General features: G+C 44.3%; 1 protein-coding gene and 1 long non-coding RNA gene across 7 annotated transcripts; one reads left to right on the top strand and one right to left on the bottom strand.

Moving 5' to 3' along the window:
* Positions 1 to 33,046: 33,046 nt before the first annotated feature.
* LOC112227633 lies at positions 33,047 to 43,773 on the bottom strand. 3 transcript variants are annotated; one of them, XR_002949897.1, is made up of 5 exons: positions 43,597 to 43,773; positions 35,714 to 35,975; positions 34,983 to 35,111; positions 34,004 to 34,123; positions 33,047 to 33,269 (listed from the first exon to the last, which is right to left on the bottom strand). It is a non-coding gene; the product is annotated as an uncharacterized LOC112227633 (long non-coding RNA). The 3 variants fall into 3 exon arrangements; XR_006080264.1 differs by lacking the exons at positions 35,714 to 35,975; positions 43,597 to 43,773 and having other exon boundaries at positions 34,983 to 35,698; XR_002949898.2 differs by lacking the exons at positions 35,714 to 35,975; positions 43,597 to 43,773 and having other exon boundaries at positions 33,047 to 33,263; positions 34,983 to 35,698.
* A 14,379-nt stretch (positions 43,774 to 58,152) lies between these two features.
* Positions 58,153 to 67,073, top strand: LOC112227634 (suppressor of cytokine signaling 6). 4 transcript variants are annotated; one of them, XR_006080273.1, is made up of 4 exons: positions 58,154 to 58,525; positions 60,113 to 60,172; positions 60,455 to 64,338; positions 64,370 to 67,073. XR_006080273.1 is itself a non-coding variant. In XM_024392431.2 (3 exons), the coding sequence occupies exon 3, from the start codon at positions 60,478 to 60,480 to the stop codon at positions 62,212 to 62,214; it is 1,737 nt and encodes a 578-aa protein (XP_024248199.1). In that variant the 5' UTR covers positions 58,154 to 58,525; positions 60,113 to 60,172; positions 60,455 to 60,477; the 3' UTR covers positions 62,215 to 67,073. The 4 variants fall into 4 exon arrangements, 2 of the variants coding, with proteins under 2 accessions (XP_024248200.1, XP_024248199.1); XR_002949900.2 differs by having other exon boundaries at positions 60,455 to 65,611; positions 65,666 to 67,073; XM_024392431.2 differs by having other exon boundaries at positions 60,455 to 67,073.
* The last annotated feature ends 5,016 nt before the right edge of the window (positions 67,074 to 72,089 follow it).

The raw sequence follows: 72,089 nt of genomic DNA, 5'->3' as shown, positions 1-72,089 counted from the left end.
TCGGGGTCGTCATCTGGTGGGGCAGGTGAAGCAGACAGATGACAGTGTTCTTGGGTCGCTGACCTGATCGGGGTCGTCATCTGGTGGGGCAGGTGAAGCAGACAGATGACAGTGTTCTTGGGTCGCTGACCTGATCGGGGTCGTCATCTGGTGGGGCAGGTGAAGCAGACAGATGACAGTGTTCTTGGGTCGCTGACCTGATTGGGGTCGTCATCTGGTGGGGCAGGTGAAGCAGACAGATGACAGTGTTCTTGGGTCGCTGACCTGATCGGGGTCGTCATCTGGTGGGGCAGGTGAAGCAGACAGATGACAGTGTTCTTGGGTCGCTGACCTGATCGGAAACGTCATCTGGTGGGGCAGGTGAAGCAGACAGATGACAGTGTTCTTGGGTCGCTGACCTGATCGGGGTCGTCATCTGGTGGGGCAGGTGAAGCAGACAGATGACAGTGTTCTTGGGTCGCTGACCTGATCGGGGTCGTCATCTGGTGGGGCAGGTGAAGCAGACAGATGACAGTGTTCTTGGGTCGCTGACCTGATCGGGGTCGTCATCTGGTGGGGCAGGTGAAGCAGACAGATGACAGTGTTCTTGGGTCGCTGACCTGATCGGGGTCGTCATCTGGTGGGGCAGGTGAAGCAGACAGATGACAGTGTTCTTGGGTCGCTGACCTGATATAGGGTCGTCATCTGGTGGGGCAGGTGAAGCAGACAGATGACAGTGTTCTTGGGTCGCTGACCTGATCGGGGTCGTCATCTGGTGGGGCAGGTGAAGCAGACAGATGACAGTGTTCTTGGGTCGCTGACCTGATCGGGAACGTCATCTGGTGGGGCAGGTGAAGCAGACAGATGACAGTGTTCTTGGGTCGCTGACCTGATCGGGGTCGTCATCTGGTGGGGCAGGTGAAGCAGACAGATGACACTGTTCTTGGGTCGCTGACCTGATCGGGGTCGTCATCTGGTGGGGCAGGTGAAGCAGACAGATGACAGTGTTCTTGGGTCGCTGACCTGATCGGGGTCGTCATCTGGTGGGGCAGGTGAAGCAGACAGATGACAGTGTTCTTGACGACTCCCCATGAAGGACATAAAGTTACGTAGAACGACGAGATCACCTGGAGGATGACAACAAGGGTCGATGTTATTCCCAATATGAAACCTATTCAGAGACGTGGATCCGAACCAACGTGACCCTGAACAGCTTCTACTCCCAAGCTATGAGACAGCTAAATAGTTAACTAAATAGTAATAATAACCAAATAGCTGATTTGACCCTTTTTGCACTAACTTTGCCTCATCACACACGCTGCTGTTACTGTTGACCATCTGTCACTTTATTCCTAGTTATATGTACATATCTACCTCAATTACCTCGTACCCCTGCACACAACTCAGTACAAGTACCCAGTGTATATAGCCTAGTATAATTACTCAGTACTGGTACCCTGTGTATATAGCCTAGTATAATTACTCAGTACTGGTACCCTGTGTATATAGCCTAGTATAATTACTCAGTACTGGTAATCAAATCAAATCAAATTGTATTTGTCACATACACATGGTTAGCAGATGTTAATGCGAGTGTAGCGAAATGCTTGTGCTTCTAGTTCCGACAATGCAGTAATAATGAACAAGTAATCTAACTAACAATTAAAAAAAACTACTGTCTTATACACAGTGTAAGGGGATAAAGAATATGTACATAAGGATATAAGTTGAGTGTGAGGTTATTTTCCTGACACCACACTCCGAGGGCCCTCACCTCCTCTCTGTAGGCCGTCTCGTCGTTGTTGGTAATCAAGCCTACCACTGTTGTGTCGTCCGCAAACTTGATGATTGAGTTGGAGGCGTGCATGGCCACGCAGTCGTGGGTGAACAGGGAGTACAGGAGAGGGCTCAGAACGCACCCTTGTGGGGCCCCAGTGTTGAGGATCAGCGGGGAGGAGATGTTGTTGCCTACCCTCACCACCTGGGGGCGGCCCGTCAGGAAGTCCAGAACCCAGTTGCACAGGGCGGGGTCGAGACCCAGGGTCTCGAGCTTGATGACGAGCTTGGAGGGTACTATGGTGTTGAATGCCGAGCTGTAGTCGATGAACAGCACTCTCACATAGGTATTCCTCTTGTCCAGATGGGTTAGGGCAGTGTGCAGTGTGGTTGAGATTGCATCGTCTGTGGACCTATTTGGGCGGTAAGCAAATTGGAGTGGGTCTAGGGTGTCAGGTAGGGTGGAGGTGATATGGTCCTTGACTAGTCTCTCAAAGCACTTCATGATGACGGATGTGAGTGCTACGGGGCGGTAGTCGTTTAGCTCAGTTACCTTAGCTTTCTTGGGAACAGGAACAATGGTGGCCCTCTTGAAGCATGTGGGAACAGCAGACTGGTATAGGGATTGATTGAATATGTCCGTAAACACACCGGCCAGCTGGTCTGCGCATGCTCTGAGGGTGCGGCTGGGGATGCCGTCTGGGCCTGCAGCCTTGCGCGGGTTAACACGTTGTCTTACTCACATCGCCTGCAGTGAAGGAGAGACCGCATGTTTTCGTTGCAGGCCGTGTCAGTGGCACTGTATTGTCCTCAAAGCGGGCAAAAAAGTTATTTAGTCTGCCTGGGAGCAAGACATCCTGGTCCGTGACTGGGCTGGGTTTCTTCCTGCAGTCCGTGATTGACTGTAGACCCTGCCACATGCCTCTTGTGTCTGAGCCGTTGAATTGAGATTCTACTTTGTCTCTGTACTGGCGCTTAGCTTGTTTGATAGCCTTGCGGAGGGAATAGCTGCACTGTTTGTATTCAGTCATGTTACCAGACACCTTGCCCTGATTAAAAGCAGTGGTTCGTGCCTTCAGTTTCACACGAATGCTGCCATCAATCCAAGGTTTCTGGTTAGGGAATGTTTTAATCGTTGCTATGGGAACGACATCTTCAACGCACGTTCTAATGAACTCGCACACCGAATCAGCGTATTCGTCAATGTTGTTGTCTGACGCAATACGAAACATCTCCCAGTCCACGTGATGGAAGCAGTCTTGGAGTGTGGAGTCAGCTTGGTCGGACCAGCGTTGGACAGACCTCAGCGTGGGAGCCTCTTGTTTTAGTTTCTGTCTGTAGGCAGGGATCAACAAAATGGAGTCGTGGTCAGCTTTTCCGAAAGGGGGCGGGGCAGGGCCTTATATGCGTCGCGGAAGTTAGAGTAACAATGATCCAGGGTCTTTCCACCCCTGGTTGCGCAATCGATATGCTGATAAAATTTAGGGAGTCTTGTTTTCAGATTAGCCTTGTTAAAATCCCCAGCTACAATGAATGCAGCCTCCGGATAAATCGTTTCCAGTTTGCAGAGAGTTAAATAAAGTTCGTTCAGAGCCATCGATGTGTCTGCTTGGGGAGGGATATATACGGCTGTGATTATAATCGAAGAGAATTCTCTTGGTAGATAATGCGGTCTACATTTGATTGTGAGGAATTCTAAATCAGGTGAACAGAAGGATTTGAGTTCCTGTATGTTTCTGTCATCACACCATGTCACGTTAGTCATAAGGCATACGCCCCCGCCCCTCTTCTTACCAGAAAGATGTTCGTTTCTCCGCGCGATGCGTGGAGAAACCCGCTGGCTGCACCGCTTCGGATAGCGTCTCTCCGGTTAGCCATGTTTCCGTGAAGCAGAGAACGTTGCAGTCTCTGATGTCCTTCTGGAATGCTACCCTTGCTCGGATTTCATCAACCTTGTTGTCAAGAGACTGGACATTGGCGAGAAGAATGCTAGGGAGTGGTGCACGGTGTGCCCGTCTCCGGAGTCTGACCAGAAGACCGCTTCGTTGGTACCCTGTGTATATAGCCTAGTATAATTACTCAGTACTAGTACCCAGTGTATATAGCCTAGTTATCATTAACTCAGTACTAGTACCCTGTGTGTATAGCCTAGTTATCATTAACTCAGTACTAGTACCCAGTGTATATAGCCTAGTTATCATTAACTCAGTACTAGTACCCAGTGTATATAGCCAAGTATCATTACTCAGTACTAGTACCCAGTGTATATAGCCTAGTTATCATTAACTCAGTACTAGTACCCAGTGTATATAGCCTAGTTATTTTTATTTTATTTTATTTCACCTTTATTTAACCAGGTAGGCTAGTTGAGAACAAGTTCTCATTTGCAACTGCGACCTGGCCAAGATAAAGCATAGCAATGTGAACAGACAACACAGAGTTACACATGGAGTAAACAATAAACAAGTCAATAACACAGTAGAAAAAAAGAGTCTATATACATTGTGTGCAAAAGGCATGAGGAGGTAGGCAAATAATTATAATTTTGCAGATTAACACTGGAGTGATAAATGATCAGATGGTCATGTACAGGTAGAGATATTGGTGTGCAAAAGAGCAGAAAAGTAAATAAATAAAAACAGTATGGGGATGAGGTAGGTAAAATTGGGTGGGCTATTTACCGATAGACTATGTACAGCTGCAGCGATCGGTTAGCTGCTCAGATAGCAGATGTTTGAAGTTGGTGAGGGAGATAAAAGTCTCCAACTTCAGCGATTTTTGCAAATCGTTCCAGTCACAGGCAGCAGAGAACTGGAATGAAAGGCGGCCAAATGAGGTGTTGGCTTTAGGGATGATCAGTGAGATACACCTGCTGGAGCTCGTGCTACGGGTGGGTGTTGCCATCGTGACCAGTTAACTGAGATAAGGCGGAGCTTTACCTAGCATGGACTTGTAGATGACCTGGAACCAGTGGGTCTGGCGACAAATATGTAGCGAGGGCCAGCCGACTAGAGCATACAGGTCGCAGTGGTGGGTGGTATAAGGTGCTTTAGTGACAAAATGGATGGCACTGTGATAAACTGCATCCAGTTTGCTGAGTAGAGTGTTGGAAGCCATTTTGTAGATGACATCGCCGAAGTCGAGGATCGGTAGGATAGTCAGTTTTACTAGGGTAAGTTTGGCGGCGTGAGTGAAGGAGGCTTTGTTGCGGAATAGAAAGCCGACTCTAGATTTGATTTTCGATTGGAGATGTTTGATATGAGTCTGGAAGGAGAGTTTACAGTCTAGCCAGACACCTAGGTACTTATAGATGTCCACATATTCAAGGTCGGAACCATCCAGGGTGGTGATGCTAGTCAGGCGTGCGGGTGCAGGCAGCGAATGGTTGAAAAGCATGCATTTGGTTCTACTAGCGTTTAAGAGCAGTTGGAGGCCACGGAAGGAGTGTTGTATGGCATAGAAGCTCGTTTGGAGGTTAGATAGCACAGTGTCCAAGGACGGGCCGGAAGTATATAGAACGGTCTGCGTAGAGGTGGATCAGGGAAGCAAGAGCAACATCATTGATATATACAGAGAAAAGAGTCGGCCCGAGAATTGAACCCTGTGGCACCCCCATAGAGACTGCCAGAGGACCGGACAGCATGCCCTCCGATTTGACACACTGAACTCTGTCTGCAAAGTAGTTGGTGAACCAGGCAAGGCAGTCATCAGAAAAACCGAGGCTACCGAGTCTGCCGATAAGAATCATTAACTCAGTACTAGTACCCAGTGTATATAGCCTAGTTATCATTAACTCAGTACTAGTACCCTGTGTATATAACCAAGTATCATTACTCATTTATTTATTTATTTAACCTTTATTTAACCAGGAAGGGTTTATTGAGATTAAAATCTATTTTTAAAGAGCATCCTGGCCAAGATAGGCAGCACCAAGTCATTACAAAAAAATTACAGACAAACAACATGAAAAACTACAAGTAATCTAGTAAAAACCATTGAATTCACAAGAGTATAAAACAGCAAATGAAAAACATTGACAGGTCAGGGAATCAGTCTCAAGATCATTCATCAGTGATTTAAAAACACCAATCGGGACAAGTTCTTCCAGTTTAAAAGTATTTTGTAAGGCTTTCCAAGATGATGGCGCAGAGTACATAAAAGCCCTTTTACCAAATTCAGTTCAGACATTTGGAACAGCAGGATAACGTCCAGCGAACGAATGTAAGTGGTTCAGCTATGAAATCAGTACTGGTGCCCTGTGTATATAGCCAAGTTATTACCTCGTACCTCTGCACATCAACTAGGTACTGGTACCCTGTGTATATAGCCAAGTTATTACCTCGTACCCCTGCACATCAACTCTACTGGTATCCCGTGTTTATAGCCAAGTTATTACCTCGTACCCCTGCACATCAACTCTACTGGTATCCCGTGTTTATAGCCAAGTTATTACCTCGTACCCCTGCACATCAACTCTACTGGTATCCCGTGTTTATAGCCAAGTTATTACCTCGTACCCCTGCACATCAACTCTACTGGTACCCAGTTTATAGCTAAGTTATTACCTCGTACCCCTGCACATCAACTCTACTGGTACCCTGTGTATATAGCCATGTTATTACCTCGTACCCCTGCACATCAACTCTACTGGTACCCTGTGTATATAGCCAAGTTATTACCTCGTACCCCTGCACATCAACTCTACTGGTATCCCGTGTTTATAGCCAAGTTATTACCTCGTACCCCTGCACATCAACTCTACTGGTACCCAGTTTATAGCTAAGTTATTACCTCGTACCCCTGCACATCAACTCTACTGGTATCCCGTGTTTATAGCCAAGTTATTACCTCGTACCCCTGCACATCAACTCTACTGGTACCCAGTGTTTATAGCCAAGTTATTACCTCGTACCCCTGCACATCAACTCTACTGGTACCCAGTTTATAGCCAAGTTATTACCTCATACCCCTGCACATCAACTCTACTGGTATCCCGTGTTTATAGCCAAGTTATTACCTCGTACCCCTGCACATCAACTCTACTGGTACCCAGTTTATAGCCAAGTTATTACCTCGTACCCCTGCACATCAACTCTACTGGTATCCCGTGTTTATAGCCAAGTTATTACCTCGTACCCCTGCACATCAACTCTACTGGTACCCAGTTTATAGCCAAGTTATTACCTCGTACCCCTGCACATCAACTCTACTGGTATCCCGTGTTTATAGCCAAGTTATTACCTCGTACCCCTGCACATCAACTCTACTGGTACCCAGTTTATAGCCAAGTTATTACCTCGTACCCCTGCACATCAACTCTACTGGTATCCCGTGTTTATAGCCAAGTTATTACCTCATACCCCTGCACATCAACTCTACTGGTATCCCGTGTTTATAGCCAAGTTATTACCTCGTACCCCTGCACATCAACTCTACTGGTACCCAGTTTATAGCCAAGTTATTACCTCGTACCCCTGCACATCAACTCTACTGGTATCCCGTGTTTATAGCCAAGTTATCGTTACTCATTGTGTGTTTATTATTACTTTTATTGTTACGTGTTTAACTGTTCTATTATTTCTGTATTTCCTTTATTTCTGCGTTGTTGGGAAAGACCCATAAGTAAACATTTCACTGTTAGTCTACATCTGTTGATAACGAAGCACGGGACAAATACAGTTTTAATAACTGTTTTAATAACTAGTTATTTTAATAATTTAATTAATTATACTATATTAATAATACTAATTCAGTTAATTCAGAAAGGAGTCAGACATTCCAATTTTCCTTATGACCCTAACCCTGCTAGGGGCTGGAAGGGTGCAGGGCACTGAGGCCAGTGATGAAATCAGTGGAGGCTGCTGAGGGGAAGACGGCTCATAATAATGTCTGGAACGGAGCAAATGGAATGGCATCAACCATATGGAAACCATGTGTTTGTTGTATTTGATACCATTCAAACTATTCCGCTCCAGCCATTACCACAAGCCCCGTCCTCCCCAATTAAGGTGAGGGATGGAAAAGACTGGGTGAGGGATGGGAGAAATGGGAAAGAGATGAGAGAGAGATGGAAGAGACAGGGTGAGGGATGGGAGAAATGGGAAAGAGATGAGAGAGAGATGGAAGAGACAGGGTGAGGGATGGGAGAAATGGGAAAGAGATGAGAGAGAGATGGAAGAGACAGGGTGAGGGATGGGAGAAATGGGAAAGAGATGAGAGAGAGATGGAAGAGACAGGGTGAGGGATGGGAGAGACAGGGTGAGGGATGGGAGAGACAGGGTGAGGGATGGGAGAGACAGGGTGAGGGATGTGAGAGAGATGGGGGAGACAGGGTGAGGGATAGGAGTGACAGGGTGGGGGTTGGGGGAGAAAGGGTGTGAGAGACCAAAGCTTGGGCTCATCAATCAATCCAATTTATTTTATAAAGCTCTTTTTACATCAGCAGTTGACACAAATTTCTATACAGAAACCCAGCCTAAAAGCCCAAAGAGCAAGCAAAGCAGAAGCACGGTGGCTAGGAAAAAAATCCCTAGAAAGACAGGATCCTAGGAATAAACCTAGTGAGAAACCAGGCTCTGAGGGGTGGCCAGTCCTCTTCTGGCTGTGCCTGGTGGGGATTGAGAGTCCTTGGCCATTAAGACAACACCATACTCTTCTGTGTTAGGTTGTACTGGGGAAATGCAAGGTATATCCTAGTGTGAGAGGTGCTGTTTCTCCAGACTGTCTCAGGCTATGCCAGACTAGGTTTGCTGTGCTCTGTTTTCTCATGCTGAACTAAGCTACACTGAGCACTACTTTGCTTAGCTGAACAAAACAGTACTCTGCTGTTGGCTATGGATAGAACCAGATGGAACCAGATGGAACCAGCTGGGAGGACATCTCATCAACACCTTACCATGTTGTTGTCTACATATTATTAAATCAATAACCAACTGCATGTATTCATGTTTAGTAAGAGATTGTGGTTTGATTTAATTAATTACACAGGTATTTTATCCCTCATAATTTCTAGAGGGCTGATAAGTCAATACATCTAATTAATTCTGCAGGTATTTTTTTACTTTGACTCATTTCTGGAGGCCGCAGACTCCATCTGGCCCAAACTGCACGGAGAGGAGAGAGCTTTGGGGAGAACATACACCTCCATCAGTCCGCTGAGATCCTGGGTGCAGAGAGACTGGGGCTCCATGCTAGGGCAGTGTGAGCTCCAGCCGGGATGGGCCGCGAGGTTGACCATGCCCAGCAGAGTTCTTTCTAGGCTGGGGAAGCAATAAAAGTGTGGGCACCTGCACACACCAGCAGGCACTGGGGCAACCGCACCGCCAGCTGGCTTTCAAAGAGCCCTGCCAACACCAAGCATAACCTGGAGGGGAGGAGAGAGAAGAGACGCAGGGAGGGAGGGAGGGAGGGAGGGAGGGAGGGAGGGAGGGAGGGAGGGAGGGAGGGAGGGAGGGAGGGAGGGAGGAAGAGGAGTAGAAGGAAGAGAGAGGAGTAGGAGAGAAAGCAGAGAAAATAAGAGGTAGGGAGAGAGAGTGTGTGAGAATGAGGAAGGTGGACAGGAGCAATTATGACCATCTATAATCAGGTTATCATCAAGGAAAAAGTCCAGCATTATTACCATCTATAATCAGGTTAGCATCAAGGAAAAAGTCCAGAAATATGACCATCTATAATCAGGTTAACATCAAGGAAAAAGTCCAGCATTATTACCATCTATAATCAGGTTAACATCAAGGAAAAAGTCCAGAAATATGACCATCTATAATCAGGTTAACATCAAGGAACAAGTCCACAACCGTTGGAAGCAGCTGGCTAGTGGTGAAAAGTCAGTGGTGTTGCTGCAATGTACCTAGGCATGTCTGACTGAGGGAGGAGAGAACTGTACATGATTTTAACTGCACTGTTATATTAGCAGTATAGCTCACCACACCAGGATGAGCTGGTTCTGTACAGAACAGTTAAAGCATCAGTCATGAACAACCCAGTTTGATGAGTCATATACAAAAACCCAGTTTGATGAGTCATATACACTATAGACAACAACCCAGTTTGATGAGTCATAAACACTATAGAAAACAACTCAGTTTGATGAGTCATATACACTATAGACAACAACTCAGTTTGATGAGTCATATACAAAAACCCAGTTTGATGAGTCATATACACTATAGACAACAACCCAGTTTGATGAGTCATAAACACTATAGGCAACAACTCAGTTTGATGAGTCATATACAAAAACCCAGTTTGATGAGTCATATACACTATAGACAACAACCCAGTTTGATGAGTCATAAACACTATAGAAAACAACTCAGTTTGATGAGTCATATACACTATAGACAACAACTCAGTTTGATGAGTCATATACAAAAACCCAGTTTGATGAGTCATATACACTATAGACAACAACCCAGTTTGATGAGTCATAAACACTATAGGCAACAACTCAGTTTGATGAGTCATATACACTATAGACAACAACTCAGTTTGATGAGATGCTTTAGTATTTCCTGTTTATCTTAGTCATACTTGTGGCTCTATGTTGAACGTGTATTTTGGTGTGTGTGGGGGTGTGTGTGGGTGTACATGTAACTGCCTACAGACAGTTTTCACAAGCAATAGGGAACATGGTTTGCATACAAATGACTCCATACTCTCCCAGATAACCAGCAGAGGCACAGCGCTACAGGGTCTGGCAATAGCAGACGGTACCCGTTAGAGAGACAGCCAGTATGTGTTTGTGTGTAGTTGCAATACCTGTTGTTGGTGTGTGTGTGTGTGCGGCGGTGCAGTAAAGTGTTGAGGAACCCCGTCCGTTCTTTCTGTAGTCTCTTGCTGAGCCGGGCCCTGTTTCTGTCTCTCCCTGACTCACAGCGTGTGCCTGCAACTCCGTACCAAGCAACAGGTCCAGCAGTGAGTTGGTGTCCTGTCTGGAACGAACAAGAGTCTCACACACACACTTAATGATGCCCTCTGTCAATCACAGGTTGAACTGTGTTTCTCCCTACCTCATTTAAGACAAGGTGACACAGGCTCTGTTAACTATTAGACATTACCACTAATTTCACAGGCTCTGTCAACTATAAGACATTACCACGAATTTCACAGGCTCTGTCAACTAGAAGACATTACCACTAACTTCACAGGCTCTGTTAACTATAAGACATTACCACTAATTTCACAGGCTCTGTCAACTAGAAGACATTACCACTAATTTCACAGGCTCCGTCAACTATAAGACATTACCACTAATTACACAGGCTCTGTCAACTATAAGATATGACCACTAATTTCACAGGCTCTGTTAACTATAAGATATGACCACTAATTTCACAGGCTCTGTTAACTATAAGATATGACCACTAATTTCACAGGCTCTGTTAACTATAAGATATGACCACTAATTTCACAGGCTCTGTTAACTATAAGATATGACCACTAATTTCACAGGCTCTGTTAACTATAAGATATGACCACTAATTTCACAGGCTCTGTCAACTATAAGATATGACCACTAATTTCACAGGCTCTGTTAACTATAAGACATTACCACTAATTACACAGGCTCTGTTAACTATAAGATATGACCACTAATTACACAGGCTCTAATAACTATAAGATATGACCACTAATTTCACAGGCTCTGTTAACTATAAGATATGACCACTAATTACACAGGCTCTAATAACTATAAGATATGACCACTAATTTCACAGGCTCTGTTAACTATAAGATATGACCACTAATTACACAGGCTCTGTCAACTATAAGATATGACCACTAATTACACAGGCTCTAATAACTATAAGATATGACCACTAATTTCACAGGCTCTGTCAACTATAAGACATTACCACTAATTACACAGGCTCTAATAACTATAAGATATGACCACTAATTACACAGGCTCTGTTAACTATAAGACATTACCACTAATTACACAGGCTCTGTTAACTATAAGACATTACCACTAATTACACAGGCTCTAATAACTATAAGACATTACCACTAATTACACAGGCTCTGTTAACTATAAGATATGACCACTAATTACACAGGCTCTAATAACTATAAGATATGACCACTAATTTCACAGGCTCTGTTAACTATAAGATATGACCACTAATTACACAGGCTCTGTCAACTATAAGATATGACCACTAATTACACAGGCTCTAATAACTATAAGATATGACCACTAATTTCACAGGCTCTGTCAACTATAAGACATTACCACTAATTACACAGGCTCTAATAACTATAAGATATGACCACTAATTACACAGGCTCTGTTAACTATAAGACATTACCACTAATTACACAGGCTCTGTTAACTATAAGATATGACCACTAATTTCACAGGCTCTGTTAACTATAAGACATTACCACTAATTACACAGGCTCTGTTAACTATAAGATATGACCACTAATTACACAGGCTCTAATAACTATAAGACATTACCACTAATTACACAGGCTCTAATAACTATAAGATATGACCACTAATTACACAGGCTCTGTTAACTATAAGACATTACCACTAATTACACAGGCTCTGTTAACTATAAGATATGACCACTAATTTCACAGGCTCTGTTAACTATAAGACATTACCACTAATTACACAGGCTCTGTTAACTATAAGATATGACCACTAATTTCACAGGCTCTGTCAACTATAAGACATTACCACTAATTACACAGGCTCTAATAACTATAAGATATGACCACTAATTACACAGGCTCTGTTAACTATAAGACATTACCACTAATTACACAGGCTCTGTTAACTATAAGATATGACCACTAATTTCACAGGCTCTGTTAACTAGAAGACATTACCACTAATTACACAGGCTCTGTTAACTATAAGATATGACCACTAATTTCACAGGCTCTGTTAACTATAAGACATTACCACTAATTACACAGGCTCTGTTAACTATAAGATATGACCACTAATTACACAGGCTCTAATAACTATAAGATATGACCACTAATTTCACAGGCTCTGTCAACTATAAGATATGACCACTAATTACACAGGCTCTGTCAACTATAAGATATGACCACTAATTTCACAGGCTCTGTTAACTATAAGACATTACCACTAATTTCACAGGCTCTGTTAACTATAAGATATGACCACTAATTACACAGGCTCTGTTAACTATAAGATATGACCACTAATTACACAGGCTCTAATAACTAGAAGATATGACCACTAATTACACAGGCTCTGTTAACTATAAGATATGACCACTAATTTCACAGGCTCTGTTAACTATAAGACATGACCACTAATTACACAGGCTCTAATAACTAGAAGATATGACCACTAATTACACAGGCTCTGTTAACTATAAGATATGACCACTAATTTCACAGGCTCTGTTAACTATAAGATATGACCACTAATTTCACAGGCTCTGTTAACTATAAGATATGACCACTAATTACACAGGCTCTGTTAACTATAAGATATGACCACTAATTACACAGGCTCTGTTAACTATAAGATATGACCACTAATTACACAGGCTCTGTTAACTATAAGATATGACCACTAATTTCACAGGCTCTGTTAACTATAAGATATGACCACTAATTACACAGGCTCTGTTAACTATAAGATATGACCACTAATTACACAGGCTCTGTTAACTATAAGATATGACCACTAATTACACAGGCTCTGTTAACTATAAGATATGACCACTAATTACACAGGCTCTGTTAACTATAAGATATGACCACTAATTACACAGGCTCTGTCAACTAGAAGACATTACCACTAATTACACAGGCTCTGTCAACTATAAGACATTACCACTAATTACACAGGCTCTGTTAACTATAAGATATGACCACTAATTACACAGGTTCTGTCAACTATAAGACATTACCACTAATTACACAGGCTCTGTCAACTATAAGATATGACCACTAATTTCACAGGCTCTGTCAACTATAAGACATTACCACTAATTACACAGGCTCTAATAACTATAAGATATGACCACTAATTACACAGGCTCTGTCAACTATAAGACATTACCACTAATTACACAGGCTCTGTCAACTATAAGATATGACCACTAATTTCACAGGTTCTGTCAACTATAAGACATTACCACTAATTACACAGGCTCTAATAACTATAAGATATGACCACTAATTACACAGGCTCTAATAACTATAAGATATGACCACTAATTTCACAGGCTCTGTCAACTATAAGACATTACCACTAATTACACAGGCTCTAATAACTATAAGATATGACCACTAATTACACAGGCTCTGTCAACTATAAGATATGACCACTAATTACACAGGCTCTGTCAACTATAAGATATGACCACTAATTACACAGGCTCTGTTAACTATAAGATATGACCACTAATTACACAGGCTCTGTTAACTATAAGATATGACCACTAATTACACAGGCTCTGTTAACTATAAGATATGACCACTAATTTCACAGGCTCTGTTAACTATAAGATATGACCACTAATTACACAGGCTCTGTCAACTATAAGATATGACCACTAATTACACAGGCTCTGATAACTATAAGATATGACCACTAATTACACAGGCTCTAATAACTATAAGATATGACCACTAATTTCACAGGCTCTGTTAACTATAAGATATGACCACTAATTACACAGGCTCTGTTAACTATAAGACATGACCACTAATTACACAGGCTCTGTTAACTATAAGATATGACCACTAATTTCACAGGCTCTGTTAACTATAAGATATGACCACTAATTACACAGGCTCTGTTAACTATAAGATATGACCACTAATTACACAGGCTCTGTTAACTATAAGATATGACCACTAATTACACAGGCTCTGTCAACTAGAAGACATTACCACTAATTACACAGGCTCTGTCAACTATAAGACATTACCACTAATTACACAGGCTCTGTTAACTATAAGATATGACCACTAATTACACAGGTTCTGTCAACTATAAGACATTACCACTAATTACACAGGCTCTGTCAACTATAAGATATGACCACTAATTTCACAGGCTCTGTCAACTATAAGACATTACCACTAATTACACAGGCTCTAATAACTATAAGATATGACCACTAATTACACAGGCTCTGTCAACTATAAGACATTACCACTAATTACACAGGCTCTGTCAACTATAAGATATGACCACTAATTTCACAGGTTCTGTCAACTATAAGACATTACCACTAATTACACAGGCTCTGTCAACTATAAGATATGACCACTAATTTCACAGGCTCTGTCAACTATAAGACATTACCACTAATTACACAGGCTCTAATAACTATAAGATATGACCACTAATTACACAGGCTCTGTCAACTATAAGATATGACCACTAATTTCACAGGCTCTGTCAACTATAAGACATTACCACTAATTTCACAGGCTCTGTTAACTATAAGATATGACCACTAATTACACAGGCTCTGTCAACTATAAGACATTACCACTAATTACACAGGCTCTGTCAACTATAAGATATGACCACTAATTACACAGGCTCTAATAACTATAAGATATGACCACTAATTACACAGGCTCTGTCAACTATAAGATATGACCACTAATTTCACAGGCTCTGTCAACTAGAAGACATTACCACTAATTTCACAGGCTCTGTTAACTATAAGATATGACCACTAATTACACAGGCTCTGTCAACTATAAGATATGACCACTAATTACACAGGCTCTGTTAACTATAAGATATGACCACTAATTTCACAGGCTCTGTTAACTATAAGATATGACCACTAATTACACAGGCTCTAACTATAAGATATGACCACTAATTACACAGGCTCTGTTAACTATAAGATATGACCACTAATTACACAGGCTCTGTTAACTATAAGATATGACCACTAATTTCACAGGCTCTGTTAACTATAAGATATGACCACTAATTACACAGGCTCTAATAACTATAAGATATGACCACTAATTACACAGGCTCTAATAACTATAAGATATGACCACTAATTACACAGGCTCTGTCAACTATAAGATATGACCACTAATTACACAGGCTCTGTCAACTATAAGATATGACCACTTATTTCACAGGCTCTGTCAACTAGAAGACATTACCACTAATTACACAGGCTCTGTCAACTATAAGATATGACCACTAATTACACAGGCTCTGTCAACTATAAGATATGACCACTAATTACACAGGCTCTGTCAACTATAAGATATGACCACTAATTTCACAGGCTCTGTCAACTATAAGACATTACCACTAATTACACAGGCTCTGTCAACTAGAAGACATTACCACTAATTTCACAGGCTCTGTTAACTATAAGATATGACCACTAATTACACAGGCTCTAATAACTATAAGATATGACCACTAATTTCACAGGCTCTGTTAACTATAAGATATGACCACTAATTACACAGGCTCTGTCAACTATAAGACATTACCACTAATTTCACAGGCTCTGTCAACTATAAGACATTACCACTAATTACACAGGCTCTGTTAACTATAAGATATGACCACTAATTACACAGGCTCTGTTAACTATAAGATATGACCACTAATTACACAGGCTCTGTCAACTATAAGACATTACCACTAATTTCACAGGCTCTGTCAACTATAAGACATTACCACTAATTACACAGGCTCTGTTAACTATAAGATATGACCACTAATTACACAGGCTCTGTTAACTATAAGATATGACCACTAATTACACAGGCTCTGTCAACTATAAGACATTACCACTAATTTCACAGGCTCTGTCAACTATAAGACATTACCACTAATTACACATAAATAAGATATGACCACTAATTTCACAGGCTCTGTTAACTATAAGATATGACCACTAATTTCACAGGCTCTGTCAACTATAAGACACCACTAGTAATTTCATTCAGACGGTATTTTCTCATAGTTTCATGGTGATAGGTGATGGGTTATTGCAAACAGATGCTGCCAAGAACCTCAAGTAATTCAAATGCACCAATGAGACAGGACACACACACACACACAAACACAGACGTGCACACACACACACACGTGCATCATTACCCTTGTATGACTGACACGGGAATGGTGAGAATGGTGAGCGAGCCACGTCAGAGCTGGTTCTCTCTGACCTGATTAGGTAAAACAATAAAATGATTTAAACAACCTCTTTGCTCTGTAGAAAATATAAAATACAAATGAAAACAAATGAACTCAGGTAACAACAAAAGAACAGCCAAAAGAAAGAGATGAGACAGGGAAGAAGAGTTCTACTGTGGCAATCGCATCAAAGAGCCACAGACACATCAACACAAGGAATTAAGCTAACTATTAGAACACATTGAGTGATTAGTGGTGGTGAACGTACCCCTCAACTTTATGACTGTGTTTGTAAACAAATCTCAGAGCAGTAAGTTGATTTACAATGAGGGTTTAGCTGTGTGACTGTTTATCAACACAATGTGTTTACCAATGTGAACGTTTAGGTCCTGTGGCCGTACTGTACCTCTAAACTGTACAGCTTAATGCATTTATTGAATTAGTTGTGTTGTGAACGAACCCCAGGGCAGTGTGACAGTGTTAAACTGTTTAAACGTTACTAAATTAGTTGTCACGCGAACGTACCCCTCAGCTGTGCAACGTAATGAGTTAAGCCGTGTGTGAGTGAATTAGTTGTGTTGTGAACGTCCGCTCAGAGCAGTGGGATAGTGTTGTGCTATGAAATTAGTTGTGTTGTGAACGTAACCCTGAGCAGAGTGCTGAGGGGGGTCTTCTCAGCCAGACGTGACTCAGGGAGGGGTTTGCATACACACACAGTGAACATGCACACACACACCTCACAAACACACACACACACATTCAGGGTAGCCTAGTGGTTAGAGCGTTGGACTAGTAACCGGAAGGTTGTGAGTTCAAACCCCTGAGCTGACAAGGTACAAATCTGTCGTTCTGCCCGTGAACAGGCAGTTAACCCACTGTTCCTAGGCCGTCATTGAAAATAAGAATGTGTTCTTAACTGTCTTGCCTGGTTAAATAAAGGTAGAATAAAAAATAAAAATAAGAATGATGATCTGTGAGGTCTGTCACCGTCATGTTGACGTTTACATTGTCACTACGTGTTACACCAAGGCGCTTCTAAACTGGGTTCATTGCTGTTTCTGTGATACATTATCAAAAGGCCTATCACTAGTAATCATTATGGGCTCTATTTCCCACTAGCGTTAAGATGCTATCACTAGTAATCATTATGGACTCTATTTCCCGCTAGCATTAAGATGCTATCACTAGTAATCATTATGGGCTCTATTTCCCGCTAGCGTTAAGATGCTATCACTAGTAATCATTATGGGCTCTATTTCCCACTAGCGTTAAGATGCTATCACTAGTAATCATTATGGGCTCTATTTCCTACTAGCGTTAAGATGCTATCACTAGTAATCATTATGGGCTCTATTTCCCGCTAGCGTTAAGATGCTATCACTAGTAATCATTATGGGCTCTATTTCCCGCTAGCGTTAAGATGCCGCTCGTGTCAAACGCACATTGGTTAGCAATTTCGTCATGTAAAAACTGGTGCACTGGCATTTTCCAGCCCTAACGCCAGGTTCGGGCAATTTACCTGTCTTATATCAGCTCGCTTGCACAGATAAGCGGTGTGGAAATATTTGAGGTGTGCTAATTTAAAGGCAGCGCTGACAGGGATATTTAAGTGCAACCAAAAGCTGATATTAGCAGTAACGTAAACGGTCATGAATTTCGACGGCGGAAACCCAAGACTAGCCAGCCGTGATGCACACTGCCCATATGCGCATGGAACAAGAGCCTAGCCTAATGTGTTTTAGGTGCCCGCATACCTCGTATTTAGAAACATAAATAACCAAATGTTTTTTTCTCATGTAGTTTTATTTGATTAAAAACCAAGCATGGCCTCCCGAATGCAACCACAAAGGATATAAGACTGTCGATAAAGGGATTTGGCTTCCGAGACCGCTTGGAAATCAGTCTTACATCACCTTATTCAAATATCACTTCTGACAGGAGTAAAACAGTCAGCTGACATTCCCTTTTTATCTATGTATTATCAATCAAATCAAAGTGTATTTGTCACGTGCGCCGAATAAAACAGTGAAATGCTAACTTACAGGCTCGAACCAACAGTGAAATGCTTACCGACAGGCTCCAACCAACAGTGAAATGCTAACTTACAGGCTCGAACCAACAGTGAAATGCTTACCGACAGGCTCCAACCAACAGTGAAATGCTTACTTAGAGGCTCCAACCAACAGTGAAATGCTTACCTACAGGCTCCAACCAACAGTGAAATGCTTACCGACAGGCTCCAACCAACAGTGAAATGCTTACCTACAGGCTCCAACCAACAGTGAAATGCTTACCGACAAGCTCCAACCAACAGTGAAATGCTTACCTACAGGCTCCAACCACCAGTGAAATGCTTACTTAGAGGCTCCAACCACCAGTGAAATGCTTACCTACAGGCTCCAACCAACAGTGAAATGCTTACTTACAGGCTCCAACCAACAGTGAAATGCTTACAGTAGAGAGGCTATAACAGTAGTGAGGCTATATACAGTACAGAGGCTATAACAGTAGAGAGGCTATAACAATAGAGAGGCTATATACAGTAGCGAGGCTATAACAGTAGAGAGGCTATAACAGTAGTGAGGCTGTATACAGTAGAGAGGCTATAACAGTAGAGAGGCTATAACAGTAGTGAGGCTATATACAGTAGTGAGGCTATAACAGTAGTGAGGCTATATAGTAGCGAGGCTATAACAGTAGTGAGGCTATAACAGTAGAGAGGCTATAACAGTAGCGAGGCTATAACAGAGAGAGGCTATAACAGTAGCGAGGCTATAACAGTAGCGAGGCTATAACAGTAGAGAGGCTATAACAGTAAGGAGGCTATATACAGTAGCTAGTCTATATGCAGTAGCGAGGCTATATACAGTAGCCAGGCTATAACAGTAGCGAGGCTATATACAGTAGCGAGGCTATATACAGTAGAGAGGCTATAACAGTAGTGAGGCTATAACAGTAGCGAGGCTATATACAGTAGCGAGGTTATATACAGTAGCGAGGCTATAACAGTCGAGAGGCTATATACAGTCGAGAGGCTATATACAGTAGCGAGGCTATATACAGTAGAGGTTATATACAGTAGCAAGGCTATATACAGTAGAGAGGCTATATACAGTAGTGAGGCTATAACAGTACAGAGGTTATATACAGTAGCGAGGCTATAACAGTAGCGAGGCTATATACAGTAGCGAGGCTATATACAGTAGCGAGGCTATATACAGTAGCGAGGCTATAACAGAGAGAGGCTATAACAGTAGCGAGGCTATATACAGTAGCGAGGCTATATACAGTAGCGAGGCTATATAGTAGCGAGGCTATAACAGTAGCGAGGCTATAACAGTAGCGAGGCTATATACAGTAGCGAGGCTGAATACAGTAGTGAGGCTATATACAGTAGCTAGGCTATATACAGTAGCGAGGCTATATACAGTAGCGAGGCCATATACAGTAGCGAGGCTATAACAGTAGCGAGGCTATAACAGTAGAGAGGCTATATACGAGGCTATAACAGTAGCGAGGCTATAACAGTAGCGAGGCGATATACAGTAGAGAGGCTATATAGAGTAGAGAGGCTACATACAGTAGAGAGGCTATATACAGTAGCGAGGCCATATACAGTAGCGAGGCTATATACAGAAGCGAGGCTATATACGGTAGTGAGGCTATATACGGTAGCGAGGCTATATACAGTAACGAGGCTATAACAGTAGAGAGGCTATATACGAGGCTATAACAGTAGCGAGGCTATATACAGTAGCGAGGCTATAACAGTAGCGAGGCTATATACAGTAGCGAGGCTATATACAGTAGCGAGGCTATATACAGTAGCGAGGCTATAACAGTAGCGAGGCTATAACAGTAGCGAGGCTATATACAGTAGCGAGGCTATATACAGTAGCGAGGCTATAACAGTAGCGAGGCTATATACAGTAGCGAGGCTATGTACAGTAGAGAGGCTATAACAGTAGAGAGGCTATAACAGTAGCGAGGCTATATACAGTACAGAGGCTATAACAGTAGCGAGGCTATATACAGTAGAGAGGCTATATACAGTAGAGAGGCTATATACAGTAGCGAGGCTATAACAGTAGAGAGGCTATATACAGTAGCGAGGCTATAACAGTAGAGAGGCTATATATAGTAGGTGTGTGTGTGTGTGTGTGTGTGTGTGTGTGTGTGTGTGTGTGTGTGTGTGTGTGTGTGTGTGTGTGTGTGTGTGTGTGGAGTTAAGCAGGCACAGAGGATGCGCCGGGATACTGTGTTCTGATGATAAGTGAGGTGAAGCAGACTTACCATGTGTTTCCATACGGAGAGCTGCACGACGACCACTCCTTATTAAACAGAAGGTGTGTGAAAGAGAGAATGAAAAGTGTGAGTTTGTCTGAGTGTGTGTCTGTATGTTTAAAACTGCCGGCTGAATTTGACATTGAGTCTCTGTCTGAGTGTTTAGGTATTCTTCTCTCCGACAGTGTGTGATGTTGATGGACATATTACCTCTGTCACTTTTGTTCAACTCTGAGTCTCTGGCTGAGGGCTCTTTGTGATGGTTATGGCAGACAGCTGTCTGTCTATACTGATAACATATCAATATGTATATCCCCTCTCCTCTGTGTATCAGGGTGTTGTGTGTGTGTGTGTGTGTGTGTGTGTGTGTGTGTGTGTATATATGGATGTATGTGTTGTATAGGAAAGTCCTGTATATTTCACTGATCTGCAGACAGGCAGACGAGCAGGCAGACAGGCAGACGAGCAGACAGGCAGACGAGCAGACAGGCAGACGAGCAGACAGGCAGACGAGCAGAGACAGACAGACGAGACAGGCAGACGAGCAGACAGGCAGACGAGCAGACAGACAGACAGACAGAGCAGACAGCAGGCAGACGAGCAGACAGACAGACAGACAGAGCAGCAGACAGACAGACAGACGAGCAGACAGACAGACAGACAGACGAGCAGACAGGCAGACAGATGAGCAGACAGACAGACGAGCAGACAGGCAGATGAGCAGACAGGCAGATGAGCAGACAGGCAGACGAGCAGACAGGCAGATGAGCAGACAGGCAGATGAGCAGACAGGCAGACGAGCAGACAGGCAGACGAGCAGACAGGCAGATGAGCAGACAGACAGACGAGCAGACAGGCAGACAGACGAGCAGACAGGCAGACAGACGAGCAGACAGGCAGACAGACAGACAGACGAGCAGACAGGCAGACAGACAGCGAGCAGACAGGCAGCAGATGAGCAGACAGACAGACGAGCAGACAGGCAGATGAGCAGACAGGCAGATGCAGACAGGCAGACGAGCAGACAGGCAGACGAGCAGACAGAGGCAGCAGCAGACGCAGACAGAGCAGACAGGCAGACGAGCAGACAGGCAGAGCAGAGGCAGACAGCAGACAGACAGACGAGCAGACAGGCAGACAGGCAGACAGACGAGCAGACAGACAGGCAGACAGACAGACAGACAGACGAGCAGACAGGCAGACAGACAGAGCAGAAGAGACAGAGATTAAATTATTAATGTATGCAGCACCAACACCTTTGACTCCACGAGACCAACCCCGGAGGATCCTGTTTTAATGTGGAATGAATATGGTTGATTTTTAAGGTTAGGGGGAGGTGCAGTGAACAGTGTCACTTTTTAGAATGTCATCTATTTATGGTTGTTTGTAATTTTGTGTGATCATTATATGTGTTATTGTTTTTACCATCGAGGACCACTTTGGAAACAAGCGTTTTAATTAACACTTTCAAGTGATATCCTCTGGGTCCACATTGTACATTCTGTTGAATATGTCTGCTAACAAAAATAAATTAAATTCAAAAAAGTACAGTTGAAGTCGGAGTTTACATACACCTTAGCCAAATAGATTTAAACTCAGTTTTTCACAATTCCTGACATTTAATCTTAGTAAAAATTCCCTATCTTAGGTCAGTTAGGATCAACATTTTATTTTAAGAATATGAAATGTCAGAATAATAGTAGAGAGAATTATTTCTTTCAGGTTTTATTTCTTTCATCACATTCACAGTGGGTCAGAAGTTAACATGCACACAATTAGTATTTGGTAGCATTTCCTGTAAATTGTTTAACTTGGATCAAACTTTTTGTGTAGCCTTCCACAAGCTTCCCACAATAAGTTGGGTGAATTTTGGCCCATTCCTCCTGACAGAGCTGGTGTAACTGAGTCAGGTTTGTCGGCCTCCTTGCTCGCACACGCTTTTTCAGTTCTGCCTACAATTTCTCTATGGGATTGTGGTCAGGGCTTTGTGGTGGCCACTCCAATACCTTGACTTTGTTGTCCTTAAGCCATTTTGCCACAACTTCGCCACAGTCAGGAAGTATGGTTGGGGTCATTGTCCATTTGGAAGACCCATTTGCGACCAAGCTTTAACTTCCTGACTGATGTCTTGAGATGCTGCTTCAATATATCCACATAATTTGCCACCCTCATGATGCCATCTATTTTTTGGAGAGCACCAGTCCCTCCTGCAGCAAAGCACCCCCACAACATGATGCTGCCACCCCTGTGCTTCACTGTTGGGATGGTGTTCTTCAGCTTGCAAGCCTCCCCCTTTATCCTCCAAACATAACGATGGTCATTATGGCCAAACAGTTCTATTTTTGTTTCATCAGACCAGAGGACATTTCTCTAAACTTATCCCTGACTCCTACCCCTGACTCCTATTCCTGACTCCTATTCCTGACTCCTACCCCTGACTCTAAGCCTACCCCTGACTCCTATTCCTGACTCCTATTCCTGACTCTTACCCCTGACTCCTGACCCTAACACCTACCCCTGACTCCTACCCCTACCACTATCTCCTACCCCTGACTCCTACCCCTGACTCCTACCTCTGACTCCTAACCCTAACCCTAACCTACCCCTGACTCCTAACCCTAACTCTATACCTACCCCTGTCTCCTACCCCTGACTCCTAACTCTAAACCTACCACTAACTCCTAACCCTAATTCCTAACCCTAACTCCTACCCTTGACTCCTACCCCTGATTCCTACCCCTGCCTCCTAACTCTAAACCTACCCTGACTCCCACCCCTGACTCTAATCCTACCCCTGGCTCCTACTCCTAACCCCAACTCCTAACCTTAAAACCTCACCTAACCCTACATCCTAACCCTAACCCCTACCCCAGACTCTAAACCTACCGCAGACTCTAAACCTACCCCAGACTCTAAACCTGCCCCTGACTCTAAACCTACCCCTGACTCTAAACCTGCCCCTGACTCTAAACCTACCCCAGACTCTAAACCTACCCCAGACTCTAAACCTACCCCAGACTCTAAACCTGCCCCTGACTCTCCAAAACCTGCCCCTGACTCTAAACCTACCCCTGACTCTCAAACCTACCCCTGACTCTAAACCTACCCCTGACTCTCAACCTACCCTTGACTCTCAACCTACCCTTGATTCTCAACCTACCCTTGATTCTCAACCTACCCTTGACTCTAAACCTACCCCTGACTCTAAACCTACCCCTGACTCCTACCCCTGACTCTAACTTTTAACCCTAACCTTAATTCTAACCCTAATTGTAACCCTAACCCGAAACCTAAATGATCATTTTTAGGTTTAGGGGTTAGGTTTATCCCCGCTTGTCAGAATTGTTCTTGTTTTACTATCCTTGTGAGGACTTCTGGAACCCACAAGGATAGTTAAAAAATAAAAAATAAAAAATAAACACAAACTAAACACACACAGTAAGGTCTGAGCACAACAATAAATAAATATGACTCACTGTGATTAGAGAATGTTTCATTGTATTTCTATCGATGTGACAGGAGTAGAGATTAATGGCCTCAGCAGATTTCATCAAACTGCACGACATTGTCAAGATGGCATGCATATTCATGTTCAATTGTCTGGATTTCTGTTGGTTCAAACACCAATGTTTAATGAAAAGCATTTTTTTTTAAACAATATCACAGAACATGCAAATGAGCCTCGAACACAATATTGCTTGGCAGTGGGACAACAGGATGCAGAAATTGTTTAGAAAATAAAAAACAATTCCACTAAGACATTTTCCCCCTGAAGTACTAAAATGAAAGGTTACATTTTGATTCCACTTTATGAGCTTGCTATCTTTAGCGTATCGTAGACTTTGTGTGTACAGATTAAAGTGCCAGGTTGAACCTGTCCCATTGTAACGACTTTTGGTGGAAGAAGGTGAGGACCAAGATGCAACGGTAAGTGTTCCTCATTATTTTAATAAACTGAACACTAAATACAACAAGGAACAACAGAAACAACCGAAACAGCTCCGTCAGGTGCAACACACACTAAACAGAAAATAACTACCCACAAACACCAGATGGGAACAGGCTACCTAAGTATGGTTCTCAATCAGAGACAACAATCGACAGCTGCCTCGGATTGGGAACCATACCAGGCCAAACACAGAAATACAAAACCTAGAACAAAAACATAGAATGCCCACCCCAACCCTGACCGAAATAATACGGAGACATAAAAAAGGAACTAAGGTCAGGACGTGACACCCATGTTGAGGCTGTCATCGTTAATGGATCCTTCAGCAGGAACAGCAGAATATCTTGGCTGCAGAGTTCATCTTTAGATCAACCTACATCTCTTTCACAACCTGATCAACTCTTTATTGACAATTTAGACGTTATTTAGCCACATAAAACCATTTAGAAGAAATGTTGTTTTACAATAACGACCATTTAAAGTGGGTGAGTAAACAAAACATTTCCATGACAGACTGACCAGGGGAATCCAGCTGAAAGTGATGACCCATTATTAAATCCCCTTCAATGACTGTAGATGAAGGGGAGGAGAAGGATCGTTAAGCCATGAGACATGAATTGTGTATTTGTGCCATTCAGAGGGTAAATTGGCAAGACAAAATATGTAGATACCTCTGAACGCAGCATGGTAGTAGGTGCCAGGTGCACCGGTTTGTGTCAAGAACAGCAACGCTGCTGGGTTTTTCCACGCTCAACAGTTTCCCGTATGTATCAAGAATGGTCCACCACCCAAAGGACATCCAGCCAACTTGACACAACAGCCCAGCATCCCTGTGGAACGCTTTCCACACCGTGTATAGTCCGTGCTCCATGAATTGAGGCTGTTCTGAGGGAAGGTGTTCCTAATGTTTTGTATACTGAGTGTATATCTGGAACCATATCTACAGAATACATGCAGACTCACGTGTGCACACACACACACACACACACACACACACACACACACACACACACACACACACACACACACACACACACACACCTCCCCAGCTGGGTCCTGAAGATCGAAGGCGCTGATCTGACAAGGAATTTGGGGTGAAGGAGGAAGTGAACCTCACCACACACTGACGACACAGGCTTGGCCATGTTCTGAACACCCAGACACTCCTGGAGTGGTCAAAGGTTAACAACAGGCTTACCGCATGACCTCACATAAAGAGTTGAAAGGTCAAAAACATTAGTACTGTTATGACATTGTGTCCTGCCAGTATCAGCATTACAGCCAGAATTACAGTATTACCGACATCAGACAGTGCTCTAAAGGGTTGACGTTGCCTTGACTACATTGAGAGGGCAGGTGTAGGTCTCTGTCTTGACAGGGAGGAGGGGATGGGACAGGAGCTGCGATAAGATCTTCTGGCTCTCTGTCTGAAGCAGTGGACTGGCCTGCTCAAACGTCCAGCAGACGATACAACCACCAATAAGTCAATGTGTTAATTAATACATTAGAGTTATGAGCAGTATTTATCTACAGAGAGGTGACTTGCCAAACTATAATGAATAGAGTTAGTAATGGATTTCATACAAGTATGAGCATTCCCTGACGACAGGCAGGTGTTGGCGCTATGGAAGGTCATCTATGACTTGGTCTGTCAGCTCCAATAACTCAAACCAGTTCTTCTCTCCCTGGAGACAGGAATAGAAACAAGTCCTTAAACCTGTACTCATGTGCAACAGTAAAACAAGTACCATGATATCTACAAGCAACAACAATTAGGCATATAGATATGATTCATCTTACAAAAGGAATCTTCACCTACCCTCCTCTAACTCTCATAGGGGCAGTTTCCCGGACAGAGTCAAGACTAAGTCTACTTATTAAATTAATCCAGATACATTAAGAATTAGTTCTAGACTAGGGAGTATTAAGGTAAGTAAGGACTAACCAGTTCATCTTTGTGAAGACTGATTAGATTAACAATGTGCACTAAAAAACATGGATGGGACACTTCTACATAAGCATTGTGTGGAATTGGAGCAAGTCACCTCAGCCACCTAAACTAAACAATGGACAGAGGTAAAAGACAACGTTCAAAGAATTTCGGTGACTTTGAAAAAAATACTTTTGAAGCAGATTGTGTCAAACCACCCAATTATGGAGAACAAACAGCATGATTCACCAACAGAAAACAACAGACGGCATGATTCACCAACAGAAAACAACAGACGGCATGATTCACCAACAGAAAACAACAGACGGCATGATTCACCAACAGAAAACAACAGACGGCATGATTCACCAACAGAAAACAACAGACAGAAAACAACAGAAAGAACGCCCGGTCCACCATCTGTAATGAAAGAACACCTGGACCACCATCTGTAATGATAGAACACCTGGTCCACCATCTGTAATGATAGAACACCTGGACCACCATCTGTAATGATAGAACGCCCGGACCACCATCTGTAATGATAGAACACCTGGACCACCATCTGTAATGATAGAACACCTGGACCACCATCTGTAATGATAGAACACCTGGACCACCATCTGTAATGATAGAACACCCGGACCACCATCTGTAATGATAGAACACCCGGACCACCATCTGTAATGATAGAACACCTGGACCACCATCTGTAATGATAGAACACCCGGACCACCATCTGTAATGATAGAACACCTGGACCACCATCTGTAATGAAAGAACACCTGGACCACCATCTGTAATGATAGAACACCTGGACCACCATCTGTAATGATAGAACACCTTGACCACCATCTGTAATGATAGAACACCTGGACCACCATCTGTAATGAAAGAACACCTGGACCACCATCTGTAATGATAGAACACCTGGACCACCATCTGTAATGATAGAACACCTGGACCACCATCTGTAATGATAGAACACCTGGACCACCATCTGTAATGATAGAACACCTGGTCCACCATCTGTAATGATAGAACACCTGGACCACCATCTGTAATGATAGAACACCTGGACCACCATCTGTAATGATAGAACACCTGGACCACCATCTGTAATGATAGAACACCTGGACCACCATCTGTAATGATAGAACACCTGGACCACCATCTGTAATGATAGAACACCTGGACCACCATCTGTAATGATAGAACACCTGGACCACCATCTGTAATGATAGAACACCTGGACCACCATCTGTAATGAATGAACACCTGGACCACCATCTGTAATGATAGAACACCTGGACTACCATCTGTAATGAATGAACACCTGGACTACCATCTGTAATGAAAGAACACCTGGACACCATCTGTAATGAAAGAACACCTGGAACACCATCTGTAATGAAAGAACACCTGGACCACCATCTGTAATGATAGAACACCTGGACTACCATCTGTAATGAATGAACACCTGGACCACCATCTGTAATGAATGAACACCTGGACACCATCTGTAATGAAAGAACACCTGGACCACCATCTGTAATGAAAGAACACCTGGACCACCATCTGTAATGAAAGAACACCTGGACCACCATCTGTAATGAAAGAACACCTGGACCACCACCTGTAATGAAAGAACGCCTGGACCACCATCTGTAATGAAAGAACACCTGGACCACCATCTGTAATGAAAGAAAGCCTGGACCACCATCTGTAATGAAAGAAAGCCTGGACCACCATCTGTAATCACCATCTGTAATATGTAAATAGAAGGAAGCTAAAACAACTTCAGGTATGATACTGTTGTTAGGCCACTTTTACAAATAGAAGTCATTTTGAATTATTTATTTTTTGTTTGACACCACACAGTGAGGCCCGGTAGTAGGTGCCAGGCGCACCGGTTTGTGTCAAGAACAGCAACACTGCTGGGATTTTCACGCTCAACAGTTTGAAGGAGGAGGACAGAAACATGAACCAGCAGCAGTACCAATGGTCTTCATGCGGAGTTGAGTCCCGATATTTTCATTTGTTAATTTAAAACCTTTTTGTGACAAGTCCATGGCTATTGTTTGCTTCAATTACTTGAGACATATTTGTTGTGAGAAGTGTTGCATAGCGAAGGTGTCTATACAGGCTTGTTCATTTCTGTCATTGTCTGCCTCAACTGTGGGAACATCTGGGTCGTCCTCATCTTCAATGCGAGGATCTGGGCAGACATGCTGTTTGAGGTCATTGTGAAGATCTGAGCAGCCATGCTGTTTGAGGTCATTGTGAAGATCTGGGCAGCCTTGCTGTTTGTGGTCATTGTGAACCACTGGGTAGCCATGCTGTTTGAGGTCATTGTGAACCACTGGGCAGCCATGTTGTTTGTGGTCATTGTGAACCACTGGGTAGCCATGCTGTTTGAGGTCATTGTGAAGATCTGGGCAGCCATGCTGTTTGAGGTCATTGTGAACCACTGGGCAGCCATGTTGTTTGAGGTCATTGTGAACCACTGGGTAGCCATGCTGTTTGAGGTCATTGTGAAGATCTGGGCAGCCATGCTGTTTGAGGGCATTGTGAAGCATTGGGCAGCCATGCTGTTTGAGGTCAATGAAGATCTGGGCAGCCATGCTGTTTGAGGGCATTGTGAAGCATCTGGGCAGCCATGCTGTTTGAGGTCATTGTGAAGATCTGGGCAGCCATGCTGTTTGAGGTCATTGTGAAGATCTGGGCAGCCATGCTGTTTGAGGTCATTGTGAAGCATTGGGCAGCCATGCTGTTTGAGGTCATTGTGAAGATCTGGGCAGCCATGCTGTTTGAGGTCATTGTGAAGATCTGGGCAGCCATGCTGTTTGAGATCACTGTGAAGATCTGGGCAGCCATGCTGTTTGAGGTCATTGTGAAGATCTGGGCAGCCATGCTGTTTGAGGTCATTGTGAAGATCTGGGCAGCCATGCTGTTTGAGGTCATTGTGAAGCATTGGGCAGCCATGCTGTTTGAGGTCATTGTGAAGATCTGGGCAGCCATGCTGTTTGAGGTCATTGTGAAGATCTGGGCAGCCATGCTGTTTGAGGTCATTGTGAAGATCTGGGCAGCCATGCTGTTTGAGGTCATTGTGAAGATCTGGGCAGCCATGCTGTTTGAGGTCATTGTGAAGATCTGGAGCAGCCATGCTGTTTGAGGTCATTGTGAAGATCTGGGCAGCCATGCTGTTTGAGGTCATTGTGAAGATCTGGGCAGCCATGTTTGAGGTCATTGTGAAGATCTGAGCAGCCATGCTGTTTGAGGTCATTGTGAAGATCTGGGCAGCCATGCTGTTTGAGGTCATTGTGAAGATCTGGGCAGCCATGCTGTTTGAGGTCATTGTGAAGATCTGAGCAGCCATGCTGTTTGAGGTCATTGTGAAGATCTGGGCAGCCATGCTGTTTGAGGTCATTGTGAAGATCTGGGCAGCCATGCTGTTTGAGGTCATTGTGAAGATCTGGGCAGCCATGCTGTTTGAGGTCATTGTGAAGATCTGGGCAGCCATGCTGTTTGAGGTCATTGTGAAGATCTGGGCAGCCATGCTGTTTGAGGGCATTGTGAAGCATTGGGCAGCCATGCTGTTTGAGGTCATTGTGAATAACTGCTGTTGCATTGCAGCATCTTCTTGGTTGAAAGCGCCATGTGTTTCTGAGACACTGAACACCTTCCATACACCAAACATGCGCTCTACTACACCGCTGATGCTGATGTGAGCTTTGTCGTATCGTTGTTGCTCAGGTCCTATTGCATGAAGATAGAGGGTAAACAAGGAGTTGGTCTGTGCATGCCCACTGTCACCAAGTATGACTCCACTATGTTGTCCTTCTTCGAGCTGGGCATACAAAGAGGAGTTTTGGAAAATCATTGAGTCATGAGTTACACCTTTCTAATGTGCAACAATGTTGGAGATCTGCAAATAACCCGTTTTTTTACGATTCCTGCACACCTCAGCATCTGCTGTAGAGGGACACTTGATGTGAATATGACATCCCTCTATACAGCCAATGACTCCAGGGAAGTATCTATATTCATGGAAGTGTACCTTGAAGTTGGTTTTGGCAGGAAGCATCAGGGAACTTGATGTATTTGTCTTTCAGTTCACATATAGCACTGCAGACATTGTGGACTATTCTGCATACAGTCAGTTCACTAACAACAATATTATTCCCTTGTTTCACGATGGAAGGTTCCAGATGCAAACAACCCTCAAGGTGATCAGCACTTGGGATGGGCCTAGGGCTGTGGCGGTCAGGAAACTTTGATTGTCAACTGCCGATCTCACTGTAATTGACCGTTAATTAACAAACACATTTAACATCTCTTCTGGATCCAACACATAGCCTTACAAGCCACTAACACAGACCTTTGGAACATTTACAGGTTTAAAAGTCTAATAAAGCCATGTAATATAGCCTACAACATCACAATTAAAGCCATTATTTATTTTAGACAGGTTTAAAGGAACATGATATGAAGAAAATGTAGTAGAATAGCATTCTCTGAGTTGTCCATAAGTTAGTCTCTGATCTGGCTATGCCATGTGGCTGTGCCTACATTATGGCTACATGTTAATTTAGCAGAAAAGATTTGCTTAGAATTCTGTGGCATTATTTCATATTATTTTATAGTATGAAGAATAAAATGAACCTAGCTGAATAAAATAGAAGGGATATTTTCTCCAAATAAGTTGAGGGAGTGCTCACATGCAGCTATTCTGTGTTGAGTGGTTAACAAAGACACAGGTACTCCTGTATGCTTCAGTTGAAGGTATTCATGTAACTTTAGTTATGATACAAATGTCAGGCTATATGTTTTGATTTTTAATACATTCTAAGGATGCATGATGCGACTCTAATGATGATTTGAAAAAAGTCACATGAAAGGCATGAGCTCTGATTTTTATTTTGGCAGGTTGTACACACTTCATCAGTCTCTCATTCACAATTTGACAAGCACATGATAATGCCTCGAATTTCCCGGCTGGATCCCCTTATTGTGGCCGTAATGCCCCCTAAAAAAAAAGCCAGGACTTTTGCGGCCAGTGGGCGTTGTGCCCTTGGGGTGGAAATCATATTTTATAATTCCCTTTGACGCATCTCTACTCACATGGCTCTCCGTCACGTGAGCAGATCATTCTCGCAGGCTACAAGTGAAGACAGACATATCGGGGATGCAATCGGTCGAGTCCTTATCAAATTACGAGATGCATATTGAAGATATTGAAAGAACTGTCCACATTAACTTTTAGTCAGATAACAAGATACGTGAGGCCTAATGAACAGCAAAAGCACTAGTCTATGTCAGTCTACTATCCCCCATGGTATAAAAGTTGACATATTCTATTTTATTCCCACAACTGTCTGGGACAGTTGTGGGGTGCGATAGATCCCAAATTAATACAACCACTAGCATCAAAAAACTGTTTTAAGCAATGTGCCTGACGCAACAGATGAGAACATTTAGCTGAAAATGTTGATAAACTATTAGGCTATTTTAAGCACAGCAACGCACACACGGCAGTAGGCTACAAGCACAAATGTTCAAATGATCAGCTCAACCCTACTCATCGGCCAGAGTGTCCGGTGTGCGTTCTGAACGCTTTGAGAAGGACACGTTTTTAATTTAAGAATGGACAATCTGACAGCACAGTTGCAGTCACCAACGCTCTGGATAACATAACAGCCTAACCAGCTCTGCTAGGGAGAGTAATGTTCAGTGAGCTGTTCTCTCATTTGTGTCTGGAAGTAGCTAGCAAGTTAGCTTGGGTGCTTGACTTCTGTTGTTAGTACAGACTGCTCGGATCAACCCTTAAAGAGATGGGTGGGGCTGAAGCCTAAGAGGGTGTGAACAATGATGAATGGGTGTAGACAAAGAAGGGCTCTCCAATAGTAGCACCAGAAGACTCAAATGCCATTTTCTCAAAAGTTAGTTAGCAAGTTTATCAACTTTCAAAGCAAAATTACTTTCCCATTGTTCCTCAAATGTAGTGTATGGTTTACCATTTTGTAGCTCTGAGTCTCTACTTTTATCCAATGTAAGTTTTCAAATTTTTCTGCTGGTCGGTCACATATATCATTCACAAGTGATAGGCTAATAGTGTCTCCAATCAGACTATTCTTGATTTAATAGTCTGAGGAACAGTTTTTGTGATAGGTCATGATGTCAGCCAGTGTCTCCATCCAGACCTGCAGCTTCCATCCCCGGAAAAAAAAACATAAACACCAATCAACATCAATCATCAATGATGGACCCCTCTCCCTCTAAGACACAAGCAGACAATAGCACCCATTTACCACCAGAGGGCAGCAGATACCCCTCCCACTGCCAGGCTAGACTAAATACGGTTTTACAGGAGAGTCCTGAAGAAGCCTGGCAGTGGCACAGCAAGCTAGTTAAAGATGACAGAACAGCTTGGAGCGATGCGATGCTCAGGGCGTGTATTAACCTGCTACTGCAGGAGGGTCTTGGCTTGACAAGAGTACAGTCCCTACAGAGAAACCGGCCCTCTGAATGAACAGGATACTCATGACAAATGACTCTACATGTCACAATCGGTGTGTGAGTGTGTCGTGTGACCTCACAGCGCGCACACACACACAAACACGTAGCAGAGGGAGGAAGGAGAGTGCGAGGGGAGAGGGCGAAAGGTGACCCCACAGCGCGCACACACACACACAGACAGACACAGACAGAGAGAGAGAGCAGCATTATCGTGGATGTTGCAGAATGACAGAATGGCTTCTACATCAGCAATGCTTGCTCTTTTGGTTTTTAGGCTGGGTATCTATAACTGATGATGTTAAAAGGGCTTTATAAAATACAGTGGATTGATGTCAAATATACAATAACATGTGAACCATGAAGAATCAGGAATGGAGGCATAAGAGACCAGAGTAATGATGTGTCTGTGTCTGTTTGTCTTCACCTTGTGTCTGCTACCTGTGTCGGTGGATCAGTAAATATTCATATAGATGTTCCTATTGAGGGGTGTTGTGATGTACCAGCTCCATCCTCTCCAGGCTGGTGTCGTTCCAGACCAATGTCTCTGAGCAGGACCAAGGGAGGGAGGGAGGGAGGGAGGAGGGAGGAGGGAGGAAGGAAGGAGATAAGGAGGAAGGGAGGGAGGGAGGAGGGAGGGAGGGAGGGAGGGAGGGAGGGAGGGAGGGAGGGAGGGAGGGAGGGAGGGAGGGAGGGAGGGAGGGAGGGAGGGAGGGAGGGAGGGAGGGAGGGAGGGAGAAAGAAGAGCGGGAGAGAAATAACATTTTAGTTCATTTATAATGTTGCCTGGAAAACCTTAGAGAGAGAGAGAGAGAGCTGGAGCAACTTCACACCATCTGATGTGGGTAGAGACACTTCAGTGGCATCCTTTATAGCTACTGAATATCACGCTCGAACATACTGCAGAGAGAGAGAGAGAGAGAGAGCTGGAGCAACTTCACACCATCTGATGTGGGTAGAGACACTTCAGTGGCATCCTTTATTGCTACCGAATATCACGATAGCGCATACCACACTGTATAAGAGGATGAGAGATAGACAGAGACAGAGAGGACACCATCAGATACTGCTGATGAGATCACAGGCAAGCGGTAAAAATGATATGAGAACACTGAGAAAAAAAATAGTTCCAAAAGGGTTCTTTGGCTGTCCTCATAGGAGAGAGAACCCTTTTCGGTTCCGGGTAGAAATCTTTTGGGTTCCATGTAGAACCTTCTGTGGAAAGGGTTCTACATGGAACTCAAAAGGAGTCTACTTGGAAACAAAAATTGTTCTTTAAAGGGTTCTCCTATGGGGACAGTCAAAGAACCCTTTTAGACTCTATATGGAACCTTTTTTTCTGAGTGTAAGTTAGAAATGAGTAATTTTACGAATAACACTGACAAACCACACCAACAGATACAGACCGTTTCGAGGCATCATCTCCATCTTGTCTGTCCACTCTGGGTCTCTGGACGGTGCACTCCACCACAGAGGGCCGAGGAGAGCACTCCTCCTCCTCCACACACCTCCTGGGAGTAGGACAGAGACGAGTTCTGGGACATTGGGTCCATGGGGAAGAGGAAGAGATGAAGGGATGAAGGAGAGAAAGCAAAAGAGAGAGAATTATCATCATTAGTTCCCTAGAATGTGCCTTTGTTGCACAATAAATTGGTCAGAGACACCAGAGTTGAACACCTCTACTCTTGAAATACGAGTCATGGAGTCTATAGGACAGGATTAGGTCTGACTGAGCAAAGAGACTTGGACTAAATTTAGGACCTGGTGCCGTGAAGTTAAATATGGATCCTGAAAATAACAATCAAGATAGTTCTTAATAAGTGAGACGTTGTAATTGGTTATAATAAGTTATAATTGGTACGTCAACTGCGTATCATATACTGAACTTATCAATAGTAATTCAATATGCTGAGGAAGTTGCATGACTAATATACAAATGAAACTAATATCAGTGTGATCAAGCTTAGGCGTTGTCTTTCAAACAAAATAGAAAATCCATACAATGCTATGCAAATCCGGTATGTAAAATCTTTGCCAAGCAGCAAACATTAAGTCAACATAGGTGTAATACCTATGAGGTCATCTCAGCCTTGAACAATGACATTCTTATCTCTTTTATACTTCCTGATGACATTACCATTCAATAATAATCCAGATGTAAGCCAAGCTTGGTTTGCTGAGAAGTAGCTGGGGTCTCTGTGGTAGTAGTCTCTTCCTCAGCCTCACACACAGCTGGTGTAGATGGGCTACTGCCTGCAGTCACAGGTAGCCTGCCTCACTCTCACCTGGACTCAGCCTCAGGAGTGGTAGTAGTCTCTTCCTCAGCCTCACACACAGCTGCTGTAGACGGGCTACTGCCTGCAGTCACAGGTAGCCTGCCTCACTCTCGTCAGAAGGTTCTGGAACACAGGAGAAATCAGAGAATTAGAACCAGTACTATGGTCAAACTTCCATTTGGAAGGTTCAGTGTGGGAATGGTCAAGACAGTTAACTAGGTTTCAAAAGGAGTTGTATGAAGTTGCCACTTGAACAATGATCTAAGATCAGTTTTAGTGGTTTTCACCCTATTGGTTAGAGTCCGGTTTTAGGTATAAAGTTGATCCTGAAGGCATTCAGATGCTATCCTTCCATGACGTCATACCAGAGGACAGCAATGACAAATAGTCCGGTTTATAACCCTTAATGAAAGAGTGACAGTAGCCACTGCACATTTCCTGCTCAAGGCCCAGAAACAACTGGGTGATATAGGAGCTGTACATAAAACCACACACTAAATAAAAGGCCACTCGGAATTGAGTTATTATCTGTCGCTAGCTAATGATGTCACGGCTCTAAATCCCAGTGATTCAATCCATCTAATTGCTTCTATTGACCCTGTCGTGGGCCTTGGCCAGGGGTAGTAACTGATTGTTGGCTCTATGGTAGAAAGGACAGAAGAACGGAGCTTTCTTTTTAACTATATATGTGATTTTATACAGTAGTATAATACTGAGCCGCTGGACAAAGACTTCAAGCCGGGGAATTTAGCCTGGTGACGTCACCTAGGAGCTCACGTGATCAACACCTGGTTGCGGTTGTTGCATCTCCGAGAGCTGTATAAGCATAGCGGACACTGAAAAGGACAGATGCTCATCCCACTGACATAAATATAGTTCCACAAAAGAGAAAAATTGTGAAACGAGACAAAAAATGTCAACACTTTAGTGTCAACCACCTCTCATTGCATGACAGTATATACTGTATGTCTGTCTGCCAACCTTGGAAACACAGAAAACGTCAAGCATCGCACAGATTTACTCACTGTCAAATAGATGACGTCAGAATGTGGAGAATCAATGAAGTACAGTATACTGCATCTCAGACAAAACACATTGCTGATGAATCAATAAAAAGCTGAAATTGAAATAGATTAAAAATGCATGCAAAATTAGCATGAAATGACATATGGTCATCAACAAAACGTTGTTTGTGAATAAAGGTGTGGGCTCTATTTGTTTGTTGTCGTAGAACTGTAAGGCCCCCCGAAGTGACTCTTCTCATCAACTACATGCAATCAGTTCCTCTGTGTTATCTTAAGAATTCAGCATTCTCCATGTTGATTGGAGGTTAACTCTACAGCAATACTATTGGTCAACAACTCAGATTCTGAATCCAAACAACTCAGATGTTTCTAAAAGGGTGTTAGATTCACTGTTCCTATGTTCCTGACTTGCTGTGGTGAGATTCTCTCTCTCTCTCTCTCTCTCTCTCTCAAAGCCACTTGCTTTACAAAGTAATTAAATACACTTGTATTTAGAATTCTATTGCCAGACATTTCTTAATTGCTTATTACTGTAACTCAACTATGGTGTTCTTGTATATTTCCAATTATCTTTATGGAGTCAGAAGAACATTCTGATAGGCTAACTCTCGAGTGGTGCAGCAGTCTAAGGCACTGCATCTCAGTGGTAGAGGCATCACTACAGACCTTGGTTCGATTCCAGACTGTATCACAACCGGCCGTGATTGGGAGGCCCATAGGGCAGCACACAATTGGCCCAGTGTTGTCCGGGTTAGGGTTTGGCCGGGGTAGGCTGTCATTGTAAACAAGAATTTGTTCAATAACTGACTTGCCTAGTTCAATAAAAAAAAACGTTTTTTTTCATTTTTGCCTAAAATGACATACCCAAATCTAACTGCCTGTAGCTCAGGCCCTGAAGCAAGGATATGCATATTCTTGGTACCATTTGAAAGGAAACTCTTTGACGTTTGTGGAAATATGAAAGGAATGTAGGAGGATATACCACAATAGATCTGGTAGAAGAAAATACAAAGAAAAACTAAATTCTATCAGTCTTTGAAATACAACAGAAAGGTCCCACATCTAGCCATCATTATGGTTCTAATTCTGATGGTGTCCACAATATGGCATCCGTGTATGTGCAAAGTTACAGACGGATAACTTGAGGTATGAGCAAACTACATGACATTTAGTGTGAAGTCACCCAGGTACATTTTACATTCACATTACATTTGTCTGCAAGAATATGGTCAAAACGGCATACTCTGACTTTAAATGAGCTTTTCCAGTATTAGTAGCCATGTTATAAGTTCAACATTTGCAAAACACCCAGTCTTTTGTTTATTCCATGTGTAACTCTGTGTTGTTGTATGTGTCGAATTGCTATGCTTTATCTTGGCCAGGTTGCAGTTGTAAATGAGAACTTGTTCTCAACTAGCTTACCTGGTTAAATAAAGGTGAAATAAAAAAAATAAAAACCCAACAAGACTTGAAGACCGTTGAGAAGAATTGAAGAAAGTAATACATCCTGGCGATTCCTGTCTTAATAACCGAGTAACCAAGCCAACATGAGCACGCCTGGCATTGGAGCTCTCACTCCACCACCAAAAGCCCTTTTAAGGGCTATGCGTTGCTGTTCCGCTATGGTGGCGTCTGTACACCTACACAACATCTGTTAGGTGTTTTTGGGAGCTGAAAATGTTGGGTAGGGCATTAAGGATGCTCCAGTTTGCCTGGTCTGCACCATCCTTCCTTTGGAGGAGAGGCAGAGACGCTGGGCATTTTTTTGGTGAGAAGAACCCCATCGAAGACACGTTTTCTCTGATGGCCTCATATTATGAGGATGTATCTGATGATGATGCTGAAGAGGAAGACGAGGATGGGGAAATGAAATGTGGCCCTTTGGACCAGCTAATTCCATTGACCCAGGGACAGGTACCCCCCTTCCACTTCAGGATGGTGGGGAACTTCAACCTCGCCTATCCAAGACAATGAGGACTGCTCTGGGATCCTCTCTGCAGGTGGATATCTATGAGCTCATAGAAGGGGCCTTGCTATTCTGCTTCCGCCCCCTCTGGTGAACAATTAGTCCAGCCTTTGTGTTTGCTGCCCCTACGAGCCACCGGTGAAGAGGGAGGAACCGATCGCCCCCTCCATACCTGCCCTCAGCGGATCTCTAGAGGGCGAGTGGGACAAACCGATGTCAGCTGCGGCACCGGCAAAGGCTTTCTTCCTGTTTACCAGAGTGGTGGACCTCCAAGAGAAGATTAGGCAGGTGATTCCCAACTGGGATGAAACCTTGGTCACACATCAATATGGATGAAACCTTGTCTCGCATCTGGTCCCAGGTTTGTGTTCATGGTCATCTAACAAGAAGGCCATGCTACCATTTCAGAAGGACAGAGTCACAGCCCAGTTCGTCAAAAAGACTTTTGTCCTCAGACTGGAGCCAGTAATAGGGCAATCCTGACAGCCTCTCTCCAATCTGATGACAGGTAGGTAATGTCGCCATTACAGGAGAGGATGCAGATGTAGTGTCCGCCTCTGTGGTCATGCACCGACACCTATGGCTATCCTTCATCTCCATGAGGGAGAGTGACTAGAATAAGTAGGAGGCCCTCTTCGGCTCCACTATGCTGGAGACTAGAGACCATCTTGGGACGTTAGAGAAAGGGGAGACAGCAGCTGCTGAAACACCTGCCCGTGGTGAAATAGAACATTCCGCCGCATCCTTAGCCTCGTCCGTCAGCCCAGGCAAGTCGCAAATACGCAAAGCTCGTAGACAAGGAGGAGCGCGTAGCAACATTCCCTCCTGTCAAGGCTGCCCATCCAGTGACTAAAACTCCCACCACCGCTCTGCAGGGCCAGACAGCGCATGCAAATGATCAAGCAGAACCCCTCGTAACCGGAAGCGACCCTGCATCTGACATGACGCAGGAGAGCTGGCGAAGAATATTTTATTTTACGTTGCTCCCCACTCTCTTGTTGGAGAGGTGGTGGAGCATGTGTTGTCTGTTTGTCATAAGGACATGGTAACTTCTGATAAATTCCATCACAAACATTCACCCTATTTCTTGGTTAGAGGGAGCAGTTCGACACCGGGGGGAGGAGTTAGACACCAAGGGGAGCAGTTAGACACCAAGGGGAGCAGTTAGACACCAAGGGGAGCAGTTTGACACCAAGGGGAGCAGTTTGACACCAGGGGGAGGAGTTAGACATCTCTGAAAGCAGTTAGACACCACAACCATGTTTGATATCAGAAACACAGAAGAGAAATTCCACCTCTCAGGCGATTCCATCTGATGCGCATATTGACAACGAGCTCGGTAAGGTCCCTGTTAGAATTCATGTCATCGGCCCACACTGTAGTCCCATTGGGGCTATTGAACATGCGCAGGCTGCAATCATGGTTCGCTCAGCTGCGGCTGGACCCTGTGCGCCACTGTCTCCGGATGTTTTGTCGCTCCCATCGCTCTCGGGGTTGGACCTGGTCCATTGGCGAGACCTACAGTATATGCCCTGATGTGTGGCATTTCGGCGAGAAGAGTCTCCTCTCGTATTCAAGTCTACAAAGATGGTTCTCTGACTGGATGGGTAAGGAACGTGCCAGACTCGGGCAGTGGGGGATGTGTGGTCTCCATTGGAGAATCGCCACATCAATCTCCTATAGCAAAGAAAAGCAAAGCAAAGAGAAAGTGCTGCTGCTTTGACAGCATTTTCGCTCTTCGGTTTTGGTGTCTCAATGTATTGGTCTGGTCAGACAATTGAACTACAGCAGCATACATCAACCGTCAAGGGCGAGTCAGTTCTCCTGCTCTCCATCAGATATCAGGGAGCCGGTGGTTATAGGCACACAGGTGCCTTTGCTCATTGACAGCTGACCACATTCCAGGCTACCTCAATGAGGATCTCACGTCTCGGAGGAATGGCGCCTACACCCCAACATTGTTCTCCAGTTATGGGAACAATTCGGGAGATGTGGACCAGTTTGCTTCGTGGGCCAATGCGCACTTCCTCCTTTTATTCTCGCTCCTCGCGCAGGACAAATTCCCTTTGTGGACAGATGCTTTTGCCTACAGCCCATGACCGAAAGGCGTTCTGTATGCTTTCCCTCCATTTCCATCCATTCTCCCACTTCTGTCACAGACGAAAATCAGAGGGACTGTCAATCATTCTGATACCTCCCAATTGCCTGGGAGCTCCATGGCTTGCAGAGATGGTCCAGATGTTAGTTTTGCTACCTTAGCCAATTCCATATCATCAGGATGCCCTATTTGAGGCGGGAGACTCAATAGGTTAATGGCCTGTGCTGGACCGACCACTGACGGCTTGGTTCCTGAGAGGGAACAAGTTAGCGAGGAGCGGGTAATCGGCCGCTGTCATCGGCACGATACAGGGCACGCAGGCTAGTTCCACTTCCAAGACCTATGCAAGTAAATGGAACTTCTTTACACAATGGTGTGTTGGAGAGAATGCGGACCCTGTGTGTTGCCAGGTGGAGAGTAATTCTCTCATTCCCATGGTACCTATTTCGAGAAGCTACATTCATCAGCTACTGTTAAAGTAAAAGCCTCTGTGATTTCAGCTTGTCATGAGGGTTAAGGTACGGTGTCTGTTTTCAGCCATTCACTTGTTAAACAGTTCCTTTTGGGGACACGGAGACTAAGACCGGTGACCAGGACTACTGTTCTCCAATGGGATTTGGCATTGGTGCTCCAGGTGCTATGTGAGCCCCCCTTCGAGCCCTTGACGCAGATTTCACTCAAGATGCTGTATCTCAAGACAGCATTTTGTTACTTGCCTTGACCTCCGCTAACCGAGTCAGGGATTGTACGCTCTGTCCACTTCACCTGACTGCCGTGCCATTAATGGTGATTTGAGCAGAGCTGGGTTATGTCCTCATCCATCTTTTTTGTTTAAGATAATTAAGAGCTCACAGATCTTGGAATTGCAGGCTTTCTCTCCCGCTCCTCACAATGAGGAAGGAGAGAAACGGCTTCATAACCTATGTCCAGTGCGTTCTTTGGTAATGCTATGTGGAACGCACAGCGACAATTAGTTAAAAAGGCAAGTCACTTAAGAACAAATTGTTATTTACAATGACGGCCTACACCGGCCAAACCCTGACGACGCTGGGCCAATTGTGCACTGTCCTATGGGACTCCCAATCACGGCCAGTTGTGATACAGCTGGATTCAAACCAGAGTGTCTGTAGTCACTAGTCTAAGCACTGAGATGCAGTGCCTTAGACCGCTGAGTCACTCGGGAGCTGCTGAGCCAGGTCATCGCCCCAGTCATTTGTGTGCCACGTGGAATGGCAGCCTCTGTGGTGTGGGAGTGGAGGATATTTGTATGGTAGCGATGTGGTGTGGGAGTGGAGGATGTTTGTATGGTAGAGATGTGGTGTGGGAGTGGAGGATATTTGTATGGTAACGATGTGGTCGTAGCTTCCCCTTTTATCAGCTATTATTTATTGGATGTGTCCTCAAGCTGTTTCGCACAGTCTCTACTCAGTGTTGCTGTTGAGAGGATGTAAGCGCGGAGTGTGGGTTATGGGCTGTTAGAAATATGTATTTGATACATCCCTCTCCATGGAGGACAAACAGAGAGAGTGTTTTTCATGGTTATGGACTGCAGATACAATTTTACAGATTTTTTTCGGTCCCCCAGTTATTGACTGGTTGTGGAATATTGACCAGGGAACACAGTGATTGAGGCATTGTTTTTTACACACTGTTGACTCTAAGTCTTGGCCTGAGTTGGATCAGACCTTTTCATTATGCGGGAAGTGTTTGATTTGGCAGGGAGTACATTTTCTGGCTCGCAGAGCTACGCCCTATACCAATAAGAGCTAGCCCTCCTACGGGGCGAGCTCCACGAGTTAGAACAAAGGTTATTCACGTAACCATGGTTCTCTGAGTGGAGCGAAGCCCCATAGGACTATGAGCCCTGCCGACCTCAGTTGTCTTGCTGAAGATAATATTCGGGAGACAGATTGAGGGGTTGCACCCCATTATATAGGGGCTCCTGCACTGTAAAAAATATTGCGCCCCTTTTAATAAAAAAAGTGTAGGTAACTATTTGCATCAACCTTTTAACTAAATCCAACCAGGAGTATCATTTAAGTATAATATACGTCACATTTAGTGCATTAAAAACTCAAATAGATTAAGTGCAAACAACAGGATCTCAAAAATTCCTTTCATTTTATCAGGTTCAGAACAGTTTTTTTTTTTACCTGCTTAAGTCCTTCAAGTCCCAGAACTAATGTTATATGTTTGATACTGCTTACTGTAATCAGTTACAGAACTAATGTTATATGTTTGATACTGCTTACTGTAATCAGTTACAGAACTAATGTTATATGTTTGATACTGCTTACTGTAATCAGTTACAGAACTAATGTTATATGTTTGATACTGCTTACTGTAATCAGTTACAGAACTAATGTTATAAGTTTGATATACTTACTGTAATCAGTTACAGAACTAATGTTATATGATTGATACTGCTTACTGTAATCAGTTACAGAACTAATGTTATATGTTTGATACTGCTTACTGTAATCAGTTACAGAACTAATGTTATATGATTGATACTGCTTACTGTAATCAGTTACAGAACTAATGTTATATGATTGATACTGCTTACTGTAATCAGTTACAGAACTAATGTTATATGATTGATACTGCTTACTGTAATCAGTTACAGAACTAATGTTATATGTTTGATATGCTTACTGCCGTCGCAGGAGGTTCCGGACTGGGGACCGTCGCCGGAAGCTCTGGACTGTGAACCGTCACCAGAAGCTCTGGACTGTGAATGCGCACTGGACGCCCAGTGCGTAGAGCAGGTACGGGACGTACCGGACTGGGAAGGCGCACTGGAGGCCCGGGGCGTGGAGCCGGCACAGGTGGCACCGGACTGGTGACACGCACTTCAGGGTGAGTGCGAGGAGGAAGCACAGGACGTACCGGATTGGGAAGGCACACTTCAGGGAGAGTGCGAGGAGGAGACACAGGATGTACCGGACTGGAGAGGCGCACTGGAGGCCTGATGCGTGGGAACGGTACAGGTGGCACCGGACTGGTGACACGCTCTTCAGGGCGAGTGCGGGGAGCAGGCACAGGACGTACCGGACTGGGGACACGTACTTCAGGACGAGTGCGAGGAGGAGACACAGGACGCACCAGTCTGGGAAGGCGTTCTGGAAGCCAGAAGCGTGGAGCCGGCCCACGTTGCTCCAGACTGCTAACCGGATCCTCTGGTCGGATGTTGAGCAGAACACACTTGCACAACATCTCTCTCCCAACTTCACCATGGCCTCCCTGACAGTCTCTGGCTCTTCAGGGCGAGTGCAGGGACCAGGCACAGGATGTACCGGGCTGGGGAGGTGCACTGGTGGCCTGGTGTGTGGAGCTGGCACAGATGGCACAGGGCTGAGAAGGCGCTCTTCAGTGCCCCTGCACTCTTCAGCGCCACTGCGCTGCAGCATACTCCTTGCCAAAACCTCTCTCCGGTATCTCTCAATAAATTTCTCTATCGACTCCCACACAGGCTCTGGCATTCTCTGCTGCTCGACCGCTTGCTCCACCGACCACTCTTCGTGCCCCCTCCCCCCCAAAATCTTGGGATTGTCCTTGAGCTTTCTGTGGGTGCGAACCCTGGCGTCGTCACTGTCCTCCATTTTTTCCTTCCGTCTTCTGCCAATGAAGGGTTTCGCATCCTCTCATGTCCTCCCAAGTCCAAAACTTCCTCACCTCATGTTCACGCTGCTTGGTCCTTTGTTGGTGGGATATTCTGTCACAGATGTGTGGAGAGACGGACCAAGCAGTGTGAAATAAGTCCCACATATTTATTTAAGCGAAACAAAAAGAAACAAACAACGAAGCATGACATCAGCGGTGCAACATGCACTAACTCAAAACAATATCCCACAAAGCAGGTGGATACAGGGAACCCTTAAGTATGATCCCCAATTAGAGACAACGAACCTCAGCTGCCTCTAATTGGGAACTACACCAAGAGCACCAACATCGAAATAATGAACCTAGAACACCCCCTAGTCACGCCCTGACCTACTATACCATAGAGAACCAAGGGCTCTCCATGGCCAGGGAATGACAGGATCATTTTTTACAGTGAGTACTCTCACTGGCTACAGGTGCATGCAGAAATAATTTCCCAGATGGGCGAGGCCTCAGGTTAAACCAATAGGAGCTCTCCTTTGGGGCTTCGCTCCACTCATAAAACCGTGGTTACATGAGTAGCTTTTTTTTATACATATATATTTCAGAATGATCTTCTATGGGCTCAGGGACCAATCACAATGCAAATACAAACGAAAGATGTTATTGATTAAATCTCCAATGCATTTAATAAATCAAATCTGTTGTGATTGGTCCCTGAACCCATAGGAGGCCAATCTGAAATGTATATTAATGTCACGCCCTGATGTTTCACCTGTCTTTGTGCTTGTCTCCAACCCCTTCTAAGTTTAGCCCATCTTCCCCATTATCCCCAGTGTATTTATACCTGTGTTCTCTGTTTGTCTGTTGCCAGTTCGTTTTGTTCATCAAGCGGTTTTCCTCTTGCTCCTGTCTGTTTCTAGTTTTCACAGTTTTGACATTCTGCCTGCGTTGACACCTTGCCAAGTTCTGCACCACACTGGATTATTGACCTAGGCCTGCCCTGACCCTGACCCTGAGACTGCCTGACCCTGACCCTGACCCTGAGACTGCCTGCCCTGACCCTGACCCTGAGACTGCCTGCCCTGCCCTGACCCTGAGACTGCCTGCCCTGACCCTGAGACTGCCTGCCCTGACCCTGAGACTGCCTGCCCTGACCCTGAGACTGCCTGCCCTGACCCTGAGACTGCCTGCCCTGACCCTGAGACTGCCTGCCCTGACCCTGACCCTGAGACTGCCTGCCCTGACCCTGACCCTGAGACTGCCTGCCCTGACCCTGACCCTGAGACTGCCTGCCCTGACCCTGAGACTGCCTGCCCCCTGACCCTGACCCTGAGACTGCCTGCCCTGACCCTGAGACTGCCTGCCCTGACCCTGAGACTGCCTGCCCTGACCCTGAGACTGCCTGCCCTGACCCTGACCCTGAGACTGCCTGCCCTGACCCTGACCCTGAGACTGCCTGCCCTGACCCTGAGACTGCCTGCCCTGACCCTGACCCTGAGACTGCCTGCCCTGACCCTGAGACTGCCTGCCCTGACCCTGAGACTGCCTGCCCTGACCCTGAGACTGCCTGCCCTGACCCTGAGACTGCCTGCCCTGACCCTGAGACTGCCTGCCCTGACCCTGAGACTGCCTGCCCTGACCCTGAGACTGCCTGTCCTGACCCTGAGACTGCCTGCCCTGACCCTGAGACTGCATGCCCTGACCCTGAGACTGCCTGCCCTGACCCTGAGACTGCCTGCCCTTCTGTACCTTTTAGACTCTGATCTGGATTACTGACCTCTGCCTGCCCTGACCCTGAGACTACCTGCTGTTCTGTACCTTTTAGACTCTGATCTGGATTACTGACCTCTGCCTGCCCTTGACCTTGCATTTTGCCTGTCCCCTGTTCGAGTAATAAACTTTTGTAACCTCGACACTGTCTGCATCTGGATCTTCCCTAACCATGATAAGTAAACCTTATTATATTTTTCAGTCTGTTAACTCTGATTTAAGGCCAAGGACCAAAATGCATTGGTTTTCACTTGTTTATAACAGTACAGAAGCTCTTAATTCAGGTTCCTCTGAATGTCCTCTTTGAATCTTGGAAATCCAACCAGCTATCAAGAAAGGTTAGCCTAAGGTAAGTCTGAACAGCTATCCTGTGCTTCTCAAGTCAAGCTCAATTATAAATATCCAGTCTGGAATGATTGAAGGGATCATATAACTTGTCAGTGTGTGAACCCATTTTCCTTGACGAAGCTGATGACCAAGCTGATGTAGTGTTTGCATACGCAGCAAAAACAGTCTATTGATTCATTCAAATAGCAAAACTGTCATTGTAGGTTGAATTCACACTTCAGTCTAATGCTGGCAATCAGGTCCATTCAATCATGAATTATGTCTTACATGCATAGGGTTAGGAATTGGTAATTATTTCATCAATTTAAAAAAGAGAGCTGTCCTTATCTCATCCTTTCTGGTAAATGTTGGATGAGCAGTATTTCTACCCAGGTCTTACACCAGATAAAAATGGAACTGTCCATTCCATCAATGGCATCTTAATGGGGGTCATATCGTTTAGAAATGAAAAACAGTCTTGAAATGTAAAGAGAGTCCTTTGACCAGGGATAGTCAATATTTAAAGAAGTATTTCAAAAATCAGGGAACCTTATTAATACATGACAGATCGAGTTAAGTTTTGAGAGCACCCAAATGATCTTGTCATTCAATTCATCTGATATAAAAATGTAAAAAAACATTAGTTTGCCAAAGAATCGGAGTGGATGTGTACAGCCTTTCTAAAAAAGTGTAGGCCTCATTTGTTTTCATAGCCACTCTGTCTGTACCACAGGAGATTGGCGGCGACTTAATTGGGGAGAATGGGCTCGCGCTAATGGCTAGAGCAGCATTACTGGAATGGTGTCAAATACATCAAACACATCATTTCCATATGTTTGATGCCGTTCCATTCTGACCATTTATTAGGACCTATATACTAGGTGGTGTCAGAGGAAGGCCCCAAAAATGGTCAGACTCCAGTCACCCAAGTCAGACTGTTCTCTCTGATACCGCATGGCATCAGTACCGGAGCGTCAAGTCTAGATCCTAAAGACTCCTTAACAGCTTCTACCTGCAAGCCATAAGACTGCTGAACAATTAATCATATGGCCACCCGGACAATTTACATTGACCCCCCCCCCCTCCTTTGTTTTTACACTGCTGCTACTCCCAGTTTATTATCTATGCATAGTCACTTTACCCCTACATACATGAACAAATTATCTCGACTAACCTGTACCCCCAGACATTGACTCGGTACTGGTACCCCTGTATATAGCCCTGTTATTGTTATGTCATTTTCTTGTGTTACTTTTTGATTTGATTTTTTAAAACTTTAGTTTATTTAGTAAATATTTTCTATACTCTGGAACTGCATTGTTGGTTAAGGGCTTGTAAGCAAGTGGTAATGTACAGAAACGGTAAGGTTTCCCCAGCAGCCTCCTGTGGTCTGTAATAATCCAACTACTTCAGAGAGGATGCAGATATTTGATCAATCAGGAGGCTTATAATTAAAAACCTTAACAAGATGATAATTTAACATGAAAAATAAGATAATCACACCGTACTTGAGAAAACTGCAGGGAGTTGCGTACTTTTGCAAATGAATTTCTGTTAAGATGTTTATTTTCTTCCCACGCCGAAGATCCTACTTCCTTTTTTTGACTTGGCTGAAGCGTCTCCAGTTTTGTTTTCCAAGCCTCCTCTCTGATTTTTCTGTTGAGCAAATACAATCCAATTCACCTGTGGTTCCTCCTGGAAACCTAGAAACTCTCAACAATTAGTCCCTCTCAATATTTTGGGGTGGCAGATAGCATAGTGGTTAGAGTGTTGGGCCAGTAACTGTAAAGGTTGATAGATCGAATCCCTTTTATTTGTTTATTTTTATTTTACCTTTATTTTACTAGGCAAGTCAGTTAAGAACAAATTCTTATTTTCAATGACGGCCTAGGAACAGTGGGTTAACTGCCTGTTCAAGGGCAGAACGACAGATTTGTACCTTGTCAGCTCAGGGATTCAAACTTGCAACCTTTCGGTTACTAGTCCAACGCTCTAACCACTAGGCTACCCTGAGCTGACAAGGTAAAGATCTGTCGTTGTGCCCCTGAACAAGGCAGTTAACCCACTGTTCCTTGTCCGTCATTGTAAATACGAATTTGTTATTTTAACTGACTTGCCTAGTTAAATATCGGTAAATTAATAAAGGTTAAAATATATATGTTGAATGAGGCATGTTGAGAGCATAGAGGCGGGGCATGTTGAGAGCATAGAGGCTGGGCATGTTGAGAGCATAGAGGCGGGGCATGTTGAGAGCATTGAGGCTGGGCATGTTGAGAGCATTGAGGCTGGGCATGTTGAGAGCATAGAGGCTGGGCATGTTGAGAGCATAGAGGCGGGGCATGTTTAGGGCATAGAGGCTGGGCATGTTGAGGGCATAGAGGCTGGGCATGTTGAGGGCATAGAGGCTGGGCATGTTGAGGGCATAGAGGCTGGGCATGTTGAGGGCATAGAGGCTGGGCATGTTGAGGGCATAGAGGCTAGGCATGTTGAGGGCATAGAGGCTGGGCATGTTGAGGGCATAGAGGCTGGGCATGTTGAGAGCATAGAGGCTGGGCATGTTGAGAGCATAGAGGCGGGGCATGTTGAGAGCATAGAGGCTGGGCATGTTGAGAGCATAGAGGCTGGGCATGTTGAGGGCATAGAGGCTGGGCATGTTGAGAGCATAGAGGCTGGGCATGCTGAGAGCATAGAGGCGGGGCATGTTGAGAGCATAGAGGCTGGGCATGTTGAGAGCATAGAGGCTGGGCATGTTGAGAGCATAGAGGCGGGGCATGTTGAGGGCATAGAGGCGGGGCATGTTGAGGGCATAGAGGCTGGGCATGTTGAGAGCATAGAGGCGGGGCATGTTGAGAGCATAGAGGCGGGGCATGTTTAGGGCATAGAGGCGGGGCATGTTGAGGGCATAGAGGCGGGGCATGTTGAGGCATAGAGCCTGGGCATGTTGAGGGCATAGAGGCGGGGCATGTTGAGGGCATAGAGGCGGGGCATGTTGAGGGCATAGAGGCTGGGCATGTTGAGGGCATAAAGCCTGGGCATGTTGAGGGCATAGAGGCGGGGCATGTTGAGGCATAGAGGCTGGGCATGTTGAGGGCATAGAGACTGGGCATGTTGAGGGCATAGAGGCTGGGCATGTTGAGGGCATAGAGGCTGGGCATGTTGAGGGCATAGAGGCTGGGCATGTTGAGGGCATAGAGGCAGGGCATATTGAGAGCATAGAGGCTGGGCATGCTGAGAGCATAGAGTCTGGGCATGTTGAGAGCATAGAGTCTGGGCATGTTGAGGGCATAGAGGCTGGGCATGTTGAGGCATAGAGCCTGGGCATGTTGAGGGCATAGAGGCTGGGCATGTTGAGGGCATAGAGGCGGGGCATGTTGAGAGCATAGAGGCTGGGCATGTTGAGAGCATAGAGTCTGGGCATGTTGAGAGCATAGAGGCTGGGCATGTTGAGAGCATAGAGGCTGGGCATGTTGAGGGCATAGAGGCTGGGCATGTTGAGGGCATAGAGGCTGGGCATGTTGAGGCATAGAGGCTGGGCATGCTGAGAGCATAGAGGCGGGGCATGTTGAGGCATAGAGGCTGGGCATGTTGAGAGCATAGAGTCTGGGCATGTTGAGGGCATAGAGGCTGGGCATGTTGAGGGCATAGAGGCTGGGCATGTTGAGGGCATAGAGGCTGGGCATGTTGAGGGCATAGAGGCGGGGCATGTTGAGAGCATAGAGGCTGGGCATGTTGAGAGCATAGAGGCGGGGCATGTTGAGAGCATAGAGGCTGGGCATGTTGAGAGCATAGAGGCTGGGCATGTTGAGGGCATAGAGGCTGGGCATGTTGAGGGCATAGAGGCTGGGCATGTTGAGAGCATAGAGCCTGGGCATGCTGAGAGCATAGAGGCGGGGCATGTTGAGAGCATAGAGGCTGGGCATGTTGAGAGCATAGAGGCTGGGCATGTTGAGAGCATAGAGGCTGGGCATGTTGAGGGCATAGAGGCGGGGCATGTTGAGGGCATAGAGGCGGGGCATGTTGAGGGCATAGAGGCTGGGCATGTTGAGAGCATAGAGGCTGGGCATGTTGAGGGCATAGAGGCGGGGCATGTTGAGGGCATAGAGGCTGGGCATGTTGAGGGCATAGAGGCGGGGCATGTTGAGGGCATAGAGGCGGGGCATGTTGAGGGCATAGAGGCGGGGCATGTTGAGGGCATAGAGGCGGGGCATGTTGAGGGCATAGAGGCGGGGCATGTTGAGGGCATAGAGGCGGGGCATGTTGAGGGCATAGAGGCGGGGCATGTTGAGGGCATAGAGGCGGGGCATGTTGAGGGCATAGAGGCTGGGCATGTTGAGAGCATAGAGGCTGGGCATGTTGAGGGCATAGAGGCTGGGCATGTTGAGAGCATAGAGACGGGGCATGTTGAGGGCATAGAGGCTGGGCATGTTGAGGGCATAGAGGCGGGGCATGTTGAGGGCATAGAGGCGGGGCATGTTGAGGGCATTGAGGCGGGGCATGTTGAGGGCATAGAGGCTGGGCATGTTGAGGGCATAGAGGCGGGGCATGTTGAGGGCATAGAGGCGGGGCATGTTGAGAGCATAGAGGCGGGGCATGTTGAGGGCATAGAGGCGGGGCATGTTGAGGGCATAGAGGCGGGGCATGTTGAGGGCATAGAGGCGGGGCATGTTGAGAGCATAGAGGCGGGGCATGTTGAGGGCATAGAGGCGGGGCCTGTTGAGGGCATAGAGGCGGGGCATGTTGAGAGAACAGCAACACGTTTCCATAAACGCATGTCCAACAAGAACACAACGTCAGCTCTGATGGAATTCTAAGGGCATTAGAGTGGTGTTGTTCTGAGGGAGATTCTTCACCCAGAAGAGAGAGAGGGGGGGGGGGTTCCTCTTTATCTGGATGTAAAATACCTTACTGAAAAGTCAGACTGTGTGTGGTCTTTGATGACTGAGGCTGGTCTGCTAAATGTTTCGCCTTACGCCCGTTCCCCTGTTTAGCAGCCAGTCAGTGTGTCTATTGGATCAGTCATTCGTGTCAGTAGTGTGCAGGGAGCAAAGCTTCACTTCAAATAAATGAGAACAATGCTGTTGTGAGTCATCTGCCCTTGTCTCTCGCTGAGCCTCATCGTTGTTGTAATCACCCTTCTTTTGGTCAAAAGTCTGCCGACTCATTCCCCCCCCAAGCCTGATGTTCAATCCTTTGCATTTGGCTCTGAGCGGATGCCAACCTTGAGACAAGCGCAATGATTTGTTTGTTCAGTTTTCCCATGGTTGTCTGTCTGACTTAGGTGCACTGTTCACATTATCAATTGTAGGTTGATTTCCTTCACATTTATTTTACACCAAAAACTAACATTATCCCTGCACATAGTAAAGCTCCAGAACACCAGCCTATGGTTATGTGATGTCATATACAGGCCTCATTGTCGTGGTAACCCTTTGATGTTAAACTCATCGTCCCATCTTGTGTCGGTATTATCTGAAGCCCTGACCATCAATTTCATAGGTGTGAAGTCGATGTGATGAAAAGGTAAACAAGTTTGTTTTGTGATTACATGTATCACCGGGCTGACCTGCTATTGATTTGCAGGCTCTATCATTGAGTACACGTGTATACATTGTTTGAGTAGTCATGTGATGCTGTTGAGTTAGCTAGGATTCTGTGCTTTGAATGCTCACCAGGTTAAAATCACACTTACACAATTGCAAACATTTGCTCACGCAGTGTTAAAAGCAGTGTGTGAGTTGCAATCTCCAGCTATTGTGAACTCATGTTGACTTGTTGGTGGTTACAACATTGTCTTGTTGATACAGCTGTTCACGTACCCTTGGGGATACATACATACATACATACATACATACATACATACATACATACATACATACATACATACATACATACATACATACATACATACATACATACATACCTGCTCCCCAGACAGCCAGTGCGTCTCCTCGGGCCAGGATATCCTGCGTCGGCTCTGCGCACTGTGTCTCCTGTGTGTCTGCACAGCCCAGTGCGACCTGTGCCTGCGCCCCGCACGTGCCGGGGTAAAATCACCATCCAGCCAGGACGGGTTGTGCAGGCCCTCAGCTCGAGACCATCAAGTGTGCCTCCACGGCCCGGTCTATCCTGTGCCTCCTCCGAGGACCAGGCTGTCTCTCCGTCCCCTCCCTCCATGTTCTCCCGCCTGTCCGGAGCTGCCAGAGTCTCCCTCCTGTCCAGAGCCGCACGTCAGTCAGGAGCTGCCTGAGCCGCCCGTCAGTCGGGAGCTGCCGGAGTCGGCGTTGCCTGAGTCTCCCGTCTTTTCGGGGCCCGCAGTCCGAGGTCGGCGGCGAGGGTCGCCGCTCTGAAGGCGCCACTTAAGTGGGCCAAGACTATGGTGGAGTAGAGTCCACGTCCCGCGCCAGAGCCGCCACCGAGGACAGATGCCCACCCAGACCCTCCCCTATGGGTTTAGGTTGTGTGGCCGGAGTCCGCACCTTTTTGGGGGGGGGGGTACTGACACGTCCTGACCTTCGTTCCTTTTTTATGTCTCTATTTTAGTTTGGTCAGGGCGTGAGTTGGGGTGGGCATTCTATGTTTTGTGTTCTATGTTTTCTATCTCTATGTGTTTGGCCTGGTATGGTTCCCAATCAGAGGCAGCTGGCAATCGTTGTCTCTGATTGAGAACCATACTTAGGTAGCCTGTTTTCCCATTTTGAGTTGTGGGTGATTATTTTCTGTTTAGTGTGTTGTTTCACCTGACAGGACTGTTTCGTTTCTTTCATTCACTTTGTTATTTGGTTTTGAGTGTTCAGTTCTAATAAATTAACATGGACACTTACAACGCTGCATATTGGTCTGATCCTTCCTACTCCTCCTCAGAAGAGGAGGACGACAATCGTTACACACACACACACACACACACACACACACACATACATACACACACACATACATACATACATACATACATACATACATACATACATACATACATACATACATACATACATACATACATACATACATACATACATACATACATACATACATACATACATACATACAGTAACTTGTGAATGATATATGTGACCAACCAGCTCAAATTGGCCAAATTGTAGCAAAATTTGAAATGGTGTTTTTTTTACATTGGATAAAGTGGAGACTCAGAGCTACAAAATGGTAAACCATACACTACAGTGGAGGAACAATGGAAAAGTAATTTTTGCTTTGAAAGTTGATGAGCTTGTAAACTAACTTTTGAGAAAATGGCCTTTGAGTCTTTTGGTGCTACTATTGGAGAGCCCTTCTTTGTCTACACCCATTCATCATTGTTCATGCCCTCTTAGGCTTCAGCCCCACCCATCTCTTTAAGGGTTGATCCGAGCAGTCTGTACTAACAATAGAAGTCAAGCACCAAAGCTAACTTGCTAGCTACTTCCAGACACAAATGAGAGAACAGCTCACTGAACATTACTCACCCTAGCAGAGCTGGTTAGGCTGTTATGTTATCCAGAGTGTTGGTGACTGCAACTGTGCTGTCAGATTGTCCATTCTTAAATTAAAAACGTGTCCTTCTCGGAGCGTTCAGACCGCACACAGGAAGCTCTGGCCGATGAGTAGGGTTGAGCTGTACTTTCTGACCTCACATCGGCAGTCAAGAACCCAAGCTAACTGGCTAACATTGGCTAGCTTGCTAGCTACTTCCAGACACACAATGAGAGAACACCCCTCTCTGACCATTTAACTCGCCCAAGCATTGATGGTTAGGCTATTTTCATATTATTTTCATATAGTATTTTCATATGTTCATATAGTGTTGGTGACTGTAACTGTGCTGCTGGCAACAATTGAATTATGCTTTATTGCAGATACGTTTTCTGACGCAGGCCATATTCAACGGCTGATGAGCGTTCGTAAATTCATTCATCAGTTATTCTGCTCTCTCTGACGAGAGTACTCTGAAATCGGAGTAGATGGCCAGACTGAATTTACGAACGTACCCAAGATGGTTACTTGCACGGTGGAGTCTTGTTAAGACATGTAGCTATCTAGGTATTCAATGAACCATAATCCCAACTCATGACGTTACTACCCTGCATGAATCTGCAGGTAGCTAACCAACCAGGTTCAATGTTAGCTAGCTAACATTAGGCTATAACTAGCTAAGCAAATGGCTCTGAGATACGAATAATAAGGTCATACACATAACGTTAGCTTGCTAGGTAAATAATTCACTATAGTCATAACTCATGATGTTACTACCCTGCATGAATCTGTAGGTAGCTAACCAACCAGGTTCAATGCTAGCTAACATTCGGCTATAGCTAGCCAAGCAAATGGCTCTTTCTGTTAAAGTTAGAAACGTGTAATATCTGAAAATTTAGCTAGCTAGACTATCTTACCCGTATACATAATTCATGGTTCGATGCGTCTGCTGTCGGATGCCATGGTTGCCCTTAGTTTGAATATGTAATCCGGAGACAGGTGTTTTCTCTACCTCCTTAGCTATCATACTCTAATTCCACTGATTTCAAAACTCAGTCCTCCAGAAAGTGGAGAGCAACACTTTTGCACTTTTAATACACAATACATGCTTTTAAATAGCAGCGTTAGAAAGGATTACCTAGACATACAGAGCAGCTCAAATAGACAGAAGGATGATATATGGCAGACCAATCCAAACTCATCTCTCGGGATGTCCAGCCCACTCATTATCTTAGCCAATCATGGCTAGCAGGAAGGTTGCTGATTTTTCCTTTGGCTAAATCAACTAGGCTTGTAATTAAACAAGTTTATTCATATTCACAGATGGCAAACAAGTTTGTTATTAATTAAGGCACATGAAAGTTCACATGTTTGAGAAGGCCTTTCCCACCAAAAAAACCACATTTAAAAAAACGCTTATGTTCATACCCAAATCTAACTGCCTAGCTCAACACCTGAAGCAAGGATATGCATACTTTTTGAAGTTTGTGGAAATGTGAAATTAATGTAGGAACCAATGAACCATTGCATTTATTTTCAAAATGTTGTGTCCAGACTGCCCAAATGTGCCTAATTGGTTTATTAATACAGAACTGTGCTTTCTCCTCAAACAATAGCATGGTATTCTTCCACTGTAATAGCTACTGTACATTGGACAGTGCAGTTAGATTAACAAGAATTTAAGCTCTCTGCCAATATTGGATATGTCTTTGTACTGGGAAATGTTCTTGTTACGTACAACCTCATGCTAATCACATTAGCCTACGTTAGCTCAACCGTCCCGTGGGGAACCCATCGATCCTTTTAAGCAAACATGGATGATATCTTCTTTTCCTTCACAGAACATACAGTATTTTCATTCATCTCATGTCTTACTATAGCTGACTCATTACATTCAGTGTGGATACAACTGTTGTCAATGTAATTAATGCCCAATCCTCCAAGACCTCTTACAACCTCTCCCGTAGGAGAGCTGGGGCGACTTGAAGGACTGATTTAGCACAGGGTCGACCGCTGAATCCTAAATAACCAGCAGAAGTGATCTCGCCGGCTGGAAAAAAACATAAAAGGGTCTATAGAACATAACCTAGTAGTAGGCCTGAAAAGGTAAACATGATCCATTCAATACAGGTCCCTAGCTGCCTGCATTGAGAGAGGGAGCATGCGGCATGAGGGAGGGCACTGGCATGGTGCAGAGTCGCACACGCCCCCTGTGTTATTCCTTAGTAATTCCTGAAACAAAAAACCCAAGTGGTCCCAGCGGCGCCGTCTCTGCTTGACATGCCTGCTGTAGACGTCTTCCGCTCTGCTGCAAGTGTTGAGGATATGAGGATGGGCACCTTGGGACCCCCGACAAACCCCCTCGGCAGAGCAGTCAAGTCTATGGATCTGAGTCAAGTTGAAGGATGCCGCAGACCTATTGAGCAAATAATTTATGGCTGATGCAGCTTTCATTTGGAATTAAGATGAGACAAAGGAAGAAGAATGTGCCCCTTGTGTAGAGGTATCTCATTAAAAGACAGGTTTCCTTAGTTGTTGTTCTGATTTTACATTTTCTTTTTAGCTTCCTGTACTTATACATACATTCAATATGTCTATGATCTTGTCATAGACATAAATGCTCCCTAAATCCCATTTACTTTGTACGTTGCAGTGCTATTCACCCAATAATCCTGTTAATATTTAATCTCTCGTCAAATTATGATACATAATGTATATGTATGTATAATAATACATTTTAACCCAGTTATAATATACATTTACAAAATCTGCTTGATTTCGCTCAAATAAATGTAACACCACTTTTTTGCTAATAGCAACATGTTTACTCATTCTGCCAGGGAGTAAATAGCCCATCACTAGAGAAACACTTTGTTTGTCAGGTCTAATTAGTCGTGTCAAACCATGGCACTCCGGTTTGCTGCTGGCGGTGTCCGTGGTGCTTGTGCCCTATGAAACCGCATAAACTCTCCCTGTCCTACCCAACACACACATGCGCACACACACACACACACACACACACACACACACACACACACACACACACACAAACACACCACCACCACCTCCCTCTCTGCCCATATCAAGTTTAGGGAGCTTGATCAGCCCTAATAGGGCTCAGTAATTACTGTGTTTGCATAGGGCCTGTCTACACCTCTAAGCAAGTCTGCCATGGTATGCCTTGTATGAGCTTGACAGTTTAACAGCGCAGACAAAATATAATAATGACCAACAGTGTATGGCCCAAATTAGGCCAGCAGCAGTAAACACAATTAGAGCCACTTTAAAACAAAACTGACACTAATTAGTCCACTAATTAGATCACGTTTGAGCTGGTAGCTCTGATATAAGGTAACTCAGAAAAACAGTTTGGAAAAATTGGACAGCCCAATATCATATGTTTCGGAATACAAATTAGGATTCGCTTAATTGCATAATTTTCTAAGTAACACTGCTTTGGGGAAAAGAAATAGTCCGTTTTGCGGGTGACAGAAAATGGACTCATAATATTGGCATGGAAAATATTATTACTAGTTGTAAGTAGGGTAGCCTAGTGGTTAGAGCATTAGACTAATAACCAAAAGGTTGCAAGTTCAAATCCTTGAGCTGCTACTGCTACTGAACAGGCAGTTAACCCACTGTTCCTAGGCTGTCATTGAAAATAAGAATTTGTTCTTTAACTGACTTGGCTAGTTAAATTAAAGATAACATCCTTCATGGCTTGGCATTTGAATGGGTGTATGATGTGCATTCTGAGAGAATGGCATGGTGGGCGCAACAGGTAATAGAACCAAACAGTCAACCATAATTAAAAAAAATAAAAAATCATGTTTGACATGTTCATTGCTTTCTTTTCCCCAGTATGTGTGTGTTCTGTATTCATTGGTCTGGGGCATGTGTAGGCCAATAGAATAACATTATTAGTATTAGTATTACACACACACACCATTCTGTGACCCATTCTCCAGCTATGTCTTGAAGGAATTTTAGAAATGGTTTCATACATCAGCAGCCTGGAGGCTGGATGTGATTCGCTGTATTTATCAGCTTGCTCTCTCCCACAATTCAACAGGCACCAGAAGGAGAGAAGAAGAGGGCGACAGAAAGTATTTAAATAAATAGATTGTTGTTGAAGTACTACAATACAACATAAATAGCCAAAGCTAAAACGGGGAACCTTTGCAACACACTTTTGTTTTATTTATTTTTTTTATAGCTAGCGAGTTACAGTTGCTTTCCATGAAATGTGTTTGACTGCTAAGCTAGCCGACTGGCTAAACTAAGTAGCTAGCAAGTTAGCTCAGCTCGGTTCCGGCCTAAAATAGCTAACGTTAGCTCCATTTTCAGATTTCGGGAAGAAAAAAAAAACAATTCAAGTGTACATTACCACGTATGCAGATGTTCATCTAACGAAGTAAGTATCCAAATATACATTATTACAGATTGTTTAATAAACACATAGCTAATGAATGTAGCTAGGCAACCAAGTTAGCTATAGTAAGGTTATTTGTTGTGAATGGTGAGCTAACTTGGTTGACCAGACCGCTAAATGCAGTATTACGTGTCGCCACAATATTAACATTTTGTTAACTAGCCGTTTACTACATTGATATTCAGCTGTCAATGTGAAACTGACGTCGGTTTTTAGCATACCTAGCTATGATGCATCATGTTACAGTTCTCTCTGAACGATTTAACAATGTAAACATGGCTAGTTAGCTAGATGGCTAGCAGAACTAAAGACTGTAGTAGGCCCAGATGGCTAACTAGCTATTAGCTAACATTGTTAATTTGGCAGCTGGCACACACAAGACCATGCCGTTTAACACCACGGCCAATTATTTAATAGCAATGCAAGTAAACTGAACAAAAATAAAACAATTTCAAATATTTTGCTGACTTACAGTGCATATGAGGAAATCAGTCAATTAAAATAAATACATTAGCCCCTAGTCTATGGATTTCACATGACTGGGAATACAAATATGCATCTATTGGTCAGACACCTTTAAAAATGTATGCCTGCCCATACCATAACCCCACCACCACCATGGGGCAATCTGTTCACAACTTTGACATCAGCAAACTGCTCACCCACACGATAACACACGTGGTTGTGAGGCCGGTTGGACATGCTGCCAAATTCTCTCAAATTAAGTTGGAGGCAGTTGATGGTAAAGAAATTAACATTCAATTCTCTGGCATCAGCTCTGTTGGACATTCCTGCAGTCAGCATGCCAATTGCATGCTCCCTCAACTTGTGACAAAACTGCATAATTTAGAGATGCCTTGGCTTGACCCCCAGCACAAGGGGCACCATGTAATGATCATGCTGTTTAATCAGAGTCTTGATATGCCACACCTGTCAGGTGGATGGATTATCTTGGCAAAGGACAAATGCTCACTAACAGAAATGTAAACAAAGATGTGCACAACATTTGAGGGAAATAAGCTTTTTGTGCATATGGAACATTTCTGGGATCTTTTTTATTTCAGCTCATGAGACATGGGACCAGCACTTAACATGTTGCGTTTATGTTTGTTCAGTGTAGTTAGCTACCTATGATTGCAGGTGTGGTTGTTTGGATGGCAACTACTGTATGTGTTGTCAAAACATGACCTTCTGAGGCTAGAAATGTAATCAATAAACTAGCTGACTTTTTTTTTTAAAGCAATGACAAGGGCCTAAGCTACCTATCTACCGATACCTAGTTATGGGCATTCATTCTGTTCATATTTTAGCTGGCTATCTAACAACACCATTTCATTTTGAAACAGTGTGTAAATAATATTTAGCCAACAATAGCAGGATGAACACTGTAAAGAGACGTGTAAAGACCCCAGGTGAACGTTAGCAGAAACCTCTTCACAAAATGATTCCGCAATGTCACTGTGGTTGGTGACATTCATAGTTGTACCTACAAACAAATGTAGGTCTATTTTTAAATCCCCACGATATTGCTATCAGATTCAACATGATCACATTTTTTTTTATTTCTAGAGCAAGGGAATGCTGATGGAACGTTAGTCCAACTGAGTCACCAATTCTAGTCATGCAACGGTGAGTAATCACTTTGTGACACTGTGCACAGATAATACAAGGGTAAGCTTATCAGTAAACATCAGGGTGTGTCAAACGTCTGTAGAGGCGTGCCTGTGTTGTACCAGGATTATCTGCATTGAACGAGGGTATTGATTACCAATATAATGTCGGTAGAGGAACTGTAGGCCCACCCAATAATTATAGAAACACATTATTTGGTACGAGAAACACTTAAATTACTGTATTATGAAGAAAAAAAATAAAGTGGAACTAGTGATTTTTATTTGTGTTTTCTCTAAGGGGATGAGCGCTCTGCAGTGTGTATGACCAGCTGTCTCCAGCCTGATGGGAGGACTCTGTGGATAGCAGCACCGTCTTCAGGACTCCAGGAGGAGAGTAGCCGCCCCTGCCAAGGAGGGCCGTTCAGAATGAAGAAAATCAGCCTTAACACCATCCGCAAGTCCCTCAACATCAAGGTCAAGGAGGAAGGAGGGGGGGACTTTGTCATGCTCCAGCAGCCCTCGCTAGCGGCCGACTTCTCCAAGGAGGAATCGCTCTTCGGGGGCTGCTACACTAAAGATCTTGCGGGCTGCAACCTGGGAATTGGTGATGTGGGAGAGGAGAAGGCGGGACACAACAAGGGCCGGTCTAAGAGCGAGAGCCTGATGGGTTCTCTGAAGAGGAGGCTGTCGGTCAAGCAGAAGGCCAAGGTCAAAGGTGGCTCATTAGCCATGGGGTCGGCTGACGATGATGACACCTTCTCCTCCTCCTCGGTCCCAATCAGCTTCAACGAGGTCAAGGCCCAGCGTCCGTTACGATCAGCGTCGCTCCGTAGCCACCATTACAGCCCGTCTCCCTGGCCCCTGCGGCCTGTCGCTTCAGATGAGGCCTGCATCAAAATGGAGGTGAAGGTTAAAGCCATGGTCCATTCCCCCAGCCCAGACCTGAATGGCGTGAGGAAGGAGTTCCGCCACCATGACTTTCAGATGGAGAACATCTTCCAGGAGCCGCAGAACGGAGACCTGAACAGTGACAAACACGTGCCTGTAGTCCTGGGCTTCACGCCACCGGACTACATTCAGTACACCATGCCTTTAGAGGAGGGGATGTACCCAGAGGGGTCCCACTCTGTCCCCCACTCCTTCTGCCTGGACAGGTCGCTGCCTATGGAGGTGGTGACGGAGGCGGACAGTAGCTCCCTCCACGCCGACCACCAGAGTCAAGAGGACCAGGATCTGGTGAGTCTGAACCGGAACCTTCCAACGGACCCCTTCGTGGAGTCACAGTCGGTGAACGGCCTCTTCATCGGCTCTAACGGTGTGATGCTCCATAGCTGCAGGGACAGGGTCAACGCTCAACAACACCCCGCTCCTCCCCAGCGCTCCCCTCTCCTGCCCGCGTTACCAAGCAACAACATCTCCAGGACTTACTCCAGGTTCGACGGGGCAGATGGCCACGTGGTGGCCCGGGTGAGGCAACAACTGAACTTTGACCTCGACTCTGCTCCAGGGGTGAGTCGGCTGTATGACTCAGTCCGGAGCAGTGGACCAATGGTAGTAACCAGCCTGACTGAGGAGCTGAAGAAGCTAGCCAGGCAGGGCTGGTACTGGGGACCTATCACACGCTGGGAGGCTGAGGAGAAGCTGGTCAACCTGCCTGACGGCTCGTTTCTGGTCAGGGACAGCTCGGACGACAGGTACCTCCTCAGCCTTAGTTTCCGCTCCCAGACCAAGACCCTCCACACCCGCATCGAACACTCCAACGGACGGTTCAGCTTCTATGAGCAGCCTGATGTGGAGGGACACACGTCCATGGTGGACCTGATAGAATTCTCTGTCAAAGACTCTGAGAACGGAGCCTTCTGTTATTCTAGATCTCGCTTACCAGGGTCCGCCACCTACCCCGTCAGGCTGACCAATCCCGTGTCTCGGTTTATGCACGTGCGCTCTCTGCAGTACTTGTGTCGGTTTGTGATTAGACAGTATACCAGGATTGACCTAATTCAGAACCTGCCTTTGCCCAACAAGATGAAAGATTACCTGCAGGAGAAGCACTACTGACTCGGTTGACACAGACGTGAGATGGGACAGACAACGTTAGCAATTTGCACTTTTGGGTTCAGTTTAAGAGATTCAACAAAGGTTTACAGACATCCGTAGTTTGGAGACGATCGATTGGGTTCCATTGGCTCTTTGTTTGTGTCCAGGGATGTCTGAAATTGAACCCTATTATGTATGTAGTGCACTACTTTTGCCCAGAGCACTAGCTTAAAGTAGTGCACTACATAGGGTGTCATTTCAGATTGCCCTTTGGCTATTTTTGTTAGTGTCCAGTCCTCCGTTTCTCAGTTAAAGGATTGTCGCCAAGCCTCCAGAGAGACGTATCGTAGCATCTCCGTTTCCCAGTTATGGTTAAGTCATTGTGGCCACGCCCCCAGAGAGACATATAATAGACTATCCATTTATCAGATAAAGGGTTAAGTCATTGCGGCCACGCCTCCAGAGTGACATATCATAGAATCTGTCAGGAAGTGTGCAGTGTGACTAAGTTACAGCTAACAACATTTATCAGCAGAGAGATCGAAAGATCAATATTTCTCTCCCCAGTTGCTGTAGTAAACTGTAAACGCTAGAATTGCAAGCTCAGCTTTCTGACTGAAATGTACAGATTTAAAATATACATTTCATTTAATTCACTGCAGCCTTTTAAGATGTCAAACCCAGCTTTTAATGAAACCATAATGAAATACATATCCAGTCAGATTGTTTTACATTTATTCTTCATTTGGCTATTTATTTTTGAAAGATCTCCCAACAACTCTAAACACAGTGGGGCATATCTTTTGACAAACAATTATTATAATTTTTTTTTTTTGCATAAACAATTTTATCCTCTTAATTTCTGAGTTCTTAAAATAGGGTTAATTCAACCTTATTTCTCATCCATCAAGTTGGTTAATGACAACTGCTAATAAGAAGTGTAAGCTGTATGTGGGTGCATGTAGACAACTTTCTCTCTCCCACTATAATGGTACTATTAGGAAAGGTACAGGATCGTTTCTATGTCGTCATGCACTTCAACTTAATACGCATGCATCAATATCATCGCTTTTTAAAGGAAAATATCACTAGGTAATTAACCTGAAGATAAACCTTTATTAACTGCTTCTTGTATTAGGAGTGTCAGGAAAAGCTGCCCTATGCTTAGCTCTGTGTGCATGAAGGGTGTTTGAACGGTCAGACGCTGTAGAGACCTGGGCCAACTCAGTACACAGGACGGGAGTATCGACTGAATTCCCTCCCAGTGCAGTAATGTCCTGCTCCATGGAGAATGAGATTGAGGCTTTTGTGGGAAGTTCGCCCAATGACTTGCATGAGTGATGTCACGCTGTCATACTCTCGACTTCATGGGCAGTTTTCCAGTTTGACATTTTAAAATGGATCCACTGTCATGCTTACTGTCAATGTTAACCTACATATTCACAGTCTGGCTGGGCTGTTTTTGTAGCAGAACAAAAGGGACAGAAGAATACACTGTATGCTATGCAAGTGCTTTCTAAACAGATACTTTGACAAGGAATCATAGGTTTACATCTGTTAAAAGGATCTCCGACTACTTTGGTAGGCTGGTAGATATGTACAGTCTAGGCCGAGGTAGTAAAGCTCTGTTGGTATCTAAGGTGGTTACCATGACACCCGGATAGCAGGGGGTAGATAAGAGCAGACGTTGTCGGCATGTTTTAAAAGTGTTGCATAAAGATTTGTTGGCGTTTTATTGCTTTGGAATGTATAGGAATGAAGGATGTAGGGAATGTTGTCAGTCTGGTGTAGAAGGATTGTTCTACTCAGTTATATCACCAGCTGGGTGTTCTGTGTGCAAGGAGTTTCCAATATTCGTTTCATTTCCTGTGACTTGTGACATTAAACTCTGTCATTTTGTGGACTAGTAGGGTGTTTGTTACCTGCAGGTTACACCAGGGACATGGCTGTGTGTGAGAGGTTATACCAAGGGAATGGCTGTGTGTGAGAGGTTATACCAAGGGAATGGCTGTGTGTGAGAGGTTATACCAAGGGAATGGCTGTGTGTGAGAGGTTATACCAAGGGAATGGCTGTGTGAGAGAGGTTATACCAAGGGAATGGCTGTGTGTGAGAGGTTATACCAAGGGAATGGCTGTGTGTGAGAGGTTATACCAAGGGAATGGCTGTGTGTGAGAGGTTACACCAAGGGAATGGCTGTGTGCATGTTTTAGCAAGGTAAACTCCACTTGCTTGAAGATGAAGCCATGTTTTTGGGCACGATTCCTCACCGGTAAATTTCCATTGTTTCCCCTTACTAATATTGTCCCTGGAATGACGGCATTAAAAAAAAGTCACAACACACAGTCCAACGTATGATTTCTCCTGAGCACACACAGGTGGGGTACCTGTTAATGAAATGAACTGAATTTTGTTATTATGTCTATGGGATACAAAGGGTAAGACAGCAGTTTCATATCTAAGACTGTTGCTAGGTTATCAAGGAACAACGATGACTAGAATGTGGAACATTGAATTGAAGAAAACAAATGTGAAATGAAAATGTTTAATTGTTTGACGAATGTACGTTTAGTTGTATTTTTTTTAAACATTTTATTCAGGGTCCGGACAAAGTGCTTGAGGTGCTTCAAGTAATTAAATTTGGCACTCTGAAATTCAAGTACTGGAATACCTTGAAAATCAGACAATTTCTCCAGTTGGTACATGAGAAGTACTTGATCAAATATGTTTAAGAAAAAAATATATTTTTAAATGTATTGGTCTTGCATATTAATTACCAGGCAGAGTACAGTGTTATTTCCTCACGTTTGGCGCTCTAGTTGCCAGGTGACCACACCAGCCACTCAGCCAGGCTGGTGCAGAACTGACTGATTTATGTGTCACCAAACGTCACATCGATAGCTAAAATGCTGGGCAAATGTAGATTACATCCTGCCTTTTGTGCGTATGGAACATTTCTGGGTTCTTTTATTTCAGCTCATGAAATATGGGACCAACACTTTACATGTCGGGTTTTATATTTTTGATCAGTGTAGTTTACCTTTAAAAAAAATGTACCACTACATCACTGGACCCAATCAACCCATACCGTGTAAGGTGCAAAAAATGTACCACTACATCACTGGACCCAATCAACCCATACCGTGTAAGGTGCAAAAAATGTACCACTACATCACTGGACCCAATCAACCCATACCGTGTAAGGTGCAAAAAATGTACCACTACATCACTGGACCCAATCAACCCATACCGTGTAAGGTGCAAAAAATGTACCACTACATCACTGGACCCAATCAACCCATACCGTGTAAGGTGCAAAAAATGTACCACTACATCACTGGACCCAATCAACCCATACCGTGTAAGGTGCAAAAAATGTACCACTACATCACTGGACCCAATCAACCCATACCGTGTAAGGTGCAAAAAATGTACCACTACATCACTAGACCCAATCAACCCATACCGTGTAAGGTGCAAAAAATGCGTCAGACTTTGACATGGCGAGCATGGTGAATCGGCCCTGAAGAGCCACATGAAGGGCGGAAGACAACGCTGCATCCTGCACCGGCGCCAGTTCTACATCGTGACCTTTTTCTCTGCAACAACTTCCAGAGCTTTTTGTTTTTACGAACCACCTCGTTCACGCATCGCCAGCGAAATTCAGCTTTATTAAGCAGCCGCCGCGCTCCTGCCGTTCTGGTGGCCAATCAGGTGCCGTTTTCCCTCACACAGCCCACCCAACCTTCTCCCGACCCGCGACTCTAGAGCTGCCATTCAGTAAACAAGATGCTTTTGCGTAGCTATTAAGTAATAGAATCCCAAATGCCCAATTTTAAAAACACAATAGTCCTAAAGCTGGAATTGTGTAGTAATGTGAAATGTGTTCACCATTAGGCATTGCCCAAAACTCTGCTCATCACTACTCAAATTACAACATCAGTACTGACTTACTGTTCATGTATGTAATAAATAAGTAGAGAAATAATGTATTATTGAGTAGAATTTGTAAGGTAGTGATGAAATAGTAAGTTGTTTTTTCCCATCAGGTTGTGGTGTTATACTGCCACCTGGTGGTGACTAGAAGCAATTGCATAAAAGGAACTATTACACATTGATTGACCCTTGAAAATAAATATTAGTGCTTGAAAAAGTACTTAAAAGTCCTTGATTTTTTTGACTTACCACTGTCTATACGAACCTTGATTTATTGTGTGGCAGAGCCAGGCAAACAGGTCCCCAATTGGCTAAACACTCACTGAGACTTTATTATGGGTGTTTCTTTGCTATGATACTGCAGTAGCCCCGTGTCTTTTGTTCATTATCACGGAGTCAATGCCTTCGTATGTGTGACTTTTAGAGGTTGATGCTTAATTCAAACTGCTGAAGCATTTTTTTTTTTAATTCATAAGTTGTTTAGCAGTTGGCGAACAAGCTTCACCCATTTTATATTGTTTGTTTGTTGCGCATCTCTGCAAATGAAGGTGATTGTTTACAAGGATTTGGTAAATGCCTGTTTTTATCCCCATCTTGTTTATCCTCGCTCCTATCATGGACATCTTTGGTACAATTTGAAGAAAAAAAATGTTCTTTTGTTTTTGTGTGTTTCTTGTATTAAAACTATGGGGAAAGAGAACGTCGCCATTTTGAAGTATGTACACAATGACTTTTATCACCTTGGGAGAACAAAGTAGATTTTGTAAACAGTTTTAGTCAGTGAAAATCATTAGTAGCTATTAGTAAGTCCTTTTTTTTTTTAGAAGAAAAACAACTTCAGTTTACATTGTCTTTTTCTTTTGAAAAATAAACGATTGTGATTTATTGCACATTTTGGATACAGTTGAAGTTTTTGTATAAATTATAAATAAAAACTATATTCAGAGTCTGTGGTAATATTTTTTGTTTTAGAGAACACCAGAGTAACCAACGGGTCCAGTGTACTTTAAAATGAACGGGTTGTTCTACTTTATCGCCTCTGACCACAGAACAAGCTGAAACTGGCTGTCCAGTTTCACTTAATTCCCCAACGATTCTACATGTTGAGCAGGTGATCACTAACACACGGTGGCCACCCGCTGTGTTCAGCCGTTGGTCTTTCATTTAGCAGATGCTTTAATCCAAAGTGACATACAGGAGCAATCAGGGTTTAGTGCCTTGCTCAAGAATACATCCACAGCTTTTTCACCTCGTCTGCTCAGCGATTCAAACCAGCAACCTTTTTTTTGGTTCCTGGCCCAAAGCTCTTAACCGCTAGGTGCCCAGCCACCATCTTTATTCACATAGGCAGCCCAATTCTGATTCCCCCCCCACTAATTGATCTTTTTACCAATCAGATCAGCTCTGAAAAATATCTGATGTGATTGGTCAATATACCAGTGGAACACTAATATAAAAAAGCAGGGCTGCCTGCACGAAGAGCCTAATTCTCGTATAGTATCGAGTGAATGGCCAAACAAAGACTTCTCCTTCTATAATAAATTAAAACACAGAAGCTCCTTTTCTGACAGTACTTTCTCAAACACTCAAATTACCTTCATCTTTTACTTGTCAATCATCCGTGTGTTTGAAGTTCAAATCGAGCTGTTTGGTTGAGAAGTCTGTGCTTTCCACACATACATAATCGAAGACTTCTGTCGCGATGCACTGGGTGACTTCTCGGTTGTGTTCAGTCGGTATGAAACAGGAGAGAACTTCCTCAGGGCGTTGCCTGAACTTCCTCAGGGCGTTGCCTGAATTTCCTCAGGGCGTTGCCTGAACTTCCTCAGGGCGTTGCCTGAACTTCCTCAGGGCGTTGCCTGAACTTCCTCAGGGCGCTGTGTGAACTTCCTCAGGGCGCTGTGTGAACTTCCTCAGGGCGTTGCCTGAACTTTGTTTCCCTGTTTTATTCATACTGATCAGAGTAATGGTGGCATTTTACCCCGGGGGACACAGTCGGTCCTCTCCGAGGTCCGGAGGGCAGTACTGCCTTGCTGTTCTGTGAAAATTAACTGTTTTTGATATTTCTAATACAATCTAAAACTGTAGACTTAATTTTGTTCTCAAAAGCTGCAAAATGAATTGCCCCCTTTCCAGAAGGATGGGACCAGTCTAGTGGCTGTGGGAGTTCAAGGAGTGGGAAGTGTATAGGAGAAAGAGGTAGTCGGAAGATGACAGGAGGGAGCCATCCTGGAGGAGCAGGAGATCAGCTATTATACAGTCTGCATGGTGGGGGGGAAATGGTGTCAGGTTTGGACCTCAGATCAGCTCTTACACAGTCAGCATGGTGATGGGGAGGTGGGGGGTAATGGTGTTAGGTTTGGACCTCAGATCAGCTCTTACACAGTCTGCATGGTGATGATGGTGGGGGGGGTAATGGTGTCAGGTTTGGACCTCAGATCAGCTCTTACACAGTCTGCATGGTGATGAGGAGGTGGGGGGTAATGTTGTCAGGTTTGGACCTCAGATCAGCTCTTACACAGTCTGCATGGTGATGAGGAGGTGGGGGAGGTGGGGGGTAATGGTGTCAGGTTTGGACCTCAGATCAGCTCTACACAGTCTACTTACACAGTCTGCATGGTGATGAGGAGGAGGTGGGGGGTAATGGTGTCAGGTTTGGACCTCAGATCAGCTCTTACACAGGTGATGAGGAGGTGGTGGGGGGTAATGGTGTCAGGTTTGGACCTCAGATCAGCTCTTACACAGTCTGCATGGTGATGAGGAGGAGGTGGGGGGGGTAATGGTGTCAGGTTTGGACCTCAGATCAGCTCTTACACAGTCTGCATGGTGATGATGGGGGGATGGGAGGTGGTGGTCTGCATGGGGGGGAGGGGGTAATGGTGTCAGGTTTGGACCTCAGATCAGCTCTTACGCAGTCTGCATGGTGATGAGGAGGAGGTGGGGGGGTAATGGTGTCAGGTTTGGACCTCAGATCAGCTCTTACACAGTCTGCATGGTGATGAGGAGGTGGGGGGGGTAATGGTGTCAGGTTTGGACCTCAGATCAGCTCCTACACAGTCTCTGCATGGTGTCAGGTTTGGTGATGACACAGTCTGCATGGTGATGAGGAGGTGAAGTATTTTTATCTGCAGTCTGACTGGCCTCTCCAGGCTTCTGAGGTAAAAGATGCACCAATGTTCTCTCTCTCTCTCTCTCTCTCTCTCTCTCTGTCTCTGTGTCTCTCTCTCTCTCTCTCTCTCTCTGTCTGTGCAATGCCGAGCCTTTAGGATTTATTCATAGCAGACACTGGTGGTCGCAAAATGAGATTCCTCAAATTTTTATTCTCTCTCACTCCTTCGCTGTTCTCTGTATCCAAAACGTTTATTTTGGAATGAAGTTTAACTTGTATTTTCTGTAGGTGGAGTCGAAGGCAGAGAGTTGATGACGTCTCCATGTCACACAGTGTCTCAGTCTTGTTTCTAGGGGTGTCTGTGTGACATTGATGTGACCTAGAGCAGTTAGTATTAGGAATACGTTCTTAGCACCAAGTCTGAATACCAATGATTTTACTGACTGTTTTGTATACTCTCCAGAAACACTGTTTTGTATGCTCTCCAGAAACACTGTTTTGTATACTCTCCAGAAACACTGTTTTGTATACTCTCCAGAAACACTGTTTTGTATACTCTCCAGAAACACTGTTTTGTATACTCTCCAGAAACACTGTTTTGTATACTCTCCAGAAACACTGTTTTGTATACTCTCCAGAAACACAGTTTTGTATACTCTCCAGAAACACTGATTTGAGTGTAGTGATTGAAGGATGACATTTGCCTGTTACTTGTTTTGGCGATCCAAAAGCACGTCTCAGAAAAACAAGTAGAAAACATCTCAATAAGACTCTTAGATTATTTTTCCCGTGGAATTTAAACTGAACTGAAACCAAGAGAAATGTCCTTTCACTGTTCAGCCAAAAAACATTCAGTCATAGAATCAAACCTATATCCTCTCAACCCTTGCTTTATGCCATTTCTTTCCTGCACCGATATACCAGCCTTTATGACAAAAAGGTGCTTGTCTCTGCTTGTCTCTCTCGTTAAAGACTGTTTACACCCGAGGAACCATCCATCACCCGCCTGGCTCCTCAGATTGATGAGGAGGCCGGGCCATCTGCCATGTTGCGTTCCGCGCCCATTTGTCACCAGCAAACCGGCATGATGAAGACCGCTCAAATTAGCCAGTCTGCATACAGTGTACAGTGGCTTCAGAAATACCCCCTGAACTTATTCCACATTTCTTTCTTTTATAGCCCTAATTCAAAATGGATTCAATAGATCTTTTTTTCTCTCTCACCCATCTACACACTGTCACATAATGGAAAAGTGAAAGCATGTTTTCAGAAATGTTTGTGAATTTACTTATTCACACCCCGAGTCAATACGTTAGTCACCTTTGGCTGTAATTACAGCTATGCATGTTTCTGTGTAAGTCTCTAAGAGCCTTGCACATGTGAATTGTACAATATTTGCCACTTATTCTTTAAAAAAAAATATTCAAGCTCTGTCAAATTTGGTTGTTGATCATTGCTAGACAACCATTTTCAGGTCATGCCATAGATTTACAAGTAGATTTAAGTCAAAACTGTAACTCGGCCACTCAGGAACATTCACTGTCGTCTTGGTAAGCAACTCCAGTGTATATTTGTCGTTGTGTTTTAGGTTATGGTCCTGCTGAAAGGTGAATTCATCTCCCAGTGTCTGGTGGAAAGCAGACTGAACCAGGTTTTCCTTTAAGATTTTACCTGTGCTTAGATCCGTTCTGTTTCTTTTTATCCTGAAAAACTCCCCAGTACTTAACGATTACAAGCATGCCCATAACATGATGCAGCAATTGATATGCTTGAAAATATGTAGAGTGGTACTCAGTAATGTGTTGTATTGGATTTGCCCCAAACATAACCCTTTGTATTCAGGACAAAAAGTTAATTACTTTGCCACATTTTTTGCGTATTACTTTAATGCCTTGTTGCAAACAGGAGGCTTGTTTTGGAATATTTTATTTCTGTACAGGCATCCTTCTTTTCACTCTCATATAGGTAGGTATTGTGGAGTAACTACGATGTTATTGATCCATCCTCAGTTTTCTGCTATCACAGCCATTAAACTAACAGTTTAAAAGGCATTTTTAGCCTCATGGTGAAATCCCTGAGCGGTTTCCTTCCTCTCCGGCAACTGAATTAGGAAGGATACCTGTATCTTTGTAGTGACTGGGTGTATTGATCCACCATCCAAAGTGTAATTAATAACTTCACCATGTTCAAAGGGATATATATATATATATATATTTTTTTTTTTACCCATCTACCAATAGGTGCCCTTCTTTGCGAGGCATTGGAAAAGCTCCCTGGTCTTTGTGGTTGAATCTGTGTTTGAAATTCACTGCTCGACTGAGGGAACTTACAGATAATTGTATATGTGTGGTCATGTTAAGCACAAATCACATTAAACACTATTATTGCACACAAAGTGAGTCCATGCAAGTTATTTAGTATGTGATTTGTTAAACACATTTTTACTGATGAACTTATTTATGCTTGACTTATTTCTACTTTGACATTGTGTGTAGGCCAGTGACAAAAATAAATCTCTATTTAATCCATTTTAAATTCAAGTTGTTACACAACAAAATGTCTGAAAAGGTCACGGGGGTGTGAATACTTTCTTTAAAGGAACATGACAGGGCAGGAGGTGGTGGGTGAGCCTGGTCTGGGCATGATGGAGCTGAAGGAGGGAGGGGGATACCTGCTGGCAACAGATGTCTTTCAGCGGCAGGCAAGGTGGCAGAGTGAAAGGTTCAGCTCTATTAATGCTTGTGATCTCATGCCAGCCAGTCCCGAGACACCCCACCCCACCTCACCACCAGGCTCCTCTACCATCCATCATGCATTAGCCGTGTCTGAACTTCAATTAGCTCCGTTAGTTGA

Source organism: Oncorhynchus tshawytscha, linkage group LG29 (genome assembly GCF_018296145.1).
Source record: "Oncorhynchus tshawytscha isolate Ot180627B linkage group LG29, Otsh_v2.0, whole genome shotgun sequence".
Taxonomy (NCBI): Eukaryota; Metazoa; Chordata; class Actinopteri; order Salmoniformes; family Salmonidae; genus Oncorhynchus; species Oncorhynchus tshawytscha.
The sequence above is the reverse complement of the archived record's forward strand: the minus strand, read 5'-3'. Positions and strand labels throughout refer to the sequence as shown.

Excerpts from the sequence above, each read along its gene's own strand:
- LOC112227634 (XM_024392432.2), top strand. The coding sequence starts at position 60,478 with ATGACCAGCTGTCTCCAGCCTGATGGGAGGACTCTGTGGATAGCAGCA.